A 72,089-nucleotide genomic window follows, 5' to 3' on the forward strand; every position below is an offset into this window, starting at 1 on the left:
ACTGTCACATGAGGATCTTTCCAATGGCCAAGCTCGTAACCCTTGAGGTCTCCAAGCTCTACAACTCCTTGAGAAGCAATTCCACCGCACCTCCCCGCGAGCGTTGTCACACCGGCACATTGCACTACGGATACTCGTCCCTCCTCTCACCTCACATCACTCACACACACTCACTAGCAAGAGCAAGACTCAATTGCACAATGGGGGAGTATATTGTATTATGAGAGAAATTCACTTATATACATGGCCATCAGTGTGTTCACACTCACTTAAACTGTGGTGCCAGCCGAGCACTTTAGGCTCATAAGAGGCCTAATGCTTTAACAATGCCATGAATTACATCACTTGGAACTTCATCCTAACTTGTTACCTCACTTAAACTGTGGTGCCAGCCGAGCACTTTAGGCTCATAAGAGGCCTATTTTAACAATGCCATGAATTACATCACTTGGAACTTCATCCTAACTTGTTACCACACGCTCTTAAAACAAGAATCGCCATAAATACTCTATCACACCGTTTTATGGGCGCCTGTCCAAGTTATAGATTTGGACACCATTGCTTCATATCTTGGATGTATGACCCTTTGGTGTATCTACCTTTACTCCTTGATGTAAAATAATGGTGGTAGCTCTTGTTAACCCTAGGAATGGATTAACATTATTCTCCAAGCAGCATTTAAATGTGGCTACCTTGAGGCCTATATAAACTAACTTACCAATTAAAATGAAAAGGTCAAATCTAACCTGGTGATCTAACCTAGTGATAATCATGTAAATCAAACTACCTACTATGCATCTGTACATAGTAGGTCCTCTAATATATCACTTATATATCTGGAGACAACCTCATGTTTTGCACACTAATGGCATTGACATTAGCTTACACCCTATCGTCTCATACTTAGGAAGCATGTCCAAAGCATATTGTCTCTGTGAAACCAAATCACCTCTATACCCTAGGAAGTATTGTAGTTCACCCAAATATTTTGTTTCAAATTTCTTCTTAAAAATCATATTGACCTCATAAATGCCATCATCAGTGTCACTTGTTGTGATAATCAAGTGATCAACATCGATGATGACCACTAGCATAGACAACCCCCTTGCACAATGCCCCTTTCAATCTTTCTCACACAATGTGATAAGTCAACATTGGATATTTGAAATCTAATAGTGATAAGATACTCCCTTATCTTATCTTCAATCCATAAAAGGCTTTGTTCAACCTACAAATAAAATTTGGGTGTGCATCATTCTCTTATCCTAGTGGCTGCACCATGTAAAACTTCTTATAAGGCACCGTGTAAAAAATAAATCTTTACATCCATTTACTATAAATAACAATCCCTTAGTTATAGCCATAACAATGACTACTCCCATAGTTTCCATCCAACCAGGCTAAATGTAAATGTCTCCTCATAGTCTATGCTATATATATGTGCATGCCCTTTGTATGCCATATGTATGTGCATATCATATCTCAAGTTATCCACTACATATCTGGATGTGCATACACTTGGATCACTGTCAAGTGTTCTCAACACTGCTTTGGCTCGTTGCACACCAAGTGTAACAATAGATGGGGTCCCAAACTCCTCATCAAGGTCTATTCTAAGCCATTATCTCCATCAATAAAGGATTGACCTGTTAAAACATCAAGCATTATAAAAGGCTAACCCACCTTTCCTTTTATGTTATGTGATAAAGTGCTAAATTTTCAGCAAGTTTGTACTACCACCACATGACACATCAAAATGCCTAACATTTTTTTACTAACTTGCCTTCCCAAGGTCTCATAATCCACTAAGTGCTTTTCATTACATTTAAGGCTGATTCTTTGCTTTATCCTCTTCAAAATCCTTTACTAGTGTGTATGACAGCTACTCATGTCATCAAACACAACATCCATGCTCACTTGCATCTCATGCATGCATAGTGGGGTTAAAGCATCTATAACCTTTTCGATCAAGGGAATAGCTAATGAATATACATTTCTCTACCTTGGGATCTAACTTACTTCTCACCTCATCTAGTACATGTACATAAGTAATGCACCCAAAGACTTTCAACAAGTGAGACACATCTGGCTTTATACTAATAACCTTTTGTTCAAGCGTCATTCCATGACTGCTTCAGTGGATCTTGTTCATAATATAAACTATAGTTACCATACTTCTTCAACCCAAAATAGTGAGGCATCCTTCCTCACTTATCAATACGCAGGTAACTTCTACAATATGCATGTTCTTCCTTTTTACAACCCCATTTTGCTATGGGCTCAACATGTGAAATGTCTCTTTATGCCATGCTCTCTTAGATAACTGAATTCATTGGATGAATATTCTTTTCTACCATACCTTAGGCATTTTATGAACATACCTTTTTCTTTCTCAAGCATAGCTTTGAAGCTCTGAAAGTGAGTAATACTTCACTTTTCTCTTTCATAAAATACACCCATACCTTCCACCTTCCTAGTGTGATCATCAATGAAGGTCACATAAATAGTGGCATCCTCTAACTGGTGCCAACTTGGTTGGTCCTCCCAAACATCTAAATGTGCCACATCCAAAGGTCTCCAACTTACATGCTTATCATTCGAAAATGCATGCGTAGTAGCATTTTTTTCCCCAATTGACATGATTCACTTACTTTGCACATTCACACTTTGGTAAACCTGTAAACAATATTTTGGGCTTCCATAGATTTCATCCATTCACATGTCCTATGTGTTTATGCCATATCTTGGAGCAATGTTTATAATCACACTTGTACTATGTGTAAACATGCTACAAGTGTTTACAATTACACTTGTACCATGTGCAAACATTGTTGCCTTATCGCCTTATTTTGTAATGAAGGGATATTATTGAGCACATACATATGGGGGATGGGCCTAGGTACATGGGGCTTAGGGACATTTACACATATGTTGTGTAGGGCATTTGGGGGCCTTGTTGGGACTATAAAAGGCACCAGCCCTAGGATATTGTAACTTTTGACATATTACCATTTGGTTATCTTTTTGCCTAGAGCAAGCTCCCATGGGCTGATTCATGGTAGTCCTTCCATGTATAGGTATGATGAGTGGGACATATGTGTACTCCATGCTAATCAATGCAGGCTATGTGTGTACTCCATGATAATCAGTGCAATCCTAAGTCCCCTTTATTTATTGCATATTTTTAGGCATGATTACATCCAGTGTAAAGATTCTGCCAACTCTATTTCCCTTTTTACAGCTAAGCAATAACTAGTATTGCAACTAATAAGAAACATTCCACATAACTTCCAAGAGGGTTAATCTCACTTGCACACCCTACTCAATCATTTGCCCAATAGAAACCACGTTCTTTGTAATGAAATATTTCAATAGTAGTCATTGAAATATTCCACATAACATCCATGAGGGTTAAACCTCACTTGTAGACCATGCTCAATCATTTTCCTCGATAGAAACGAGGTTCTTTGTTATGTTCGGCATATGAAGCACATTAGCAAGCTACTTCATTTTGTCCTCTTATTTAAATAAAGGGACTTTTGAAAGCTTTTGTGAGCATTAGGTTTCTTATGTATTTGGTGAGTTTATTTGAAATATCAAAGTTTTGGATCAACATCCTTGAAGCTTACATAAAAGTGTCTTATTTAATGGGTATGATGGGCAATAAAGCATAGAGAAAATAGTGCTTACCTTGCAAGCTGAGAAATTGCATGACAATGTGGTTTCTCACTTGGAATTAGCTCATGTGGCCTTGCATGGACAGAATGCCTTTTATATGTTGGAATATAATGAAGTAAAGTTTGTGCCTTTTTTCATGTGTTGGAATGCAATGAAGTAAAGGTTGTGCAGCAATGAGTTAGCAACGGAATCTATGGATAAGAGTATTCATTATATTTCATAATGATAAATGGGAATTCTCGTATAATGTGGTGATAATTAAAGAATTTAAAAATGAGGCTTCTTCATATCATATAGATCCTATGGCATCCCCTCAACAAGAAAAAAAAATGAAGCACAACCCTTACCACACCACCTAGGTCCTAGTGTCGGCCCCAAGGGCCCACAATGATGACAACAACGATTAAACAACAACAACAACAACAATGATAAAAAGAACAAGAAAAACAAGAAAAAGAACAAGAAAAACAAGAAAAAGAACAGGAAGAAACTTATTTAAAGTAGTATACAAAACACCACAAAGGTCTATGAGACCAACATAGCGCATGAAGAGTGCATCTCACACTCACATTAGCATGACAACATGTTTGTTTTTTAAAAAGTAATACATACTTCGTAAAGATGTTGAAGTAGTTAACTATAAAAACTAGATTCAAGGCTAAAATGATAAAAGACATGTGGCTTTGTGAGGGAAGGCATATAAAAGAGAAGTGTAGTAGTACTATCATTCCAACATGCTTCATTTTTTGCTAGGTGTTTGGATAAAGTCAGTGCAATCTATAGATTTCTTGATCCTAATAAAACTTTTCGAGTTGCTACAATTGAGTATAAGAAATGATTAGAGTAATGTGATTCCCTTCATGCTAAATAATAAAGAGTGGGATCTATAACACTCTTATCAAAGCCATGACCTAAGAAACTCAATGATTTTGTTGCACCATGTCCATTTTGAAACCCTACATGCTTAATAATAAAGAGTGGGATCTATAACACTCTTATCAAAGCCATGACCTATAAGAAACATAATGATTTTGTTGTACTATGTCCATTTTGAAAAATTAAGATAACATCCAAGTTGACTAATCAAAACCATCCATAATAATACAATATTACAATTGGTGGATGCTCATAATGTGGCCAACGAACAGGTAGCATTCCTGTGTGGATGCTCATACTGTGTGGGCGGGTGGCAGCTTGGAGTTGTTGGCCATGAGCAGGCCAAAAAGACGAGCAGTCAGGAGTTGCTTGGCTATGAAGGCATTGAGGAGGCGATCAAGGCATGCACAAAAGAAGCGTGTTTACCTTTAGTCAAAACAATTAAATTCATCAACCATTGGCATTGGTTAATATGTTGATATACATGGATTCTCTCATCAAAACAATTAAATTCATCAACCACTTATATTGGTTAATATGTTGATATGCATGGATTCTCTCAGAGGTGCCTTCTAACGATCGGAGAAAAAAAAATGAAAGCATCACTTGATGAACACTAAAGATCTTCTTAGCGGCATGAGCTACACTCTCTCTGATCTCTTTAATTTCTTGTTGGATTATGCATTGTTGCCATATATGTTGCTATGGACAATATGCATCTACATGTATACTACCATCTGCATATATATTGTGTGTGTATGTGTATATACACCATGTATGTTTACTTACAATGTTGCATCTCTGTATACCTGGTTTGATCTCTCTATTATGTACCATGTGTGTATACCTGGTTTGATCTCTCTATATATGTACCATGTGTGTATCTTACTTGGTTTCTCCATCTTACTTGGTTTCTCCATCTGATCTTTGTTCAATCTCTTTAGTTTCTTGTTACTATGCATCTACGCGTATATTGTCATCTACATTATCTTACTTGGTTGCTCCTTCTGATCTCAGTTTATACATATATTATGTGAATTTTGCCTAGTTTGATCCATGTTTCTATACTATTATGTATACATACTTGTGTGTAGCTTGCCTGGTTTGGTCTTTGCATGTACGTTATGTATCTACATGTTGACACATCATTGTCATTAGAATTATCCCGTTTCTTTAGACATTAACTCTATTTGAATGCATCGTGTCACCAGTTTGTATATCGATCTACTTTTCATGTTATTGATGATCCTACAACAACAAAGAACAAGTTACACTCTATACATGGTATTTTGGCCTGTTTAAAACCCATTAGGCTTTGAAAGATGTACACTATATGGTTTTAGTGAGGTAAGAGGACAATGATCCCACAACAACAAAGAACAAGTTCCACTCTATACATGGTATTTTGGCATGTTGAAAACCCAATCCGTAAAGTTAGGCTTTGAATTATTCTAACATGTTTCTATCAAATAGATCCTCTTCAATGGGTGAGTCCATGTATTAGATCTACGCAAAATATAAGAAGCATTTTCTCTTGCAAGAGGGAAATGGTATCCTTTTCTCTAGTGTGTTGTACACACTGCACCCACGCCCCTCCCCCCCTCCTCCTCTCTACCTCTCTCTCCTTTGTCTCTATGTGTACCTTACATTTTTGTTGGGATTTTCAACTTTGAGAGTTGGTACCATTGACTATTAAAAATAGGATTTATAGTTGTTATCTTGCGATTTTTGTGAAAGGATTCCACAAGACTAGGTGTTTCTTTCATGCCATTGTTTCATGATAACCCAATGTGCTTTTGCAATGGACTATTGCAACATTGTTGATATGTGCACTACACTTTTATTTTGATTAACTTAGCTTCAATTTCTGTCTTACACTAGACCGCTACCCAAGCACACTAGTTATGTGGTGTCAATTGTATGCTAATGATACAATCAATGATATTGCTTTGGCGCTGTGATATATCTCTTAGACATTCAAGAAAACTCATTTTAAGAGATGATGAGTTGTCCATGTTTTTGTCCACGACAATGCATGGGTTCCATACTTGTGTTACTCATAAAAACAAGTGTGCAAGTAAGAGTTCCTCTCAAAGTCTAGGAACGAGCCTTTCTCAGTAAGAGCTTCTCCCAAAGTCTAGGAATGTGTCTTTCTCTTCTTCTACAGATTATATAACATTCTACCAGATGTGGTGTGGTCATGTATCCAATATCATATATTACGTTCCTACTTTCCTTCTTCCCACGGCCATGATTCAGTAATTTGTACAATGGCTCCTAGAATTGCTTGTAAAAAAAATGAGTGGATACAAACTTAAAAATTATGTAATAAGTGATAAGGACTCAAGATACCCATGAACCACTTCAAATTAGAACAATGCACTTTAACTTTTAACCTCCACACACATGCATCATTGGCAATCATTTTGTCCTTGTTGCCATGGCACTAAGCTTTTTGAAAATTCTTGATCAACCTTTAAGCTATGCCCAAGTTCATTTGGGCAATCACTTCTCAAGGTGCACATTCATGCAAGTCCTCCAGACCAGATTGACTTGGGCAATCATTTCTCGACATCACTTATATCAATGACTTGTGCATTCATGTAATTCCTCCATGATCAAGGATATAATCAAAACTCACAATGAGTGCCAAAAAGCTAGCTTATTGTATTGAAGCCTTGCCTACATATTCAACGACTAGTAACTGTTAAGGCAAGCCAAAAGAAACAGCATACCCAAAATAACATCTTTGTGAAAGCCAACTTTCATAAAAACTAGAGAATAAAAAGAACAGGATCTACAGTGCAACTAGATCATCACACTACTTTAACCTTACCTAAAGAGACCCCTACAAAATATCAACATCAAAGAGAACCACTCTGTTCAAATTGTAGTGTATGATTTTAACTCTTTCGAAAGAGTGACAAGAGCAACCCACATACTTATATTCTTCAATGCCCAATATTTACAGCTAAAAAACTCAATTTGGACCAAAAACTCTCAATATGTCTACCATAGCTTGGCAGGCCAATTGTTTTCATTCCTCAAAAGGGTGCTGGCTTTGTACACATCAAAAATCACATTTGCTTGGTCTTATGTAGATTTCTGAAGTGCATGAAAAACTGATGCATGCTGGGAGAAGTGCTAGAGAAGCATAGGTATATAGGTGTACACATCTTTGGCCTTGATGTTAACCAAGTGACTTGCAAACCCAGTGATCCCCAGGTAGATCAAAGAGTTGGGTTTCAGCCTTGGCAAGTAGTAGTGCTACTCAAAATCTCACACCCCCACTTGTCTTGGCATTGAAGTGTCCCTAAAGAAGTCTTGTTCCTCCACAGAAGTACTATGTAAAGTAGCATAATATGTTGACCGGGATATTATTATGCAATCCCCATGTGATAGGGGAGTGCTCATAGAAACAGCAGGTGTGATAAATTATATACCAAGATGAATCCAAGAACATGCCCAAATTCACCTTTTAGGAAAGTGCATGTTATATACTCATGGTAGTCAACCCACAAGACTATATATATATATATACCTAGATGAATCCAAGAACATGCCCAAATTCACCTTTTAGGAACATGCATGTTATATACTCATGGTAGTCAACCCACAAGACTATATAACTATCAACTCCATTATGCATAGTATGGACTAGATACTACAACATCCCCACTAACGTCATCAGTGCCCAATAGTGGGTGTAGAACTCTGTATCAAGATATGCTCTCACACACACTCCACACACACACACACACACACACATAAGGGCATATATTCACACAAAGCCCTTCGTACTGAGTTTCTGTCAAACCTCCGGAGATGCAGGGCAGACTCAGCCATAATGAAGCCTAGCACTAAGGGAAGTAGCAAATAGAAAGAATTAGTACAGCAAATAAGTAGTTGATAGGGAAAATGCACCGCTAAAGATGGAAAGAATAAGCACAATATCAACTGGCCGCAACTCGGACGAAAACTTCACAATGTGAAATCTGCATGCTGAATTATATACCTAGATGAATCCAAGAACATGCCCAAATTCACCTTTTAGGAACGTGCATGTTATATACTCATGGTAGTCAACCCACAAGACTATATAACTATCAACTCCATTATGCATAGTATGGACTAGATACTACGACATCCCCACTAACGTCATCAGTGCCCAATAGTGGGTGTAAAACTCTGGGTCAACATATGCTCTCACACATGCACTCCACACACACACACACACACACATAAGAGCATATATTCACACAAAGCCCTTCGTACTGAGTTTCTGTCAAACCTCCAGAGATGCAGGGGCAGACTCAGCCATAATGAAGCCTAGCACTAAGGGAAGTAGCAAATAGAAAGAATTAGTACAGCAAATAAGTAGTTGATAGGGAAAATGCACCGCTAAAGATAGAAAGCATAAGCACACTATCAACTGGCCGCAACACTAACGTCATCAGTGCCCAATAGTGGGTGTAGAACTGTAGAACTCTGTATCAAGATATGCTCTCACACACGCACTCCACACACACACGCGCGCACTGATAAATTATCTGATTAAGTACCCACACATAACAAACAGATTTTCTTGGATTGATGATAGATGTGGATTAAAGAGCATTGCCACCAATTAGATCCCCTTACACCATCACATACTCTATTCTCATGTATAACTATGTGGTCCGTCCCCTCTCAGGACTCTGATGGCTCTGTATTGCAAGGGTTGATTTTGGGCAGCAGGTCCATTGGATTTCCCACTTTAAATTCAAAACAGGTTGCCCAAGTGTGCAAATATATGATTCTTCTTTAGCCCTACATGCCACACATGCCTATGTATGGAGAGGTAGATGATCCTATGGAGATGTGTTTGACAAAAGACTCAAGGGCAACTTCCAAATCGATATGATTGTGCACACTACCTTGAAAAATCATGTCACCTCAAAAGCCAATTTGGCTAAACAGCAGTTGTAACATCATGCCAATGGCATCAGAACTGAAAAAAAACAATGCTCTGAGTGTGAACACTACCAGGATCATACCTGTGAAAATGTACTGGTACATCTCTTAAAAAGATGATGTTTTTTGGCCTTGAGAAGGCCCAACACTGGCAAGGTGGGGCTACTATTTGACAGCACCCTATCCCACACTGGCAATGTGGGGCATCCTACAGCACACTGCTGATGTCACCATCCTTCAAGTATTACCCTTACTGCCACATCAACTTCTTGCAATGAATCATCGGAGCTGGTACTGTGATAATAAACCGGATCCTATATAGATTCTAGCCGTCATCCGAATAGTTAGCTTGACAAAGTGATCTTCATGTAACCCTATAAGCAGTAGATAAAAGCAGTATCCAACAAAAGGGCTATTGACTGCCTGCAAAATAGTACATTGGGTTTTAGCTTTTCAGTCAGAACCTTCACATGTCACTTCACCATTAACAAAAAGATGCATGTCCTTATGCCACCTAGATCTACTTAGACCACAAACGCTCGATATGGAAATTAGATTATTTTAACCTCTTACAAGGATCCATTACAATACCTCAGCAGTGTATCCATCATGCACAGTGGCATAAAACAAAATGGATATGGCAACTGAAAAGCTTGTGAATGGGAAATTGAAGACAGTGCTTTGTAGGATGGGAGATCCATGTTGCACATGCGTGAAGAGCTCTTTATTGTGATAAGTTGTGCTTGCTCATGGAACATGTGTGAAGGCACGATTTTTGCTTGTCTTGTTAGATAAGATATGATGAATGATGATCTTGGAAGTGTAAACAGACTTTTCTGGATTGAGTGGGAACTGTATCCCAGGCTGAAGAGAAGGCGTGACTATGCTCACCTGGGCTGGAATCTGTGTACGAGTGGGCTGCCCACTGGACTGGGAAGCTCTTGAAACATCTCCATGCTAAATCCTTGGTGGTTGGAGATTCTTCCTGGCTTTATCTGCTTCACTGAGCTGCTCCTGGACGCTTCTTCTCGCAAACTTGAAAGATCAGTAATAAGCTAGGGACTAGTTCCTTTTTATAGGGCATTTTTGGACCTGTTTAATGGGTCAGCCTGCTCAACCAGGTCAGAACCAGCCCAAGACAGGTAAAATAAGCTGTCCCTAACCTGATTTTCTGCCCAACTGAGGCCTGACCTGTACACTGCTGTACAGCCATGTACGATCTGTCAAACAGCACCCTTCCTGTCCAAACTGGTTCCCAGCCTGTCTAGGCTCTTGCAGGTCCTATGGCTTCTTCATCACACTAGTGCCCACCAGCTCTTGCCTTTTTTTTTTCTCCGAGAAAAGATCCTTTCATTAGTTATATAAAAACGCCCGTAGGGCTACAAAAGATCTCTCCTGCTCAAAGGGAAACAGAGCAGTGAATACAGCAAGGCAGCCCGGGAGACTCTCCCTAGGTGCTGCAAAATATAAGCATCAGTACAAAGGACTGAGGGGCTAGATCATACAATAGGGGGGGGGGAAAGCCAAACAGGAGGCCTGTAATGCCAACGGGGGGATCCCGTGTGTAAGGTGTAGAAGGGGCCTCTGCGCCAGGTGGTGTGAAAAGCCTGGCGCCGCAAGATCGCCTCATCCGAGTCACCCCGGATGCGGTCATACTGTCCTCGCAGGGTGTGGATCAACTCCTGCCAAATCCCCCGTATAGTCTATGCTGGTGGCTCCAGTCTCCCCTCGAAGGCCGTGAAACACCGGGCCCTCCAGGTGAACCAGATGGTGAGGCTGCTGAGGAGCTCCCATCGTAAATCTGTCATGGCCCTGTGAAAATGGAGCAGGACAAGTGTGGGCATGGTGGTTGCAGAGTCAGAATATTTTATGATTCACATGGGGGGTGCCCGGACAGTGTTTAAGATGTGTGGACATCCCTAGGTGTGAAGGGGGGAACTAAAAACATTAAGTTTTAATGTTTATTGGAGTTTGCCCCTAGGCCTTAGTGGCCCTAGGAACTTATTAAAGTTGGGGCCCTAGGGATTAATTTGGGGAGGAGTTTTCTCTCTCTTCTCTCTCTCTCTTCCCTTTTTGGGAGTCGTGGAGTAAAAGAGGAGTTTCTTCATGCGCATGTTCCCTAGCGTGGAAAAGAGGAGGAGAAGGGCTGTTGGAGAAGTCGTGTTGCTGCTGCTGATTTTCTGAGTGCAAACCAGCCGTACAGAACTGTACGGCCAGAACTGTGCAAGCACTCTTTCTCTTTCTCCTCTGTTGCTGGCTGCGCACAGGAACTGCTGCTGGAATTCTCTGCGCACAGGCCAGTACAGGCTGTACCAGCAAGTACACAGCCCGTACAGCCCTGTACGACAGCCGTACAGTGTACGGACAGGGCTGACGCACGTTTTTCTGAGTCCTGAAGCTGCAGGTGGCGCTTGTCAGGTGGCTGGACAGACCTGAATACTCTGATTCAGGTTGGTACAGGAGTGGACAGCAGGCTGTTTATGCAAGTACAACTCCTGGCACGTATCCCGAGGCGGTACAGACGTGTACTGTGCTGATTTTCAGATCTGTACTTTCAAGGACAGCATAGGAGTGAGCATCAGGAGGAGGATACAGGCAAGTGCAAGCACACGTGTGAAGCAGGGTTGTGGATTCAAGTGCCTGCAAGCACAGATTGGTGCTGTTGCTTCCTCCAGTGTTGTTTCACGAGCTGAACTTGGTAAGCTCTGTTTCTGTTCATCTATCTCTCTTTCTACTGCTTGATGTCTGTTGCAGATATGTGTTATCTGGCCCCTTGTGAGAGGAGGGGTATGGCAGATTGACAAGGGATTAAGACAGAGATTGGACAGCACATGTGTGATTGAGCTGAGAAGATGTATCATGCACTTGAGTTATGCCAGATGTATGCCCATGGCTGGCCTGCTTAGTGATCTTGGCTGATCAGAGGGAGGCACAGTGTGTTGTTTGAAGACACAGATCTGTGTGCATAGATCCTCTGTGCTGAGAAGGATTTGTGGGCCGTCAGATTGGACTTACAGGTGTAAACTCTTGGCTGGTCTTTGTGTTGTACTCAGCCATTCATATTATTTTAATTGAATAAAGAAATACCGCAAGGGGCGCCAAGCTTTGGGGCCAACAGGTGTCGCTGTGTTTTCAGATTTGGGCACTCTAGCTCCAATCTGTGTTTTATTTCTCATCTAGACTACAAGTGGACGGGTGATTGCTCCTACCGCACTCTGGTTTCTATCAGAGGCCGGTTTCAAGGTTCCGTCCCCGGGACCAATCATCAACTTTTTGAAGGGGGTGAGCTCGTGGTTGCTTTGAAGAAAGCCATCGCTGAAAATTCAGCAAACATGTCTGATACAGAGGAAGAGTACTTCTATCATGAAGAAGAAGAGCAAGAGACTTCTCCTGAGAGAGATGTATCTGAGGATATTTTTGCAGGAGAACAGGCTGCAGATGTTGAGCCTTATGAGGATGTAACACAGCCAGAAGATGTGCATGGTAAAGAGGATGATGATGCTCGGTTCAAAGATCGCTTGGCTAGTGTTATGGATACTTTTATGCAGCTCACACAAAGTGAGAGATTTGCTGAATTTTTGAGATCTCGCACAGAGCGCCGCACAGAGTCCCAGAAAAAGAAGAAGAAGGTTCGTTCGAAGAATCTTCCTCAGGGTCATAGTGGTGCCATTCCACAGGAACCATCTTTTGGCCAGTTTCCGAATATGCAGCATGCTTATGGTGCAAACTCTCAGAGTTCCTTCTATGGACAGCCACCTATTCCTCAGCAGAATATGCATCCAGGTTATTTTGGTGGTGGCTCGGTGTTTCAATCCATGACTGGGGGTTATCCTCAGGGAGGCATGGGTATGTATGGGCCTTTTGGAGCCAATTTTCAGCCTGGCATGCAAGGGAATATGTATGGTGGTATGCAGTCCGGTATGGCTGGAAATATGTTTGCAGGCATGCAACCTGGGATGCAAGGCAATATGTTTGGTGGCATGCAGCCAGGTATGCATAATGGAATGTATGGAAACATGGCTGGAATGTATGGTATGCCAGGCATGGGAATGGGAAATGTTGACCCAATGATGGGTATGAATGTTGGGGGCAGCAATCTCACGAAACCACTTCCATATGATAATCTAACGCCTATGGGAAAGGCGAAGGATTACAAGGAAGGGGGAGCTGCAGTGAAGTTTGACACTTTCAGTGGGGCCAAGGATAAATTGAAGGCACTTACCTTTTTACAGCAGTTTGATGCTGCTTTTTCTGGTGGGAATTACACAGAGTCCTCTAAGGTGAGGAAAGCTGCCACTTTTCTCAAGGGCAATGCTTTGCAGTGGTGGTCTACTCTTCTTTTGCAGGGCATAGCACCCACCACATGGGTCCAATTCAAACAGGTTTTCTCTTCCGTATGGCTCACATCTACATTTGAGGTGGATGTTATGACCGCATGGCACAAGCTGGATGCTTCAAAGTGTGATAGTTTGGAGGATTATAACAAGAAGTTTTGGGAAGCTCTACTCCCAGTGACTTCTTATCGTGCCGTGCCATTATCTGAGCAGGTAGAGAAGTATTGTTGTGGGCTGCCCAAGGAGGTACGAGATTACTGTATAAAGACAAGAGTAACGAACATGTCACAGATGATTGAAAATGCTATGACAGCTAATGCGTTACTCACAGGTGGTTCATCTGGATTTAAAGGCAGTAAGAAATTGAGCAAGAAAGCTGAAAAATTTGGGCATGCTTCTCGTGATGCTAAAGGGTCTACAGAGACAAAGTATAAGAAGTTGCCAATGCCCAAAAAGACTTCTGAGAAAAGACAGGCTTTGAGAGATGCTCAAAAGTGTTTTTACTGTACTGAAGAGGGGCATATGTCATTCAATTGTCCCAAAAGAACGTCCAAGAAGGACCCTGACAATAAAGGAGAGCCCAAGCCAAAGAAACCAAAGCCTTCTGCAGGCTTAGTTCCTGATCTTGTGGGGGAGCAGCTAAGTGGTGAAGCTACAGAGTTGTGCAGGGCATGGGGCAAAGTGAGAGATCAGAATGCTTTGATCTTCTTTGACACAGGTGCTAGAGCCAACTTCATTTCACCAGATTTGGCTGGCCGATTGGGGATTCGCGCAGAGGAGATGGGGCCGTTACATGAGGCAAATATGGCTTGTCCAGGGTATGCAGAACCTGTTACTCCTATCATTGGGAAGCTTCGGCTTCATTTGCAGGGTTATGTGGACAGCGAAGAGTTCTTCATCATGCCTTTGGATGGCTGTGATGTTTTCTTACAATAGGAAAATTACTCTGACTCATAGAGGGAAAGAGCATGTATTGGATGTAAAACTCAAAGGGGAATCTGTTCCTATTGTATCCGCTTCGGCGATTTCATCAGTAATGAAAAAGCATCTTTCCGCGTACTTGATTTATGTAAAGGATGCACAGGATGATGAGTCTAAGTCTAATTTGTCAATGTTAGATAAGGACAGGGCTGATTTCTTAAGTGGGTTTCAAGACTGTTTTTCCGAGTCATTGCCAGGAGAATTACCTCCTGAGAGGCCAGAAGATCATGCCATAGATCTGATTCCTGGAAGTACTCCACCGAATAGACCGCCGTATCGTGTTAGTGCAGCCCAACAGGAAGAGATTATGAGTCAGGTGCAGGAGCTATTGAATAAGGGGTTGATACAGCCTAGCTCATCACCCTTTTGCTCACCTGTGCTCTTAGTGCAGAAGAAGGATGGTTCTTGGCGCATGTGTATTGATTACAGGGCGCTGAATAAGAATACCATCAAGAATCGATTCCCCATACCGAGGATCGATGACATCTTGGACCGCTTACAGGGCTCCACAGTTTTTAGTCGTATTGACTTGAAAAGCGGGTATCATCAGATACGCATTAGACCCGAGGATGTGCATAAGACAGCATTCCGAACCACATTTGGGTTGTATGAGTTCTTGGTTATGCCCTTTGGTTTGACGAATGCGCCTGCCACATTTAACAGAATGATGGACAGGATTTTCAGGCCTCATAGAGAGTTTGTGGGCACATTCTTTGATGATATGATTGTGCATTCACGAACTGAGGAAGAGCATAGAAGGCATTTGGCCATTGTGTTTGCAGAACTCAGAAACCATAGATTGGTGGTTAATGGCAAGAAGAGTGAGTTTTTCTTGCAGGAGATACATTTCCTGGGGCATATTGTGTCTGGTCATGGAGTCCGTATGGATCCAGCCAAGGTGGAAGCAATACTTAATTGGCCAGCTTTGAGGACCGTGCATGATGTACGCAGTTTTCTAGGATTGTGTTCCTATTACAGGCGTTACATACGGCACTTTGCTGAAATTGCTTCGCCTCTTCATGCTTTGACGAAGAAAGCAACTCCGTTTAGATGGGCTGATCGGGAAATTACAGCATTCAAAAAGCTCAAAGAAAAGCTTACTTCGGACCCAGTATTGGTGTTACCGGACCTCCGAAAGGTTTTTGTTGTCCAGTGTGATGCATGTGGAAGTAGCATTGGTGCAGTTCTCATGCAAGAGGGACATGTCATAGCCTATGAGAGTAGAGTTTTGCAAGATGCCGAGAAGCATTTACAGGTGTATGAGAAAGAGATGTTGGCTGTAATTCACGCTCTTTCTACTTGGAAACACTACTTGCTTGGGGCTGATTTCACTGTGCAGACAGATCATCAGACCTTGCGATATTTCCTCACGCAGACTAAGCTTTCAGAGAAGCATATGCGTTGGGCAAACTTTTTGTCAATGTTTCACTTCCAAATTGTGCATGTGGAAGGCAAAAAGAATGTAGTGGCAGATGCTTTGTCACGCAAGCCACAGGTCTCTGCAGTTTCACTTGCTTATCATCATGAGCTTGATGAAATGAAAGAGCAGTATGCCCATGATGAGGACTTTGAAAGGTTGTATGATCAGATGTCTGAGGGTCAGCGGCATGAGCATTACACTCTCAGAGATGGGTTTTTATTGATGCATGGCAGACTGTGTGTTACCAGGCCATTGCGACTCAAGGTTATGATTGAAAGTCATGCTCCACCGTATGCAGGTCATAGAGGCATTGACGCCACGGTCAAAGCAGTGGAGACTTTTTTTTATTGGCCAACCTTGAGAAGAGATGTTGATGCCTTTGTGAGGCAATGCATCGTATGTCAGAAGGTAAAGTTTGACCGTCAGAAGACACCATGGTTATTACAGCCTTTACCTATTCCGGATAGACCTTGGGAGAGCATTGCCATGGATTTTGTATTTGATCTTCCACGGACACAAACGGAAAATGATGGCATCTGGACTATCATATGCAGGTTCAGTAAGCAGGCTCATTTCATTCCCGTGAGGAAGACAATTAAAGTGGATCATATGGTGAAGTTGTTCATGGCGAACATCTTCAAGTATCATGGCTTGCCTACGTCTATCATTAGTGACCGTGATCCACGGATGACGAGTTTGTTTTGGAGAGGGTTGTTTGACAACATGGGTACAACTCTCAAGTTTTCATCGTCATTCCCATTGTATCTTCCTTTGGTGGAGTTTGCATATAACAACACTGTACATAGCTCGACAGGCAAAGCGCCTTTTGAGATTGTAGGAGGAGGGAAGAAAGTACCACCCCTTTTGCATACAAAGGATAAGATCTTTGAGGCTGATCAGTATGTGGAGAGCTTGGATGAAGCTTATTGGAGAGTTAAGTTGGCCCTCCAGAAAACTCAGCAAAAGCAAAAGAAAGCCGCAGACCGTTCACAGACGTGCTTTACAGTTTGCATTGGGTGATTGGGTTCTTTTGCGTTTTGAAAAGGCTAGACTCAAGAAGATGAAGGGTAAAGAGCGCTTATTCCCTAAGTTGAGTATGCGATACTATGGGCCTTTTCAGGTTTTGGAAAAGATTGGTGAGGTAACCTATCGTTTGAAGTTACCAGATCACTGGAGGATTCACAATGCTTTTCACGTGAGTCTTCTTAGACCTTTCCGTGGGGATGTGCCTGAGGATGTATCAGATGAGGCTCAGCCGGAAGTTGAGGAACTTGATGAGGTTCTGATTCCAGAGCAGATACTGGCACATAAAGAAAGGAAGGTACGAGGTAAAGTTTCCCGTCGCTATCTTATGAAGTTCAAGAACTATTCACCGATGGATGCGAAGTGGATGGAGGAAGGTGACTTAACAGATTCACCTCAGGTTTTGCAGCTTTATCTCGATGCCTTTGAGTTAGAGCCGACTCTTATTGTGGCTCATTCAGGTTCAGCAGAGCATGGGTCTGGAGCATTACCTGATGCTCAAGAGGGGGGTAGCACCTCCGCTCCCTTGATACAGACAGGCTCAGATGACATCTAGAGGTCGCTTGGTGCAGATTTTATCTCATCCGAAGGTACTGAGGCTGACAGTACATCTATTTATGGGACTTCTATGATATATGTGTACTAGTCACATGGAGATTTTTGTGGATATGTATGGTTCACAGTGGTATACAACTTGGACTATTACTATGCCATTGGTTTGCAGTGAATGTTGATACATGTGTATGGCTCAGAGAGATTGGGACGCTGATCTTGCCATATTGTATATTTCACTTTGGATATTTTGATGCATCACCAGAATGCAATCGAGGACGCTTGCCATCTTTCAAGAGGGGGGTATGTCATGGCCCTGTGAAAATGGAGCAGGACAAGTGTGGGCATGGTGGTTGCAGAGTCAGAATATTTTATGATTCACATGGGGGGTGCCCGGACAGTGTTTAAGATGTGTGGACATCCCTAGGTGTGAAGGGGGGAACTAAAAACATTAAGTTTTAATGTTTATTGGAGTTTGCCCCTAGGCCTTAGTGGCCCTAGGAACTTATTAAAGTTGGGGCCCTAGGGATTAATTTGGGGAGGAGTTTTCTCTCTCTTCTCTCTCTCTCTTCCCTTTTTGGGAGTCGTGGAGTAAAAGAGGAGTTTCTTCATGCGCATGTTCCCTAGCGTGGAAAAGAGGAGGAGAAGGGCTGTTGGAGAAGTCGTGTTGCTGCTGCTGATTTTCTGAGTGCAAACCAGCCGTACAGCACTGTACGGCCAGAACTGTGCAAGCACTCTTTCTCTTTCTCCTCTGTTGCTGGCTGCGCACAGGAACTGCTGCTGGAATTCTCTGTGCACAGGCCAGTACAGGCTGTACCAGCAAGTACACAGCCCGTACAGCCCTGTACGACAGCCGTACAGTGTACGGACAGGGCTGACGCACGTTTTTCTGAGTCCTGAAGCTGCAGGTGGCGCTTGTCAGGTGGCTGGACAGACCTGAATACTCTGATTCAGGTTGGTACAGGAGTGGACAGCAGGCTGTTTATGCAAGTACAACTCCTGGCACGTATCCCGAGGCGGTACAGACGGGTACTGTGCTGATTTTCAGATCTGTACTTTCAAGGACAGCATAGGAGTGAGCATCAGGAGGAGGATACAGGCAAGTGCAAGCACACGTGTGAAGCAGGGTTGTGGATTCAAGTGCCTGCAAGCACAGATTGGTGTTGTTGCTTCCTCCAGTGTTGTTTCACGAGCTGAACTTGGTAAGCTCTGTTTCTGTTCATCTATCTCTCTTTCTACTGCTTGATGTCTGTTGCAGATATGTGTTATCTGGCCCCTTGAGAGAGGAGGGGTATGGCAGATTGACAAGGGATTACGACAGAGATTGGACAGCACATGTGTGATTGAGCTGAGAAGATGTATCATGCACTTGAGTTATGCCAGATGTATGCCCATGGCTGGCCTGCTTAGTGATCTTGGCTGATCAGAGGGAGGCACAGTGTGTTGTTTGAAGACACAGATCTATGTGCATAGATCCTCTGTGCTGAGAAGGATTTGTGGGCCGTCAGATTGGACTTACAGGTGTAAACTCTTGGCTGGTCTTTGTGTTGTACTCAGCCATTCATATTATTTTAATTGAATAAAGAAATACCGCAAGGGGCGCCAAGCTTTGGGGCCAACAGGTGTCGCTGTGTTTTCAGATTTGGGCACTCTAGCTCCAATCTGTGTTTTATTTCTCATCTAGACTACAAGTGGACGGGTGATTGCTCCTACCGCACTCTGGTTTCTATCAGAGGCCGGTTTCAAAATCCCTCTCCTGTGTCCAACTGGCGGACGAGAAATCCGGTGCCGGAACCAAGCGAGGCTGGCCCCTAATGAATCTGATGGCCTGACTGTCTTGCTCCATCTCATAGCCCATAGCAGGCCCTGACGAAGTCGACCAAGTAGCGGCACCCCACGTAAACATACCCTCTGGAGAGAGGGGGGCCAGAATACGCAGCATCCGCGGCCAAATCTGCTGTGCGCCTGAGGGCAATCCCAAAGGCAATGTCTCTGTGTCTCCATAGGGTGGCCGCATCGGACGCAGGCCGCCGGAAGACCGCTGTAAACAAGCTAGGTGCCAACTGCTGAGCCCCTGTGGGCGACCAGCCACTCGAAAGTCGAGATCCTGCGGGCCTGTCGACTAGCCCAGAGCCGAGCCCAAAAATCCTCCAGGATCTCCTGTGAGAGTCCCTGTAGCCGCCAATGCCCTGTTGCAGCTGGAGAGACCATCCTCCTCGCCGTCAAAATATGCCGCCCCAGCCGAACAGTATACTGGAAAAAGGTGATCTCTGTGGCCTCAAGGGATGCATAAGGATCATGCCACTCGTACTCCCCAGGGTCCCACTGTAGCCGGGCCAAGGGGCGCGCTGCATATGCCCATATGCGCCAATCCGGTAGCACATCAGCAGGGTCGGGGTCAATATGCCACTTCCGAGAAGCGGCGGCCACAACCCGTATCCTCTGAAAGGTGCACTCTGCAACCAAAGGTGACTCCACCTCCACTCTCTGAAGTCTGCCCTCATCCTGAATCTCATAGTAGAGGCATCTGCCATCCTCAATGCAAGCTCTGACAGCAATCAGGATCTCCAACTGTGTAAAGGCTCCCATCCACCGTGGGGCCACTGGCTCGAAAGGCGTGAACCACTCCTCTGTGAGTGCCTCCTGAATATCATCCCTCATAATCAACCCCCCTCTGAAGTGACTCAGCCTCTCCACCTGGATCTCCTTTGGGAGACTGCAGAAGGCCTGCCAGTCTCCAAAACTGTGTGCTGGGCCTGCCGCTAAAGGTCCCCAGGCTAGACAAGGCCGAGAACCTAGCATATGACCCTGCTCTGTGCGAACCGCTGGGCTCCAGATGAGCGGCTGTCTGGCCCGCTCCTCATCACAAGAAGGAGGTCGCTGAGAGAGCCCCGGTCTCAGCAGCTCCCATGCTCTCAGGATGCTCAAAGCAAATCTGTCCTCCCATCCTCTACTGAGGCATGTCCTCCTCATCTCTATGAAGATCCAGCGAATCTCTGGTGCCCAAGTGCCCCCTGCTGGGGGAGCCCGAGCCTGCAGCTGCTGCAAGAGAAGCTCTTTCCAAGGCTCAGCGCCTGGAAGCAGCCCCCGAACAATAAGCTTCCCCAATAAGGCTCTGCTCTGATTGACTGGATCTATAAGGCCCAAGCCTCCCTAAGCCAGCGGAAGTGTAATAACTGCCCATGCAACCTTTGCCCGGGCTGGCTGACCGTCCCGCCCAGACCAAAGAAAGTTCCTGATCAGCCTCTGTACCTGGCTAATGCAAGAGCTCGAGAAGATCCACCAAGACGTAATGTACCACATGGTCGCTAACAGCACCTGATTTGCCACCACCACCCTCCCAACCAAGGATAGTCGAGCTGTACTCCAATACAAAAGCTTCTTCCGAATGCTCAGAAGAAGCGGGGCAATCTGCTGCTCAGGTGACAAATCTAGTCCAATCTGGCATCCCAAATACCGCACTGCTGTGCCAGGAGGAATCCATCTAAAACCGGGGTCCGGGCTCCATACCGGAGTGGGAGCACTACTGATCCAAAAGGCCACTGTCTTGCGCCAATTGATCAATGCTCCCGAAGCTGCACTAAAAACCTGGAGCGACTGCTTTGCCCGAAGAAGATTGGCCTCTTGGCCATGCAAAAATAAGCCCGTGTCGTCTGCAAACTCAGCATCGAGCAGGTCCTCCCCCCGGACTGGGAGCTGGAGTCCTCTCAAACCAACCTCCTCTGCCGTCAAATACATGCTCATAGCCTCCGCAAAGAAGAACCAGCTCTTGCCTTGATACGATGGCTGGACACTTGTACAACACACATTCTGAGTGGGTTACATCTGTATGCGGGACCATGCACTAACATTGTGTCCTTAGACCTAAACTTGATCGCAACTAGCAACTGGCCCTGGACTGGAGCTCACTAATACCCAAAATGTTACTGGTATTGTGCACCTGACTGCACATTTATGTCCACATGGCACCCAAGTGCAGGGTGCACATGACAGTCTTCCTATGGATAATCCACAAGTAGAAACTCTTCCTCAAGATTTTCAGTTGTGGACACACCATTGATCGGGTACCTTCTAATATTCGTAGAGCTTGTGGGCAATAAACCACTTCATTCGAGAGCGGCCATCGGGAGCAAGACTCCTTCTCCTTATGTTTTTTGGTTTCTAGACCTCACATGAGTACTTGTTTTGCCACTTTAGAGAGTTGTAATCTGCATTAAGCAAACATTTTCTTTTGACAAATGAAGGCTCTTTTCTTGTGGAAAACTGAAAGAACGCTGAACGCGGAACAGAGCACGCAAAGGCCAACAACCCCCCCCCCCTGTTAGCAGTCATCTCCTGTCTGTATATTTACACCAGGGCCTCTGTTGTTGGTGTGCCCGCCGGATTTAGGTGTTTTCTCATTTTTCCCCACTCTCCATATTTTTCCCTATTTTTACCAGGTGTGGGAGGCTGTTATGTGGCTCCTGGCTGATCCAGACACTGGCCGACTGCTGGTCTGGGTGTCCTAGATGCTGGCCCGACTGCCCCTGCTGATCCACGTCTCCATCTGTGTGCTGGCCGACTGAGTCTTTGCTGGCCGACTCGAGACATGAGTGGCCAACTGGCTCATAGGGACCATATAAAATGGCCCCTTGCCCCCACACATGTAGTATTCGGTATTCAGTATCTCGGCCCATGGATTAGCGGTTTGGGGCCTATGGGACACAGACCAGGCCACTGACAGAGATACACATAGCAGTATGGAACTGTAATGGTTCACTATGGGTGCAGCCTGGACGACTGGAGCATGTTATGGTGGGGAGAGACATCATACTTCTGACAGAGACACATCAGAGCCCAGAGAGAGGGCTACCTCGAGTAGAGGGATTCCAGTGGGAGTCAGCATACAGGAGGACCACACGCCAGGGTACCTCGAGAGGGTCGGGGGGAGTAGCAGTCCTATTCAGACGGGAGCTACAGGGGAGACTGAGAGTGGTAGCACAGGATCCAGAGGCCAGATACATGTGGATCAGCTTACAGCTCTCACAGGACAGGGTTATATACATAGCTCTATGTTACTTTTCTCCATCAGGATCCTCCTATGTCATTACAGAGGACATGCCGCAGGAGGAGGAGATAGGAGCCTCGCCATACACTTGTCTGTCAGAGGAGATTATGCATTATTCTACACTAGGGGAAGTATTTCTTACGGGCGACTTCAATGCCCACACACAGAGCAGACAGTGTGAGGTGTATGACTATGATGACATGGAGATCCTCCACCCTGTGGATCCAGAGGAGATAGGGGCTAGTCGGGCATCAGAGGACACTGGACCAGACAGAGGACATTATGGGGACCACTTACTAGAGTTGGGAGCCAGGCATCGTCTCGTTATTTATAACGGGATGCTACAGTGGCCGGGATCAGGAGGGCTGACATGCTTCCCACATGGGGGTCATACACGGACCGGAGGCACGGTGGTAGACTACATTATGGGGTCTTTGGAGGCATCACAGCTTGTCACCTCATTCTCCATTCCACCTCGTCCTATTGGGGCAGATCATACATACTTGGCATTTTCACTAGCCGGATCACCAGTATCACCAGCCCCCCACATACCGACGCCATACACTACCATCTACTTCACACATGACATGGCAGACATATACACTGGCAGAGTAGAGGATGGGCTCCTACTCATGGATCCCCTGGCATCTATGGATACCATTACAACCCAGCTCGCATCACTCCTACACACGGCTGCATTACAGAGCTTCCCACATCGTGTACATTCAGGAGAGCCTGCGAGACCTGGGACTATGCCCCAGAACAGATGGTATGATGACGAGTGCAGAGCCCTATACTCACGACTCCGCATACAGAGAGCCTTGGGAGCCATCACAGAGCAGGAGGCGAGGAGAGAGATGAGGAGACTTACTCGCCGCAAAAGGCGGGCCTTCGCAGAGATACAGGAGCTAGAGATCTTTCATTTCTTCATGAGTAGAGATAGCCCTGTCTCATGGCGGCACTTCAGAGAGCCCCGGACCCCGACACCTATTGCAGACCCACAGACATGGCACACATATGCAGAGGATCTATACCATGCCCCACAGCAGCCACCTATACCTCAGCCACAGGAGCCTCGACCTACCACAGCTAGCTTCTTTACCCACTCGATGGTACAGGAAGCTATCCGCCGCCTACAGCATGGACGGGCCGCCGACCATATGGGCCTGCAAGGTGAGCATCTTATATATGCAGTAGATTCTTTAGCTCCTTTTCTTGCACACCTGTTTAACAGGGCACTAGCAGAGGGTTTGCCTGCGGAGTGGACGATGCATACCATTGTGCCGATTCACAAAACAGGGGATATGCTCGATCCGAGCAACTACAGGACGGTTATGGTTGGCCACGTGCTGGCCAAACTCTATGGTGCAGTGCTGGAGCAGGAGCTTAGCTTATATGCAGAGCGAGCAGGTTTACGCTCATCAGGGCAGGCAGGCTTCAGGAGAGCTTTCTCTACCACTGACCATGTTGAGATGTATGATTGATCAGGCCAGAGTGAGGAAGAGAAAGCTCTATTGCTGCTTTGTGGATTTCCGCAAGGCATTTGACACAGTACCACGAGAGAGGCTCTTTCAGCGCCTGCAGTCTCTTGGCATACCAGCAGATATGACATGGGGCATCTATGCATTATATGAGCAGGTTTTTGGGCGAGTCAGATGTCCAGGAGGTATGTCCGAGACTATTGCTAGCACCATTGGTGTGAAGCAAGGATGCCCACTTTCCCCCACGCTATTTGGGTTATACATTGATGAGGTGGCTGACTTCATTACACGGGGAGGCGGAGATGGAGTTGATTTAGCAGGTACCTCCGTACATATTATGCTCTATGCTGATGATATTGTATTAGTGTCTGAGTCCCCTGGTGGTCTACAGCAGCATCTACATGCCCTCCATGATTTCTGCACACAGAGGGGTCTTACTGTGAACCTTGGGAAAACCAAGGTTATGGTCTTTCATACATCGAGACAGGGCAGGAGTCAGCTGACATTCACTCTCGCAGGATGCCAGGTGGAGGTGGTGACATCATACGTGTACCTAGGGGTTACCTTCTCTGCAGCAGCCACACGCTTTACCATGGGTTCAGCAGCCAGAGCTAGATTGACACGGGGATATGCAGCATTGGCTAGGCTAGAGAGACAGTGCCACCAGGCGCATTTTCAGGAGCCCCGGACGAAGGGGTGGCTATTTGACACATTAGTCACACCGGCATTGATGTATGGAGCAGCAGTATGGGCGCCAGGCCTTGCTACCCATTGGTGGACACAGATAGAGAGACCACAGGCCCTCATGATGGCACGCATGATACGCAGCAAACCGTCAGTACCTCATGACATTATCCGAGCAGAGTTTGCTGCGCCTCCTATGATGGTAGAGGCCATATTTCAGACTATATGCCTGCTAGACAGATTCAGAGAGATGCCACAGGACAGATTATCATACAGAGCTTTTCAGGCATCTAGACAGTTGGCTGAGGCAGGAGACAGAGGATCATGGTATGCACAGGTCACACATTGGTTCTCACAGCATGGCCTAGACATGGATCATCTACCACCATTCCAGTATGATAGGGATGCACCACATATCCGTCTCTCTCATAGTGAGAGGAACAGAGTATTGAGACAGGATCTATGGCAGCTCTATACACGAGAGACATGGATATCGCCTACACAGCCTCTTCCACCGAAGATGCTATACTACAGAGATCACTTCATGAGTATCACTGATGATGGATTTATAGAGAGGCCGAGATACATGGAGGGCTTTTTACCACACGGCTCCCGAGTGGCTATTGGTCAGCTCAGAGTTTCATCACACCGATTGGAGATTGAGACTGGCAGAGCAGCACGGATCCCCCGACAGGAGAGGGTATGCAGATTGTGCAGAGAGGAGGTGGAGAGTGAGGAGCATTATGTATGCAGATGCAGAGCATATACAGGCATCAGAGAGAGATATCCCATTTTATTCAGAGAGCCACATTCCCTACGCCAGATCTTTGAGACAGCAGACCAGCGCATACTGGGGAGATACATTCTAGACATACAGCGCCACAGAGAGACATTATTACAGGCTCAGACAGCTCCAGAGGGGGGGCGACAGACACAGATTACTACATTTTTTCAGAGATCCATACCCCTCCCAGCCCCTACACGGCAGGGAATTACTCTCCAGAGAGCAGAGACACTTAGAGCCCGCAGGAGACAGAGGACACCTGGCTTTCGGACACCACGCCTATACCAGAGAGAGATGACAGAGATCAGAGCTCAGTTTCACAGAGAGGGTGCGGAGCGACTAGCTCGCTTCAGAGCACACCCAGGCATATTCTTCAGGGAGCTGTGGACACCCCCTTCACTTATGTATACCATTTTATACCCCGAGTATGGTACAGGATGGAGCTAGCTAGGTTGCATATCATGATTGTATACTCCATGCATATAGCTTTGCATTCTCCTAGTAATAGAGCTCCATCCCCTGTACACCTAGATTCAGCTTTTTTATTCAGTACTTTTTCATTTTGTTGGGATGACAGAGGATACCCCATACAGGTACTCCGATTTGTCTCATAGGCCGAGTTCGGTCTTTTGGAAGACGTTAATAAAATCTTTCTTTCTTTCTTTTTCTCTCTCTCTCTCTCTCTCTCTCTCTCTCTCTCTCTCTCTCTCTCTCTCTCTGTTGCTGTTTTTTCTACAGTGCACTTGCTCTTGTGTTTTCAGATCTTGTCTTCATCTCCACTACATATTCTGACATGGTATCAGAGCTCTAGGCTCTTGATAGATCTTGGGAACTGTGTGAGCAAGAGGGGGGCTGTTGTGTTGCTGATTGGTGGACTGTTTTGGACCGTCCGGGAAGAGGAGAAGCAAGAGGAAGGCGGGCTGATTTGCTGGACAGCCACTTGTAGGTTTAAGTTCTTCTTTTTTCCCACCCACCCACCCTTTTCAGTTACACCCCTGCAATGGCAGATTTACTTGAGATGGCTGAGAAGCATGTGAAGATCCCGACACTCCCCACGTTCCCAATGGACCGTCAGTTGGGCAGGAACAACTATGGCATATGGAAGGTAATGATGGAATCTGTTTTGGAATCTTACGACCTTGCTGATTTCATTGTTGTTGGGGTTCCCCGGCCGGAGTTAGAGGAAGGGGAGTTGCCCTCGATTCGGAAGGAACGCGAGACACAAGCACAGTTGTGGGATCATGTCAACACCAGGGTCCGTTCTTTCATTTTCCTCAACTACACACCGCAGGTAATCAATCATATCAAGCATATGACGCTGGCCAGAGGTATATGGCAGCATTTGGCTTCTCTCTATAACAGGGTATCGCCCATGAAGCGGATCTCCTTGGAAGTACAGATGCGGGTGATGAATCCTGCAAAATCGTCGACGATGCGGGAGCACATCAACAAGCTGCAGGCTCTTCAGCAGGAAGTTCTCTAGGCTAGGAAAGAGATATCATCGGAGGATATGGCCATCACGTTGATGTCGCATTTTCCCTCTCAGTACTCAGCATTTTACTCTTCTTTGATTACCAGTGGCAGAGGGGGGAAGCATTCCTCCCAGGTGTTGTATGTTCCATCACTTGGTTTCATCTATTGTCAGTGTATCATGTTTGCAAGACTGGCGTACGGGTGGAGTTTGATGAGCATTTTGTTGCTCTCCGGGACAAGGCAACAGGCCAGGTAGTTTGGGAAGGCGGAGTGGAGAATGGAGTTTACAAACTTTCAGCACTCTCTCTCCTAGGTTCTCAGTTTTGTGATGAGTGGCTTTCTGGTAACTTAAGTGTGGATACGCTGCAGGTGCAGGCTTTCCTGGACCAGATGGTGGATGGCTTGCCAGTTGATGGCAGCAGTTGGTAGGAACTTTCCAGTACAAATGTTGGTAGTTCTTGTGTTCGTCAGTCAGAGGAAACTTTACAAGTAACCTATGCTCTGATGTCTCGTAGCATTCGGGACAAAGAAACTCCTGTAGATGAGGAAATTCTTTCCACGGGGACCTATTGGAAGGCCAGGCAGGTGACAGTTGATTACTTGCAGAAGGAGGTGGATGTTGCACATTCTCCAAGCTTTGTGGTTCCGGATTCAGAGGGGGTGGTTTACACATTTTCGAAGGCCTTGAGTGGTCTTCAGCAGGTTTCCAGGACTTAGCATCCCACCGTAACAATTGTTGATCCTTGTGAGCAGTATGATGCCTCCTTCACTCGGAAGAAGAATGGTGTTACTGAATACCAGATTGGACGGGAGCTTCCTGATGAGGCTGTTAAGCTCTTGTTTGCAGAAGACTCTTTGGGAGGCAGGATTGCATATCTTGTGGTTTCTGCAGCATGCGAAGGAACTTGGACTCTTTTACACAGGAGGGGGATTGATGGATGGAGTCAGACTCCACAGTTGGAGTTACTCAGATTGGGGAGGAGAGCTAGACACGAGAACCTTGACATCAGGCTACAGCTTTTCCCTTGGCTCGGGAGCGGTTTCATGGAGCAGTAAGAGGCAGCCATCTATTGCCTTGTCGTCGATAGAGGCAGAGTACCGGGCTGCTTGTGGTGCTGCTTACGAGGTGGTAAGGTTGCAGAGGTTACTTGGCAGGATTGGGCTTCCACTGGTGGAACCCACGGTCATCCAAAGGCATTTTGTTCGTGAAAAGATCGTTGCTGATGACATCTTGCTAGAGTTATGTTCGACAGAGAACAGTGCGGTGGACCTCTTCACGAAGTCTCTACCTCAGGCTATGCTCCGGCGGCACTTTAGCTCCCTGGGGTTGGTTCCACATCCACGAGCTGAGAGGGGGTGTTAGCAGCCATCTCCTATCTGTATATTTACACCAGGGCCTCTGTTGTGGGTGTGCCTGCCCGATTTAGGTGTTTTCTCATTTTTCCCCACTCTCCATATTTTTCCCTATTTTTACCAATGTGGGAGGTTGTTTTGTGGCTCCTGGCTGATCCAGACACTGGCCGACTGCTGCTGGTCTAGGTGTCCTGGATACTGGCCGACTGCCCCTGCTGGTCCACGTCTCCATCTGTGCGCTGACCGACTGAGTCTTTGCTGGCCGACTGGAGACATGAGCAGGTCGTGAGCTTTTTGCTCCTGTCGGCTGCTTTTTGGGCTGGCCGACTGGCTCATAGGGTCCATATAAAATGGCCCCTTGCCCCCACACATGTAGTATTCGGTATTGGGGATTTTCTTGTGTATATAGTAGAGTTATACACCTCTCTCTCTCTCCAAGAGAAACTCAAGGCCCTCGAGACGGCAATGAAGGCACTAATCAAGGAGAACAAGAAGACATCCGATTCCAACCTCAATAAGGTGGAGAACAAACTACACCGGCACATCATGGCCCTCGAAGCACGGGTCATGGGCCTTGAACAAGAGAACACAGCACTCAAGGAGGAGGTGAGTGCATTGAAAGTGGAACTGGTAGCCGTCAAGAACACCGAGAAGGAAGAAGGGGAGATCTTTGAGAACACTCTCACGGCCATCAAAGAAGAGATCTCCAAGGAAAGGACTTGGAGGGAAAACTCGAAGCCAAGCAGTCAGGATGGGTTGAAGTGGTGAAGAAGAACATCCGCAAAGAAGTGAGGGAGGAGACTCAAAGGGAAGAACATCAAATCATTCACACCACCATTGAGGAAGAGAAGATGAGGCATGCCCGCCGCCTCAACATTCGAGTCACAAGTATAGCCGAGACACCCAACTCCACCCGAGAAAGATGGACAGCTTCTATGCATGAAGCTAGGCTACAGGGAAGAGGACCCTCTCCCCTTCACCAAAGCATGGAGAGCCGGGAAAGACTCAACACGCAAGCGAGGCCTCATCCTACAGTTTGCAGGAGAGACGGAGAGGGTCACCTTCATGAGGAAGAGAGTCATACTACGAGGCTTAGAGGGAGCTCCTATTTTCTTGGATGATGATCTCACGAGGATGCAGCTAGAGCATAGGAGAGCTTGCATGCCACGAGTCTTTACACGCGAGGAGAGAAGGCAAGAAGGCCTTCTATCGAGATGGTCGGGTCATCATTGATGGCCGGCCCATGGATTAGCAGTTTGGGGCCTATGGGACACAGACCAGGCCACTGACAGAGATACACATGGCAGTATGGAACTATAATGGTTCACTATGGGTGCAACCTGGACGACTGGAGCATGTTATGGTAGGGAGAGACATCATACTTCTAACAAAGACACATCAGAGCCCAGAGAGAGGGCTACCTCGAGTAGAGAGATTCCAGTGGGAGTCAGCATACAGGAGGACCACACGCCAGGGTACCTCGAGAGGGTCGGGGGGAGTAGCAGTTCTATTCAGACGGGAGCTACAGGGGAGACGGAGAGTGGTAGCACAGGATCCAGAGGCCAGATACATGTGGATCAGCCTACAGCTCTCACAGGACAGGGTTCTATACATAGCTCTATGTTACTTTTCTCCATCAGGATCCTCCTATGTCATTACAGAGGACATGCCACAGGAGGAGACAGGAACCTCGCCATACACTTGTCTGTCAGAGGAGATTATGCATTATTCTACACTAGGGGAAGTATTTCTTACGGGCGACTTCAATGCCCACACACAGAGCAGACAGTGTGAGGTGTATGACTATGATGACATGGAGATCCTCCACCCTGTGGATCCAGAGGAGATAGGGGCTAGTCGGGCATCAGAGGACACTGTCCTATTGGGGCAGATCATACATACTTGGCATTTTCACTAGCCGGATCACCAGTATCACCAACCCCCCACATACCGACGCCACACACTACCATCTACTTCACACATGACATGGCAGACATATACACTGGCAGAGTAGAGGATGGGGTCCTACTCATGGATCCCCTCGCACCTATGGATACCATTACAGCCCAGCTGGCGTCACTCCTACACACAACTGCATTACAGAGCTTCCCACATCGTGTCCACTCAGGAGAGCCTGCGAGATCTGGGACTATGCCCCAGAACACATGGTATGATGACGAGTGCAGAGCCCTATACTCACGGCTCCGCATACAGAGAGCCTTGGGTCTTCCATTTCTTCATGAGTAGAGATAGCCCTATCTCATGGCGGCACTTCAGAGAGCCCCGGACACCGACACCCATTGCAGACCCACAGACATGGCACACATATGCAGAGGGCCTATACCACGCCCCACAGCAGCCACCTATACCTTAGCCACAGGAGCCTCGACCTACCACAGCTAGCTTCTTTACCCACTCGATATGGTAATAAAGGAAGCTATCCGCCGCCTACAGCATGGACGGGCCACCGACCATATGGGCCTACAGGGTGAGCATCTCATATATGCAGTAGATTCCTTGGCTCCTTATCTTGCACACCTGTTTAACAGGGCACTAGCAGAGGCTTTGCCTGGGGAGTGGACGATGCACACCATTGTGCCGATCCACAAAACAGGGGATATGCTCGATCCGAGCAACTACAGGACGGTTATGGTTGGCCACGTGTTGGCCAAACTCTATGGTGCAGTGTTGGAGCAAGAGCTTAGCTTATATGCTGAGCGAGCAGGTTTACGCTCATCAGGGCAGGCAGGCTTCAGGAGAGCTTACTCTACCACTGACCATGCATTCACTTTGAGATGTATGATTGATCAGGCCAAAGTGAGGAAGAGAAAGCTCTATTGCTGCTTTGTGGATTTCCGCAAGGCATTTGGCACAGTACCACGAGAGAGGCTCTTTTAGCGCCTGCAGTCTCTTGGCATACCAGCAGATATGACATGGGGCATCTATGCATTATATGAGCAGGTTTTTGGGCGAGTCAGATAACCAGGAGGTATGTCCGAGACTATTGCTAGCACCATTGGTGTGAAGCAAGGATGCCCACTTTCCCCCACGCTATTTGGGTTATACATTGATGAGGTGGCTGACTTCATTACACGGGGAGGCGGAGATGGAGTTGATCTAGCAGGTACCTCAGTACATATTATGTTGTATGCTGATGATATTGTATTAGTGTCTAAGTCTCCAAGAGGTCTACAGCAGCATCTACATGCACTCGATGATTTCTGCACATAGAGGGGTCTTACTGTGAACCTTGGGAAAACCAAGGTTATGGTCTTTCATACATCGAGACAGGGCAGGAGTCAGCTGACATTCACTCTCGCATGACGCCATGTGGAGGTGGTGACATCATATGTGTACCTAGGGGTTACCTTCTCTGCAGCAGCCACGCGCTTCACCATGGGTTCAGCAGCCAGAGCTAGATTGACACGGGGATATGCAGCATTGGCTATGCTAGAGAGACAGTGCCACCAGGTGCATTTTCAGGAGCCCCGGACGAAGGGGTGGCTATTTGACACATTAGTCACACCGGCACTTATGTATGGAGCAGCAGTATGGGCGCCAGGCCTTGCTACCCATTGGTGGACACAGATAGAGAGACCACAGGCCCTCATGATGGCACGCATGATACGCAGCAAACCGTCAGTACCTCATGACATTATCCGAGCAGAGTTTGTTGCGCCTCCTATGATGGTAGAGGCCATATTCCAGAATATATGCCTGCTAGACAGATTCAGAGAGATGCCACAGGACAGATTGTCATACAGAGCTTTTGAGGCATCTAGACAGCTAGCTGAGGCAGGAGACAGAGGATCATGGTATGCACAGGTCACACATTGGTTCTCACAGCATGACCTAGAAATGGATCATCTACCACCATTCCAGTATGACAGGGATGCACCACATATCCGTCTCTCATAGTGAGAGGAACAGAGTATTGAGACACGACCTATGGCAGCTCTATACACGAGAGAGTGGACATCGCCTACACAGCCTCTTCCACCGAAGATGCTATACTACAGAGATCACTTCATGAGTATCACTGATGATGGATTTATAGAGAGGCCTAGATACATGGAGGGCTTTTTACCACACGGCTCCCGAGTGGCTATTGGGCAGCTTAGAGTTTCATCACATCGATTGGAGATCGAGACTGGAAGAGCAGCACAGATCCCCCGAAGGAGAGGGTATGCAGATTGTGCAGAGAGGAGGTGGAGAGTGAGGAGCATTATGTATGCAGATGCAGAGCATATACAGCCATCAGAGAGAGAGATCCCATTTTATTCAGAGAGCCACATTCCCTACGCCAGATCTTTGAGGCAGCAGACCAGCGCATACTGGGGAGATTCATTCTAGACATACAGGCTCAGACAGCTCCAGAAAGGGGACGACAGACACAGATTACTACATTTTTTCAGAGATCCATCTCACTCCCAGCCCCCTACACAACAGGGAATTACTCTCCAGAGAGCAGAGACACTCAAACCCGCAAGAGACAGAGGACACCTGGCTTTCGGACACCACGCCTATACCAGAGAGAGAGATGACAGAGATCAGAGCTCAGTTTCACAGAGAGGGTGCGGAGCGACTGGCTCGCTTCAGAGCAGACCCAGGCATGTTCTTCAGGGAGCTGTGGACACCGCCTTCATTGATGTATACCATTTTATACCCCCAGTATGGTACAAGATGGAGCTAGCTAGGTTGCATATCATGATTGTATACTCCATGCATATAGCTTTGCATTCTCCTAATAGTAGAGCTCCATCCCCTCCCCCCCACTCATTGTACTTATTGCACACCCAGATTCTGCTTTTTTTTTAGTTCAGTACTTTTTCATTTTGTTGGGATGACAGAGGATACCCCACACAGGTACACTGATTTGTCTCATAGGCCGAGTTCGGTCTTTTGGAAGACATTAATAAAATCTTTCTTTCTTTCTTTCTTTCTTTCTGTTGCTGTGTTTTTCTGCAGTGCACTTGCTCATGTGTTTTCAGATCTTGTCTTCATCTCCGCTACATATTCTGACACACACCCCCCCCCAACCCAAACATCCGGTAAGACCACCATAAAGGTGGGGGATGAGGGGCTATTTAGCCCTATATACAAGGGTCATTTAGACCCATTCCCACTATGTGGGATAGACCAAGTACACGTGGTAACCTGAGAACGCGGAAGGGCAAGATTTCATTCCACCACTCCCCCGGAAGCGAATCCCAATGCTGAGCAGGAGCCGATGAGGCTCTGATACCATGAAAGAACACTGAACATGGAACGCGGAACAACAAAGCATGTGCAAGCAGAGGCGCAGCACGCGGAGGCCATCAACCTCGCCGCCCCCACCCCTCCATCCGAACATCCCGTGAGACCACCATAAAGGTGGGGGATGATGGGAGGCCAAGGGCTATTTAGCCCTATATACAAGGGTCATTTAGACCCGTTCCCACTATATGGGATAAAGCAGGTACACGTGACAACCTGAGAACGCAGGAGGGCAAGATTTCATTCCAACAAAAACAAAAACATGAACCAAGTTTTCCACATCTCTCCTCAAGAGCCTGAACTGCGAAACAAATCCCCTCCCCCCTAAAACCACCACAAAACCCCAAGCAGCAAGTCCCTCTTGCTACTCTTTGCTAAGGATTACTTCTTGCAGCTTTGTTGTCCTTTTTTCCATGAGTAGATCGGAGATCCTTATGTAGTCGCAATCGGTACCCTCGGAAGAGGCTTGGTCTTCCTGCCCAAAGGCGTTACGACTTGCTGTCACAAGACGGCAACAGTACCAACTAGTACCTGCAAGGAATTGAACTCAGGACTTCCCTGCCCCAAGTCACAAGCCCTTTATCATCCTTTTTTGCACTTGGACAAAGGCCAAAACAGCCCTAAACAGCCAAACCTGGTATAGTTGTGCACAGGTCTAGGGCACCAAGATCAGCCTGTAGAAGCTTCCCAAGGCGCCAATTCAGAGGGAGGCACAGTGTGTTGTTTGAAGACACAGATCTGTGTGCATAGATCCTCTGTGCTGAGAAGGATTTGTGGGCAGTCAGATTGGACTTACAGGTGTAAACTCTTGGCTGGTTTTTGTGTTGTACTCAGCCATACATATTATTTTAATTGAATAAAGAAATACCGCAAGGGGCGCCAAGCTTTGGGGCCAACAGGTGTCGCTGTGTTTTCAGATTTGGGCACTCTAGCTCCAATCTGTGTTGTGTTTCTCATCTAGACTACAAGTGGACGGGTGATTGCTCCTACCGCACTCTGGTTTTCTATCGGAGGCCGGTTTCAAGGTTCCGTCCCCGGGACCAATCATCAACTTTCTGAAGGGGGTGAGCTCGTGGTTGTTTTGGAGAAAGCCATCGCTGAAAATTCAGCAATCATGTCTGATACAGAGGAAGAGTACTTCTATCAAGAAGAAGAAGAGCAAGAGTCTTCTCCTGAAAGAGATGTATCTGAGGATATTTTTGCAGGAGAACAAGCTGCAGATGTTGAGCCTTATGAGGATGTAACACAGCCAGAAGATGTGCATGGTAAAGAGGATGATGATGCTCGGTTCAAAGATCGCTTGGCTAGTGTTATGGATACTTTTATGCAGCTCACTCAGAGTGAGAGATTTGCTGAATTTTTGCGATCTCGCTCAGAGCCCCGCACAGAGCCCCAGAAAAAGAAGAAGAAGGTTCGTTCAAAGAATCTTTCTCAAGGTCATAGTGGTACCACTCCACAGGATCCATCTCCTGCACAGTTTCCGAACATGCAGCATGCTTTTGGTGCAAACCCACAGAGTTCCTTCTATGGATAGCCTAATATTCCTCAGCAGAACATGCATCCAGGGTACTTTGGTGGTGGCTCGGTGTTTCAATCCATGACTGGGGGTTATCCTCAGGGAGGCATGGGTATGTATGGGCCTTTTGGAGCCAATTTTCAGCCTGGCATGCAAGGGAATATGTATGGTGGTATGCAGTCCGGTATGGCTGGAAATATGTTTGCAGGCATGCAACCTGGAATGCAAGGCAATATGTTTGATGGCATGCCGCCAGGTATGCAGCATGGAATGTATGGAAACATGGCTGGGATGTATGGTATGCCTGGTGTTGGAATGGGAAATGTTGACCCAATGATGGGTATGAATGTTGGGGGCAGCAATCTTACGAAACCACTTCCATATGATCATCTAACGCCTATGGGCAAGGCGAAGGATTACAAGGAAGGGGGAGCTGCAGTGAAGTTTGACACTTTCAGTGGGGCCAAGGATAAATTGAAGGCACTTACCTTTTTACAGCAGTTTGATGCTGCTTTTTCTGGTGGGAATTACACAGAGTCCTCGAAGGTGAGGAAAGCTGCCACTTTTCTCAAGGGCAATGCTTTGCAGTGGTGGTCTACTCTTCTTTTGCAGGGCATAGCACCCACCACATGGGTCCAATTCAAACAGGTTTTCTCTTCCGTATGGCTCACATCTACATTTGAGGTGGATGTTATGACCGCATGGCACAAGCTGGATGCTTCAAAGTGTGATAGTTTGGAGGATTATAACAAGAAGTTTTGGGAAGCTCTACTCCCAGTGACTTCTTATCGTGCCGTGCCATTATCTGAGCAGGTTGAGAAGTATTGTTGTGGGCTGCCCAAGGAGGTACGAGATTATTGTATAAAGACAAGAGTAACGAACATGTCACAGATGATTGAGAATGCTATGACAGCTAATGCGTTACTCACAGGTGGTTCATCTGGATTTAAGGGCAGTAAGAAATTGAGCAAGAAAGCTGAAAAATTTGGGCATGCTTCTCGTGATGCTAAAGGGTCTACAGAGACAAAGTATAAGAAGTTGCCAATGCCCAAAAGGACTTCTGAGGAAAGACAAGCTTTGAGAGATGCTCAAAAGTGTTTTTACTGTACTGAAGAGGGGCATATGTCATTCAATTGTCCCAAAAGAACGTCCAAAAAGGATCCTGACAATAAAGGAGAGCCCAAGCCAAAGAAACCAAAGCCTTCTGCAGGCTTAGTTCCTGATCTTGTGGGGGAGCAGCTAAGTGGTGAAGCTTCAGAGTTGTGCAGGGCATGGGGCAAAGTGAGAGATCAGAATGCTTTGATCTTCTTTGACACAGGTGCTAGAGCCAACTTCATTTCACCAGATTTGGCTGGCCGATTGGGGATTCGCGCAGAGGAGATGGGGCCGCTACATGAGGCAAATATGGCTTGTCCAGGGTATGCAGAACCCGTTACTCCTATCATTGGGAAGCTTCGGCTTCATTTGCAGGGTTATGTGGACAGCGAGGAGTTCTTCATCATGCCTTTGGATGGCTGTGATGTTTTGTTGGGGATGCCATGGTGCCACAGGGTACATGCGGTGGTGGATACTTACAACAGGAAAATTACTCTGACTCATAGAGGGAAAGAGCATGTATTGGATGTAAAACTCAAAGGGGAATCTGTTCCTATTGTATCCGCTTCGGCGATTTCATCAGTAATGAAAAAGCATCTTTCCGCGTACTTGATTTATGTAAAGGATGCACAGGATGATGAGTCTAAGTCTAATTTGTCAATGTTAGATAAGGACAGGGCTGATTTCTTAAGTGAGTTTCAAGACTGTTTTTCCGAGTCATTGCCAGGAGAATTACCTCCTGAGAGGCCAGAAGATCATGCCATAGATCTGATTCCTGGTAGTACTCCACCGAATAGACCGCCGTATCGTGTTAGTGCAGCCCAACAGGAAGAGATTATGAGTCAGGTGCAGGAGCTTCTAAATAAGGGGTTGATTCAGCCTAGCTCATCACCCTTTTGCTCACCTGTGCTCTTAGTGCACAAGAAGGATGGTTCTTGGCGCATGTGTATTGATTACAGGGCGCTGAACAAGAATACCATCAAGAATCGATTCCCCATACCGAGGATCGATGACATCTTGGACCGCTTACAGGGCTCCACAGTTTTTAGTCGTATTGATTTGAAAAGCGGATATCATCAGATACGCATTAGACCCGAGGATGTGCATAAGACAGCATTCCGAACCACGTTTGGGTTGTATGAGTTCTTGGTTATGCCCTTTGGTTTAACAAATGCGCCTGCCACATTTAACAGAATGATGGACAGGATTTTCAGGCCTCATAGAGAGTTTGTGGGCACATTCTTTGATGATATGATTGTGCATTCACGAACTGAGGAAGAGCATAGAAGGCATTTGGCCATTGTGTTTGCAGAACTCAGAAACCATAGATTGGTGGTTAATGGCAAGAAGAGTGAGTTCTTTTTGCAGGAGATACATTTCTTGGGGCATATTGTGTCTGGTCATGAAGTCCGAATGGATCCAGCCAAGGTGGAAGCAATACTTAATTGGCCAGCTTTGAGGACCGTGCATGATGTACGCAGCTTTTTAGGATTGTGTTCCTATTACAGGCGTTACATACGGCACTTTGCTGAAATTGCTTCACCTCTTCATGCTTTGACGAAGAAAGCAACTCCGTTTAGATGGGCTGATCGGGAAATTACAGCATTCAAAAAGCTCAAAGAAAAGCTTACTTCGGACCCAGTATTGGTGTTACCGGACCTCCGAAAGGCTTTTGTTGTCCAGTGTGATGCATGTGGAAGTAGCATTGGTGCAGTTCTCATGCAAGAGGGACATGTGATAGCCTATGAGAGTAGAGTTTTGCAAGATGCCGAGAAGCATTTACAGGTGTATGAGAAAGAGATGTTGGCTGTAATTCACGCTCTTTCTACATGGAAACACTACTTGCTTGGGGCTGATTTCACTGTGCAGACAGATCATCAGACCTTGCGATATTTCCTCACGCAGACTAAGCTTTCAGAGAAGCATATGCGTTGGGCAAACTTTTTGTCAATGTTTCACTTCCAGATTGTGCATGTGGAAGACAAAAAGAATGTAGTGGCAGATGCTTTTTCACGCAAGCCACAGGTCTCTGCAGTTTCACTTGCTTATCATCATGAGCTTGATGAAATGAAAGAGCAGTATGCCCATGATGAGGATTTTGAAAGATTGTATGATCAGATGTCTGAGGGTCAGCGGCATGAGCATTACACTCTCAGAGATGGGTTTTTATTGATGCATGGCAGACTGTGTGTTACCAGGCCATTGCGACTCAAGGTTATGATTGAAAGTCATGCTCCACCGTATGCAGGTCATAAAGGGATTGACGCCACGGTCAAAGCAGTAGAGACTTTCTTTTATTGGCCAACCTTGAGAAGAGATGTTGATGCCTTTGTGAGGCAATGCATCGTATGTCAGAAGGTAAAGTTTGACCGTCAGAAGACACCAGGGTTATTACAGCCTTTACCTATTCCGGATAGACCTTGGGAGAGCATTGCCATGGATTTTGTATTTGATCTTCCACGGACACAAACGGGAAATGATGGCATCTGGACTATCATATGCAGGTTCAGTAAGCAGGCTCATTTCATTCCCGTGAGGAAGACAATTAAAGTGGATCATATGGTGAAGTTGTTCATGGCGAACATCTTCAAGTATCATGGCTTGCCTACGTCTATCATTAGTGACCGTGATCCACGGATGACGAGTTTGTTTTGGAGAGGGTTGTTTGACAACATGGGTACAACTCTCAAGTTTTCATCGTCATTTCATCCACAGACAGATGGTCAGTCAGAAGAGGCTAACTCTACAGTGTTAGATCTTCTCAAGTGTTATGTGTCAGAGCACAAGCAACAATGGGAAAAGTATCTTCCTTTAGTGGAGTTTGCATATAACAACACTGTACATAGCTCGACAGGCAAGGCGCCTTTTGAGATTATAGAAGGAGGGAAGAAGGTTCCACCCATTTTGCATACAAAGGATAAGATCTTTGAGGCTGATCAGTATGTGGAGAGCTTGGATGAAGCTTATCGGAGAGTTAAGTTGGCCCTCCAGAAAACTCAGCAGAAGCAAAAGAAAGCCGCAGACCGTCACAGACGCGATTCACAGTTTGCATTGGGTGATTGGGTTCTTTTGCGCTTTGAAAAGGCTAGACTCAAGAAGATGAAGGGTAAAGAGCGCTTATTCCCTAAGTTGAGTATGCGATATTATGGGCCTTTTCAGGTTTTGGAAAAGATTGGTGAGGTAACCTATCGTTTGAAGTTACCAGATCACTGGAGGATTCACAATGCTTTTCACGTGAGTCTTCTTAGACCTTTCCGTGGGGATGTGCCTGAGGATGTATCAGATGAGGCTCAGCCGGAAGTTGAGGAACTTGATGAGGTTCTGATTCCAGAGCAGATACTGGCACATAAAGAAAGGAAGGTACGAGGTAAAGTTTCCCGTCGCTATCTTGTGAAGTTCAAGAACTATTCACCGATGGATGCGAAGTGGATGGAGGAAGGTGACTTAACAGATTCACCTCAGGTTTTGCAGCTTTCTCGATGCCTTTGAGTTAGAGCCGACTCTTATTGTGGCTCATTCAGGTTCAGCAGAGCATGGGTCTGGAGCATTACCTGATGCTCAAGAGGGGGGTAGCACCTCCACTCCCTTGATACAAACAGGCTCAGATGACATCTAGAGGTCGCTTGGTGCAGATTTTATCTCATCCGAAGGTACTGAGGCTGACAGTACATCTGTTTATGGGACTTCTATGATATATGTGTACTAGTCACATGGAGATTTTTGTGGATATGTATGGTTCACAGTGGTATACAACTTGGACTATTACTATGCCATTGGTTTGCAGTGAATGTTGATACATGTGTATGGCTCAGAGAGATTGGGACGCTGATCTTGCCATATTGTATATTTCACTTTGGATATTTTGATGCATCGCCAGAATGCAATCGAGGACGCTTGCCATCTTTCAAGAGGGGGGCATGTCATGGCCCTGTGAAAATGGAGCAGGACAAGTGTGGGCATGGTGGTTGCAGAGTCAGAATATTTTATGATTCACATGGGGGGTGCCCGGACAGTGTTTAAGATGTGTGGACATCCCTAGGTGTGAAGGGGGGAACTAGAAACATTAAGTTTTAATGTTTATTGGAGTTTGCCCCTAGGCCTTAGTGGCCCTAGGAACTTATTAAAGTTGGGGCCCTAGGGATTAAATTGGGGAGAAGTTTTCTCTCTCTTCTCTCTCTCTCTTCCCTTTTTGGGGAATCGTGTAGCAAAAGAGGAGTTTGCTTCATGCGCTTGAAAGCTAGCGTAGAAAAGCAAGAGGAGCTGCAGGCGGCTGCTGTATCTGCTGTAGCTGCTGTTTTCTGCAAGCTGTGTGCTGTAAACGGGCCGTACAGCAGCCGTACAGTGCTGTACGACTGCTGGTTTTGCTGTGGACAGAGGAGCGCAGGGTTGTGAGGCTTCTTCTCTACTGGTTGGGCTGCGCAGAAGACCTGTACAGGCTGTACAGTCTGTTTTTCAGCCCATACCCTACTGTACGACTGCCGTACAGTGTACGGGCAGTCAGATACAGCAAGTTCTGGTGCAGGCGGCGCTTTTCAGGGTGCTGGACAGAACTGTGTATGCTGATTCAGGCAGGTACAGAAGTGGACAGCAGGCTGTTTATGCAAGTACAACGCCTGGCACGTATCCCGAGGGGGTACAGACGGGTACAGTGCTGATTTTCAGATCTGTATTTTCAAGGACAGCATAGGAGTGAGCATCAAGAGGAGGATACAGGCAAGTGCAAGCACACGTGTGAAGCAGGGTTGTGGATTCAAGTGCCTGCAGGCACAGATTGGTGCTGTTGCTTCCTCCAGTGTTGTTTCACGAGCTGAACTTGGTAAGCTCTGTTTCTGTTCATCCATCTCTCTTTCTACTGCTTGATGTCTGCTGCAGGTATGTGTTATCTGGCTCCTTGTGAGAGGAGGGGTTTGGCAGATTGACAAGGGATTAAGACAGAGATTGGACAGCACATGTATGTTTGAGCTGAGAAGATGTATCATGCTCTTGAGTTATGCCAGATGTATGCCCATGGCTGGCCTGCTTAGTGATCTTGGCTGATCAGAGGGAGGCACAGTGTGTTGTTTGAAGACACAGATCTGTGTGCATAGATCCTCTGTGCTGAGAAGGATTTGTGGGCAGTCAGATTGGACTTACAGGTGTAAACTCTTGGCTGGTTTTTGTGTTGTACTCAGCCATACATATTATTTTAATTGAATAAAGAAATACCGCAAGGGGCGCCAAGCTTTGGGGCCAACAGGTGTCGCTGTGTTTTCAGATTTGGGCACTCTAGCTCCAATCTGTGTTGTGTTTCTCATCTAGACTACAAGTGGACGGGTGATTGCTCCTACCGCACTCTGGTTTTCTATCGGAGGCCGGTTTCAGAGAGAGAGAGAGAGAGAGACATCAAACAATGAACATCATGTACAATGGCAATATCAGCCAGAAAATGTTGTAGAACATGTGCCTCTCAATAGGTTAGATGGATGAACAAGTGCATAGAGGATGCCCCTTTATATAGTGATCCAAGGGAGCTGGCCGACTGCTTATAGGAGCTGGCCCCATGACCAACTAAAAAGCAAGAAAAATAGGATAAACCCATAAATAGGCATTCCCCAAAACACACTAAGATGCACAATTTCTAACACCCCCTCTACAGCTCATAGTGTGCATAAAAAGTCTAAAGAAGATAAGCTGATGAAGGTGCAACCATGGACACTCCAGTATTGCACAGTACCGGATACACCTCAGAAAGAGCACCCGCCAACCTGTTTCACCGAAACAAAATGCCAACACAAACACCAAGGAACTTTGCTTGGCTCCAAATTCCCACACAAGTGTGTAGTGAACTCAAAGAATAAGATGATGAACTGCTAGACATACCTCAAGAGTGGACTATGAACACATCACGTCCCAAAAGCCTCGAACAATGAACTTAGAACACATCCAATCCATAATATTTGCTACACCAAGCAATAGACGTCAAACACATCCAGTCTATAGCTCCAAAAAAATGAACTTGTCTCGCCCGATATTTTTAATGCTTACTCTAACTCACAGATCCCATGCACCAGAAATGGACCTACTGATAGCCCCCTCTCCCGCCCACAAGTATAGAAGCACGTGGGGGAGAACTAGTTGTATAACTATAGAAGCTGACCATCCAAGTCCTCCCTGGCTTTTGCAACCTTGGGGACACTAGAGGTACCAGCTCACGATCAACAATAAATGCACACGGCCAGGTGAAAACCAGTCGGCCAACACAGAGGGCCAGGTCGGGTAGCATAGAAATAGTCGGCCAGCGTCTGATATAGCCGACAGTCAGAAACAGTCCTCCCACACCCAACAAAAATGGAAAAATACTATGGAGAATGAGGAAAAATGGGGGAACACCTGAGTCATCATGATGTATATGATCATTGCCCGTCTTTGAAAACTTGGTCCTGGCCTAGGCTGTGGCTTTGGTCTTGCAATCCTTGGCCAACTGAACTTGCTTTCTAGAAGAGTAGCAATGACACTGTCCTATCTGTTGCACTGTAGCAAGTGCTTGATCCTGTCCACTAGGAGGGAACCTTACCTACTCCTGAGAAACAAGGATAGATGCCTCCTCCAAGAGGGAACCCATATCCACGGCAATAGCACCCCTCTGCAAGCAAGCCTTTGTGCCACTGATGATCTGAAAACTCCACAACCAATCTCCAGCACTTCTCCAACAGAACAAGGTACAAGGAACAAGCAGCCCCCTCTCAAAACTGAGAGAGAAAGGGCTGGACAATAGCAAACAGTCCACCAAAACTTGCCGGAAAACACCCACAAAGGAGGTAGATCTATCGAAGAAGAGGCAAACTGAAAATGCCACAAGTCTGTGGCGCTCCACACGCGAAGAAGAGGACCACCAACTGCTGTCTAGGGCTCTGATCCAAATAACAACACCGCGGAAGCACAGGACCGACAGCCCCTCTCTCAAGCGAAGGCAAGGCTGAAACACCACAAGCAAGAGAACTTCCACTGCTGCCCACGTACCACTAGCAATAGCAACTGCTGGAGAAGATAGCCATGGGAGACAATAACTCAGCCCCAAGTAGGGAAACGCCGCCACCAAAGCTGTAGCACAGCACCCCCGGAAGAAGAACGCAGCCACCAATGTGAAAACGCAGTCTTCAAGATGAAAACTCAGCAGCCAAATGGAAAACGCAGCAGCAAGATGCACAAAACACAGCACCAAACTGAAAACACAGCACCTTCTTGCTCCAAAAAACACAGATCTTCATACAGATGAGGAAACTCATCTGCCGCCTTGAAGTGCCGGTAACCTAAGCGACTGATACCATGATAAAGTTGCACAATGCGGAAACAAAACATAGGAGAGAGACATCACAATGGCAATATCAGCCAGTAAATGTTGTAGAACATGTGCCTGTCAATAGGTTAGATGGATGAACAAGTGAATAGAGGAGGCCCTTTATATACTGATGCAAGGGGGCTGGTCGCATGCTTATAGGAGCTGGCCGACTACCCACGACCAACTAAAAAGGAAGAAAAATAGGATAAAACCCATGAATAGGCATTCCCCAAAATACATTGAGATGCACAATTTCTAACAGGAAGCCTCAAAGGTTGTGTCATGTGCACAGTGGGTATCTACCGTGTGCTATACGCATGCAAGACTAGTTTCGAGGCTTGGGGAAGCTTGGAACTAGGCAGGCTGATTGACGAGCTGAGTTAGGGATATACTAACGGGCGGGCACCCAAGTATGGACGGGCGGGCGGCCAAGTGTGGACGCCCGATGACCGGCCAAGAGCCTATAAAAGGGTGGCCAAGGTTAGTTATTGTATTATAGAGAGTCTCGCGAGTTTGTGAGAGCTCTATGGTCTTGGAGCCTGGATCTAGTGCAGACGTGCACCTGCTTTATGCAGCCGAGGCCGACAGCAGTCTCGAGGCCCGCGAGGGCAGCTTCGTGGCGGTATGGGACGTCGCGAGGAGGAGATTGGTCGGTACGTCAACCTAGTTAGCTCAGCTCGTGGCTCGGTGGGGACAGCCAAGACTGTGGGCTTGCCCACGGCTGTCATGGTTGGGAGGTGAGTCAGGCCTGCACCCCCATGCTTGTTTGTTGTTCGTTTGTTTGCAGGATTCGAGTTTCGAACCAAGATCGATCACGAGGGAAGATCCGTGTGGATTTGACAGTGGTATCAGAGCATACCTCGTGAACGAGCAAGTCGGTAGGTAGAGAAGATGAGGTCGAAGTATGGTATGTGTTAAAAAAGCTTGCTGTTTTTTCTGTGCATACTGCAGTTTTCAGATTTTGTATGTGTTTTTCTTCATCAAAGAAACCCATGTTGATGATGGGAGATGGTAGTTTTGATAGGGTTGATTGCTTTTGCAAAGAAGAGGTCTTTTGTGCAGTCGCATGAGAGAAAACAGAAAAAAAAAAAAGCACGTTTATTGCTTTTCGTTGATTTTCGTTGAACGAGCGAGTGGGAGAGAGCGAAGTATGGGAGGCGTAGGCGCTGTATAAGTTGTTGTGGTTGACGTGTTGCAGGCGGCTAGCTTGCAGCCGGCCAAGCATGCGAAGGCGCCTAAGGCCATGTAGGCCTGCGTAGTCGGGCAGGCCAGCGCTCACGTCAGGCGGGCTGATGCCCAGGCCCGGCCAGCGCTCAGGCCACGCACGGCAGATCCCCACGCAGGCTGGCGAGTTGGCACGGTTGCACGCAGGACACGCAGGCGAAGCTGGCGACGGAAACTACACCCGGCGGCTAATCCTGGCGCCGACAGCAGTGACGTTAGCAGCGTTAGCCAGCACACCACGTCAGCAGTCTACGATGGCAACCGGCAGCTAATCCAGGCGCCGGCAGCTCACCGACGGGTGAATTCAGGAGGAAAAAAAAAACAGAAGTAAAGCTTACGTTTTTTTACAAGCTTTCGTTTTTTTTAAAAAGAAAAAGTTTAAATTTTTTATAAAAATTTAAGAGTCATCTCTCCTCCAAGATCTTTAAGGTTTCAATGGTGTTTATTTTTTTTAAAGACAAAAGAATATATATATCCATATATATATATATATATATTAATATATATATATATATATATATATATATATATATATTTTTTTTATTCAAGAAAAAAAAACACAAAAGCTAAAGTAAAAGCTAAGCATAGCTTTTCAAGATTTTTTTTGGCTTTTGGGAAACCTTTATAAATCCCCTCAAGTGGGCTTCTTGCCACACATCTCTCGAGTTCTCAAGTTCTCAAGTTTTCGAGCTCTCAAGCTCTCAAGTTCGCTCGCACTTTTGTTGTGCAAAGACCAAATTTTCTCTCCGCGTACCCTCTTCACGATGTCGACCCAAGAATCAGAGTTGGAGCCCCTCATGGAACGCGAAGGCTTGCCGGCTACGGAAGGAACCGATGCCGATCTTTTTGACGAGTTTGTGTCAAAATCAGATTTCCAAGAGTTCAAAGTAGCTCTCGAAGCTTCTTCAACGGAACGTCAGGCACAAATCGCAGCCCAGATGCAGGCTTTGCAGAACTCCATCGCTCTCTTGACCACTACCCTCTCTACTTTCTCGGGAATGGATACCTTGGCTTCAGCTTTAGGCCCCAATATTACTCCGGAACCGTTCGGGGGCGAGCAAAAGCAGAGAACCAAGGAGATCGTGGACACTTGGCTACATAAGTGGCAAGTTCACTTTCAGTTTCATCCATATGATGATGGAAAGAAGATACAGTTAGCAGCAGGTTTCCTGTCCGGCAAAGCTTTGCTTTGGTGGAAGGAACTGAACCCTAAGCCAACGACTTGGGCACAATTTGAAGATTTTTTCAAGAAGGAATTCCTCAAGAAAGAGGATGACTATGATGTTGTTGCCCGGTTTTCAGCTTTGACCATGACCTCGCAGCACCTCACTTATGAGGTCTACCTCCAGAAGTTTCGTGACTTGCAGATGAAGGCTACAAAGATGGATCCCACTACTCTTTTGGGGTTTTTCGTAGCTGGTTTACCCGACTCGTACCGATTACAGGTTAAAAATAACAAATGTAAAACTTTGGACGAGGCCATTCATTCAGCTCGTATCTATGATGATACGATGGTCTCTTCCAAGTCAAAACCTGTTACCGAGCAGGGGAACAAGCATAAAAGAAAGTTCTCCGCACCTATGGCTAACACGAATGAAGGCAAGTCTTCGGACCAACCTTCGAAGAATTCCAGTTCGACACCAACGAAGAAGAAACGACTCCTTAGGGCTTTGAAGCTCAAGAAGGAAGGACGTTGTTTTATCTGCGAAGAAAAAGGACACATGCGTAATGAGTGCCCGAAGCAAAAGGGTACCAAGTCAAACGCAGGACCCAAGCCAAAGGCAGCTAACCAGTTGTCTTTGACAGGTACGTCAATTACTGTACTTTCTCGCCCTAGTACTTGTTCTGATTGTCTGTTCAATTCTAAGGTATTTGGCATGCATGATCTTCTCCGAGTTTATGGAGAAGTGAATGGCCATAAAATTCACATTCTTTTAGACCCTGGCAGTTCGCATAACTTTGTTAACTACAAGCTTGTGCAGAAATTGAGTCTTGACACGACACTCAGCGACCATACCTATGAGGTACGTCTACCTGCGGGAAGACAAGTTTGGGATCGCAAGGTCGAGATGCTTCCAATCCAGATTCAGGACTACAAAGATACTCTGGAATGCTATGTCATGCATCTGGAAAATGTAGACTTGTTATTAGGGATTGAGTGGTTTAAGACTCTTGATGTCCAGATAGATTGGTCTAGTCATATTTTTTCTTTTCAGCATAGGGACACCAAGTATAGTATTTTAGGTGATTGTATCCATCCCTCTCAGGGACCTCTTGTAAATACAATTGATTTTGGAAATATAATGGATTCTTCTTTGTATACCGCTTTCCATTGTGTATTGATTCCACTTTCTTCTTTTCTCATCCCTTCCATGGATGTGAATGAATTAAGTGTGTTTGAAAGCAAAGAATTACAGAAGATACTTGATTCATTTCAAGATGTATTTCCTAAGGAATTGCCATCGGGTTTACCACCTGAACGAGCAGTAGATCATCGTATTGACTTGATCCCTGGTGCTCATCCTGTGAGTATTCCACCTTATAGGATGAGCCAAGCTGAGGAAGATGAGTTGGCTAAACAACTCGAAGATTATTTGAGGATGGGCCAGATCCGTCCAAGTAAATCACCTTGGGGTGCACCTGTGTTGCTTAGGAGAAAGAAGGACAATACTTGGAGAATCTGTATAGATTACAAAAGATTGAACAAGTTGACAATTAAGAACCGTTATCCTCTCCCTAGATCAGATGACCTAATTGACCGGTTAGCAGGAGCAAAATATTTCACGAAGATAGATTTGCGTACTGGCTACCACCAGATACGTATTCATGAAAGGCATGTCGAAAGAACCGCCTTTCGGACTAGGTATGGCCATTACGAGTTTCTCGTATTACCTTTTGGGTTAACCAATGCTCCAGCCACTTTCCAGCAAATGATGAACGATCTTTTTCGTGAACATTTGGGAAAATTTGTGGTGGTGTTCCTGGATGATATTTTGATTTATAGTCGTACTCTTGAGGATCATGTCAGACACCTCACGATTGTCTTATCTATTTTAAGACAGAATCGACTATATGCTAAATTCAGTAAATGTGAGTTCTTTATGACCGACATCATTTACTTGGGACACAAGATCACTAGAGATGGATTGAGCATTGACTATGACCGAGTTCAGAAGGTTTTGGACTGGCTTATACCACGAACAGTGAAACAACGTCGTTCTTTTCTCGGTTTTGTAGTTTTTCTAAGGAAATCTGTACGGGAGTACTCTCAGCTCACACTACCGATGACCGACTTATTGAAAGGTCGTGGATGTAAGTCCAATCAGCCTATCACTTGGAATAACGATTTGGATATGGCCTTCAGACTTTTGAAAGATAAAGTCAAGGAAGCACCTATCTTAGCATTGCCTGATCCTAGTCGGCCTTATGTTCTTGAAACTGATGCCAGTGACTATGCTATCGGGGCTGCTTTATTTCAAGATGGTAGACCGGTTGCTTTTGAAAGTAAAAAGCTAGACGACACTCAATCTCGTTGGCCAACCCTTGAGAAGGAGCTTTATGCTGTGATTCATGCTCTCAAGGTTTGGAGACATTATTTATATGGCTCCAAGTTTGTGGTATTGACTGATCATCAGTCAATCAAGTATGTGTGTGATGCGGATGATTTGAGAGGTAGGAAAGCTCGTTGGGCAGAGTTAATGCAAGATTTTGATTTTGAGATCCGTTATCGGAAAGGGTCCATGAATAATATTGCAGATGCACTTAGTCGGATTAGAGAGGTGAATACTTTGTCGTTCACCGAGATTTCTACTGACTTATTTCAGTGGACTGATAGTTATTTTGGTCCATTTTGGCAGAAGATCCAGGACGGGAGCTCATTGATTGACCAAGACTCGGTGACTGCGCAGTCTACTATTCAGGCTGCAGGAGGTCAGTGGATGATTCGGAATGGTTTACTATTCCGTAATGACAAAATTTGTGTACCACAGATCCCGGACATTAGGTCCAAGATTCTGAGGGAGTGTCACGACGCCCCTTCTGCTGGACACCCTGGGGTACACAAGACACTATCATTAGTGAAACACACTTTTTATTGGCCGAAGATGAAAGGGTGTGTAGAAGATTATGTTCTCAAGTGTCAGATTTGTCAGGCAAATAAAGCTGAACGCTTTAGACAGGCTGGGTTGTTGCATCCTTTGCAAATCCCAGGTAATAAATGGGAAAGTATTTCCATGGATTTTATTACCGGATTGCCAAGAACACATCAAGGCCACGATTCTATTTGGGTTGTGGTAGATCACTTGACAAAAATGGCTAGATTTTTACCGACCCGGAAGACTATTACAGCTACGCAATTAGCTCGGCAGTTTATCGAGCAATTGTTTAGACTGTACGGGTTACCGCAGGACATAGTCAGTGACAGGGACTCTAAGTTTACGAGTGATTTTTGGAAACTTGTTTTCGAGAAGTTGGAAACAACTTTGAATTTGAGTTCCTCTGATCATCCTCAATCTGATGGCCAGACTGAAAGAGTGAATCAGATTTTGGAGGATATGCTTCGAGCATATGTATCCAAAAGACAAAGTTCATGGGAGGATTATCTTCCTATGTTAGAATTTGCATATAACAGTACTAAGCATACGAGTACAGGGTTTAGTCCTTTCATGCTTATGTACGGTTTTCAACCAAGATCACCTGTTACAGTAGGATTCTCAGGACTTCAACATGATGCAGAACGTAATTTTTTGCAAGATATGCAGGAAATGTTACAAGTTGCAAAGGAATCTATTAGAAGTGCTCAAGACCGAGACAGGTTTTATTCTAATAGACATCGTTCACCTAGAGAGTTCTCTGAAGGAACGATGGTGTATTTGCGAGTTCCGAAAGATTCTGAGACTTTACGGACAGGTAGATCTCCGAAATTATCCCCCAGATACTGTGGACCATTTCGTGTTACACAACGGATTGGTTCAGTTGCATATGAATTGGATTTGCCTTCTCATGTGAAAGTTCATCCTGTATTTCATGTCAGTAGACTTAAAGAAGTACTGGGTGGAGCAGATCAGTTAGTTACTCCTCAAGAAATTATAGATGTCCAGGACATGACATTTGTTCCGCACAAACCTGAAAAGATTCTTGGCTTTCGTGAACCAAGATTGCGTCATACGCTTATCACGGAATACAAGATCAAGTGGAAGGATCGTGTTGAGGAGGACGCTACATGGGAGACATTGACTTCTCTTCAGAGAGATTACCCTGGCTTTTTAGTGAGCTCAGGAGTGAGCTCTTAGAGGAAGGGGAGTATGTCATGTGCACAGTGGGTATCTACCGTGTGCTATACGCATGCAAGACTAGTTTCGAGGCTTGGGGAAGCTTGGAACTAGGCAGGCTGATTGACGAGCTGAGTTAGGGATATACTAACGGGCGGGCTCCCAAGTATGGAAGGGCGGGCGGCCAAGTGTGGACGCCCGATGACCGGCCAAGAGCCTATAAAAGGGTGGCCAAGGTTAGTTATTGTATTATAGAGAGTCTCGCGAGTTTGTGAGAGCTCTATGGTCTTGGAGCCTGGATCTAGTGCAGACGTGCACCTGCTTTATGCAGCCGAGGCCGACAGCAGTCTCGAGGCCCGCGAGGGCAGCTTCGTGGCGGTATGGGACGTCGCGAGGAGGAGATTGGTCGGTACGTCAACCTAGTTAGCTCAGCTCGTGGCTCGGTGGGGACAGCCAAGACTGTGGGCTTGCCCACGGCTGTCATGGTTGGGAGGTGAGTCAAGCCTGCACCCCCATGCTTGTTTGTTGTTCGTTTGTTTGCAGGATTCGAGTTTCGAACCAAGATCGATCACGAGGGAAGATCCGTGTGGATTTGACAGGTTGACCAACAATTGCCAGATATGGGTTTCATGTGTGACATGCAGAAGCTCTACGTAGTCTTCTTTCAGCCCTAAGCATTGCATAGGAACTCTTGATGCAAGAACAATCAACACAGACAAAGAATAGAGAGAGATGGTTGTGTATTCAATATATTCATGTAGTACAAAAAGGTACATCATCTGTGGCCTTTGGCCTTCCCAAAAAGATAACACCTGCCCCACCTTGGGGGAAGATAACTGAAAACAAATGGCAGAGTATTTCTATGGAGATTACAACGGACTTTGAGGGGGAATAATGCCATTTGGGTGATCGTCAATTACGAGAGAGAATCTCAGCTGTGCAGCTTGTTCAATTGTTTATTGAGAAGTTGTTTAGCCTTTACGGCTTGCCAATTGACATTGTCAATGATCAAGATCCAAAGTTCACTAGGCACTTCTAGCGTGAGGTATTCAAGAAATTTACTAAGCTGAGTATGAGTTCATCTGACCATCTTGAGTCTGATGGGAAGACGGAACGTGTGAATCAAACCATGGAGGACATGCTGCATGCATAGGCCATCTGATTGGGAAGATTACCTTCCATTAGGTAGAGTTTGCTTACAATTATATTTGAATATCTACATGTAAATGTTTTTTTTTAGGGCTTATGATAAAAAAAGCCCAATTGTATATGGAATATTCATATATGTGACTGGATAATCTGGCCTTTCTCCAAGTGTGAGAGAATAGCAGGCCCCCAAAGCTTGTACAAGATTAAAATACTCCTTAGTAATAAAGAAGGGGGGTGGGGTGTGGGTGTGGACATATTCTGGCCCCTACGCATATCTACATCTACATTATTTTAATCTAGGTTATACGCACAGGCTGTGAGGGCAAAAGGACGAAAGGACCATATGTACGAGAGATTAGAGAAAAACAACACAACATGAAATGGGTGGGTGAGTGAGTGTATAGATGATGGTGAGTGAAAATATGTACAAGAGGCCCTCTGATGTGAGGTGACTCTGAGTAGAAGACTAGTGCAGAAGCAAAGACAATGTCGGAGCTGAAGCACAGTCGATGACGAAGGCTCGCGTCGATGTGAGGCAAAGGCACTCTGTGAGGTGGTCGGTGTTGAAGGCTCGTGTCGGTGGATGCAGAGGCACTCCGAGGTGGTAGTGGGCAGCGGAATGTGAAGTGATGATGATGTCGATGATGATGCAGACTCTGGTGACAAGGGTGCTGTGGTTCCTGAATGGTGATGAAGAGGAGAGAGGGTTGCCGTCCCGAGTGGTGCAAGCTCTGGTGACAAGGGTGTTGCAATACCTGAGGAGTGGTGAGGAGCAGATGAAAGAGTGCACAGAGCGGAAGCAAATAAGCACTAGTGTGCGCTAAGTAGAGAGTGCAAGAGAGAGAGAGATATGGAGTAACTATGCTGAATATACTGAAGTGAGACACTCCCAAGCAAGAGACAGAAATAGTCTCATAAGTGAGGAAGCAAAAGATAGACTAGGAAAGATACAAAACGAAGAGGCCAGCCCACCTATTTATAGGTGGTGAGAGCTGGCCGACTAGAAATGCTGAAGCTAGCCGACTAGGCATTTGAAGCTGGCCGATTGGAAAAAAGGCATCCAGGATGGGAAAAATCCCATAAAAATATATAAAATAAGGGTGGCCAACCCACAATCAAGGGCCATGCAAAAGGGACCAAAAGGACACCAGACATGGGCAGAAACTGGGGATGAATGTGCTAACACCCCTTCTCAGCACCAGATGCTAAACAAACTCCGAGAAGCCGAAGATGAGGAGCCAAGGAAGCCTGAGAAACCGGCTTCGTGAACAAATCTGCAACATTCTCCGCTAAAGGACAATACTCCAAACGCAAATCTCCAGCAAGAACCCGTTCATGAACATAGTGATACTGTATCTCAATGTGTTTCGTATGAGCATGAAACACAGGGTTCTTGGCGATGGCGATGCAACTTTGATTGTCACACCAAAGAAGAGTAGATCAGATAGGAGGATAGCCAAGCTCCTCCAATAATCTCCACAGCCAAATCGCCTCACATGCAGCATAACAAACCGCACGATACTCCACCTCTGTAGAGGAAAGCGCACGATACTCCACCTCTGACAGCCAGACATGGGCAGAAACTGGGGATGAATGTGCTAATAGGAGGACAGCCAAGCTCCTCCAATAATCTCCGCAGCCAAATCGCATCACATGCAGCATAACAAACCGCACGATACTCCACCTCTGTAGAGGAAAGCGCACGATACTCCACCTCTGACAGCCAGACATGGGCAGAAACTGGGGATGAATGTGCTAACACCCCTTCTCAACACCAGATGCTGAAGAAACTCCGAGAAGCCGAAGATGAGGAGCCAAGGAAGCCTGAGAAACCGGCTTGGTGAACAAATCGGCAACATTCTCCGCTAAAGGACAATACTCCAAACGCAAATCTCCGGCAAGAACCCGTTCATGAACATAGTGATACTGTATCTCAATGTGTTTCGTATGAGCATGAAACACAGGGTTCTTGGTGATGGCGATGCAACTTTGATTGTCACACCAAAGAAGAGTAGATCCGACAGTAGGACAGCCAAGCTCCTCCAATAATCTCCGCAGCCAAATCGCCTCACATGCAGCATAACAAACCGCACGATACTCCACCTCTGTAGAGGAAAGCGCCACAGTAGGCTGCTGTTTACTGCTCCATGAAATGGCTCCAAACCCGAGTGAAAAAACACAACCAATGGTCGAACGCCGAGTATCTGGATCTCCAGCCCAATCTGAATCAGGCCATCCAACAAGAGTGCATCCTTGGCCATAGAAGATGCCAAAGTCTAGAGTGCCACGCAAGTACCGAAGAACTCTGAGAGCACACCGCCAATGCTGCTGACGGGGTTTGGATGAGAAAGAACTCAATAAACTGACTACGAATAATATGTCCAATCAGGAGTAGGTCAACCAAACCAAACAACCGACGAGAACCCATTACTGTCCCTGATCAATCCCTGGAGAAGCATCAAGTAGAGAAAGCTTCTCACTAGTATCCATAGGAAAAGATACTGGTTTGCATCCAGTCATCTGAAATCTGTCAAGAATCTCCCGTGTGTACTTCTGTTGAGAGAAGAAAATGCCCTTTGAGGTCTACCAAATCTCAAAGCCAAGAAAATATGCAGAAGGCCAAGATCCGTCATCTCAAACTCTGTCTCCAAAGCATCCATGACTGAACGGATCCTCACAGAATAAGGACCTGTAAAGATGAGGTCATCAACATAGACCACAATGATAACAATCAACCCCCTCTCAAGGAGGATATAAAGGTTCGAATCTTCATGAGAACGGCGCAGGTCGAGCTTCTGAAAGAACTCATAATCCGCTGGTACCAAGCCCGCAGAGCCTGCTTCAGACCATATAAAGCCTTCTTCAGTCGGTACACCTGATCCTGTTTGCCTGGAACAACAAATCCCGGCGGCTAATCAACATAACCTCCTCTGTAAGCGCTCCATTCAGGAAAGCCAACTTGACTTCCATCTCGAAAACGGGCCATCTATGATGTCCTGCAAGAGTAAGAACGGTGCAAATGGTAGTCATCCGGGCCGTCGGAGCGGTGGTCTCATCAAAGTCGACTCCAGGACACTGAGCATAACCCTTGGCAACCAACCTCGCCTTGTGCTTGTCCAAGCTGCCATCAGCTTGGAACTTCGATTTGAAGATCCAGCGCACACCAATCACCTTACACTACAGTGGCCTAGGCACCAAAATCCAAGTGCCATTCCGTTCAATAGCTCCAGCCCTACCTGCATAGCACGACGCCAAGGCTCATGTGAAAGAGCCTCGTCCCCCACAGAAGTGGGATCAGAAGGACCATGAATGATAGAGGACATAAGAGCATAGTTAACAAACATGTTGCCCTCATGAATTTGTTTCCCTGTAACTCTGGAAGATCGCTGGAGAGAACCAAGTTGAGGAACAGAAGGAAGCTCACGTAACCCAGAATCACGAACTGTCTGATAGTACCATCCAGGCACAGATCTACTCGAACTTGCTAGAGGAGGAGCAGAGTCATCATCATCTGACTGAGAATCCAAAGCTCGAGGTGTAACAGAAGCAGAGGGAGGAGGAGGAGGCGGCAGCAGAGGCGGAAGTGGAGGTGGAGGTGGAGGAAAAAGAAGCTCACCACCCCCCTCTGAAGATGTAGGAGTCTCGTCGAACACCACATCACGGCTCACAACAACTTTGCCAGCCTGAGGATCATAAAGACGATATGCCTTGGAAACAGTGCTGTATCCGAGAAAAGTCATGCGCTGAGACTTCGAGTCCAACTTGGAGCGATGCTCCTTAGGCACATGAACATACGCTGAACAACCAAATATCCGGAAATGAACAACAGAGGGCTTCACACCATGGAAAGCCTCATATAAAGTTTTATATGGAAGCGCAACAGTAGGAGACCTGTTCTAAATGTAGACAATAGTGGAAGCCGCCTCAGCCCAAAAACGTCGAGGTAATGAAGAATGCTCAAGCATAGCACGGGCCATCTCCATAATGGTCCTATTCTTCCTCTCTGCAACTCCATTATGTGATGGAGTATATGCTGTAGTAAGATGTCTCCGAATGCCATGGGTCTTGCAATATTGCTGAAACTCCTGGGATGTAAACTCACCCCCTCCGTCGGTCCTGAGAGCCTTGGTCGAGCAACCGGTCTCTTTTTCCACCTCAACTCTCCAATCACAAAAGTGTTGAAAAGCCTCATCCTTGGTCTTTAGAAAGAAAACCCAAGTATATATGGAGAAGTCATCCACCATCACGAGCATGTACAACGCCTTACTCAAAGACACGGTACTCATAGAACCACATAAGTCTGCATGAACAAGAGCAAGTGATGTCGAAGATCTATGTCACCTCCTTCGGAAAGGCGGCTCGGTGTTGCTTCCCTTGTAAACAAGAGGAACAAGCAGAAGATGGAGCCTTAATGGTCGGTAAACCCTCAACCAACCCATACTTCGAAGCTCGTTGTAGAAGCTGATAGCTCAAATGGCCAAACCAAGCATACCAAAGAGCAGAAGAACCAGAAGAAAGCAGAGCCATCAACTTGTACAGACCACTATCTTGGACTCCCTGAGCCAAGATGCTACCAATCTCCTTATCACGAATGGTAATCTCATAACGAGAGAAGATCACCTCCGCACTCTGAGCTGTAAGAGCACTCACTGACAAAAGGTTAAAAGCCAAATCTGGAATGTACAAAACGTCAGAGAAGTACCTCTTGTCCTCGGAAGAGTGGAAGATGGGGATGGTGTCATGTCCATGCACTGGCACGGAAGAAGAATCACCCAAAGTGATCTCACCTGACCTGGCAGTGAAGTCCTCGAACCAATCTCGATGGGGTGTCATGTGAGCAGCCCGCTATCCACAATCCACGACCGCGACTAAGAAGTCACAAGAGCAAGTATACGACGAGTACCTGCTAATAGAAGAATGCCATCATCCTTCTTGGTCTAAGACACCGCTGTAGAGGAAGAGTTCTTTGCTTCTTCATCCCGCTTCTTCTTGTGACATTGGAGCCATTTATGACACTTCTTGCCACAATAATGACATTCAATGTCCTTGTTTTTAGAAGATTTGCTTTTGTCTTTATCCTTGGAGTTCTTGTCAGAACCCCCTTTCCCTTTCTTTTGTTGATTCTTCTCTTTATCTCGCGCAGCCAAAGCTCCATCAGAACCACCAGAGGTGCCAGTCCGCTCCTCAAAGCGAGACTCAATCTGCATAATGGAGGGGAGAACTTCCTCCCAAGTAACTGGAACAGGACGAGGAGAAGAAACAAGAGACTGAAAATAAGCATCAAACCTCTCTGGAAGCTTGGAGAGAAGCCGAATAGCCATATCCTCTGTAGAGATATCCTTGCCACAAACAGCAAGCTCGTCCCGGAGATCTTTCATCTTCGAGATGAAAGCAGATAAAGATGGAAAGGCGGAAACTGATAAGTTCATAAGCTGCTTTTCCAACACCAAAATCCGACCCGAAGACTTAATCTCGTAGAGATCTGCAAAAGCCTTCCAAACTTCATGTGCAGCATCTGCTATACGAACATGAGAGAGAACAAAATCCGGACAGTTCAACATCAGAAAGGAGAAAACACGACGATCATTTGCCTGCCAAATATTAATCTATGCCTGAGTCACACCACCGGAAGCAAGGGTGGGAGGGGTGGCATTGGCAGGTGTAACAAGCCAATCCCAGAGATCCGATAGTTTCCTATCAACACGTCATATTTGGAAGATTTGAAGGCCGGATTGTGACCTGCCCTTAATCCTCCAAGCTTATACATGATTGGAAAAAGCTTCTTTGTCATCTTTCTTGGTCGGGCAAACCTCCAGATAGAGGCAACTCTTTACGAAAAGAAAGTATTCATTGGAGTAAAGCTTTTCAGCATTCATTGGCTGCAAATACAGCCACCCAGAAAAGCATACTTCCTCTCCAACTTTGGTGTACGCTTGGTTGATGATGTTGTTGATGATCAAGGCAATGTAGCTCCTTTCCACGGACTTCAAAAGATATAATCGGGGTATGCATCACAAGCATATATGGCATGAAGCAATTTCTATATTGCATGATTTTCAGCCAATGCCTCCACTTGAGGACAAGGAAAGAATAAGAGGTTGGAAATTTGATGGGCAACTTCCGGGTTACTCTCCTCAGCAGCTAGAGCTTATAAAGTTTTTCTCCCTCCACCTTGGATACAAGTACATGCAGAGTGGCATATAAACAAACCTCTTCGCTGGTGGAAAGCCTCTTTGACTACAGTTTGGAAGATTAAATTGCCTCTCAAACAACGTCTTTTCTTGTGGAGATGCATTGTGGGTGCATTCTTGGCTAAGAGAAACATTGCACTTGCCTCTTGCAAGAGGGGTTCTCATCGCCAAGAGACAGTTTTTCATTTGTTTTGGGGATGCCCTCTTCTCACGCTCTCTTGGACACACTATCAGGGCACTCTTCGGGAAATTATTCTGGATGCTCGGCCGCCTTTCTTCGCCTTTGCTAGATTACACGGTTTTCCTTTCCTGGACTAGATATTGGGCTTTGTGGACGATCTACCATGCACGAAATCAGCTGATTTTCTACCATGATGAGATCGTATGCTTTCCTTTTTTTTGGAGGTCTCTTTACCTTTCACTCCGAGATTCTTTTGACCTCGGAGATCTTTCCTCTCGACAGTTCAAAGTGTTTTTCCACTGTTTCTGATATCTGAGTAATAGCTGTCCCACTTCGGGACAGGTATGAATGTACTATTCAATGCTTAATGAAGCAGTGGTTTCACCCAAAAAAAGTGTGTGTGTGTGTGTGTGTGTGTCTGAGAGAGAGAGAGAGAGAGAGAGAGAGAGAGAGAGAGAGAGGAAAAGAAAGAAAGAGAGTGATATTAACGTCTTCAAAAGACCTAGAGGGTCTACGAGACCAAAAGTAATACACCAATTCCATTAAATATATTGATCCCTTGGAAAATAACTGAAAGTAGAAATAAAACTAGCTACCTATGCTATGAACGTGTAGAGAGTAGTACAAGTAGCCAGCTATGTGTGTGCGTGTGCGCGCGCGTGTGTGTGTGTGTGTGTGTGTGAGAGAGAGAGAGAGAGAGAGAGAGAGAGAGAGAGTACCTCTGTGTAGCTTGTTTCATTTTGCCCTCAGAAATATAAACCCCACCCTTCCAGGAGACAAAATGCATCTTTCCTTAGAACTCATCATCCCCACCCTTCTTGCACTTGCTGCGGATTTCTCTTTCTCTCCAGAAGCATGTGACGAAGCATGACCATCTCCCTGATAAAATTTACGTAAGTATAGGGTCTAATTGCAGCTTTAAGTAGGGGTTCACGTGGTGGTGCATATTCAATGGAAACTTTCTGGTCACCTGCAGCCCAATCCTCCTCTTTGCCTGCAAACTCATCATCCTCTGAGTCCATGGCATTGCCTTCATGATCAGCATCATCAAATCCATCCAAATCCACACTCTCTTCTTTATCTAGTTCAGAAAACCTTTTGTTCATCCCAGACTCCAATTCAGCATCATCTGCATCATCCCACTCCTCAGCCTCTGTTTCATTGTCCTCCTCTTCATCACTCTCGGAAAACCCATCATCATAGTTCTCCGCAGTAAGTTCTTCCTGTGAATCAGCCGTGTCTGCACCTGGTTCTGCTGGTGTGGAAGCGTCATTCTTGCTTGCCATACCGTTTTCCCCAAGAAATTGTCCTCTCACCCAGGCTTTTCGATTAGGATAAGGGAAGGGATATAGAAGCTGAACAGGATGCTTGCACAGCAAATGCTCCAAGCATGCAAGTTTTATCTCTTCAGGAGACTCTTCATATTTTGAAGTTACATCTTCGTGACTCGCATCTACATTTAATCCCAAGATCCTACAAAACTCTCCATAGTAGCTGTCCTGCTCGTGTGCCTCTCCAGCAGACTCCAGTAGCAGTTTCCTCAACTCCCTCAGGAACTCCATTTCCGGCTCAAATCTCACCTGATACCCTGGCTTTCTCACATACACTAAATCTGGCCGGAACCAGCCGGTGTGCTGTGTGATTCTATTCTTAATATGCTGGTTGAGCCTAGATGCTAGCTTAAACTTGTCCAAATTGTCTCCTGACTCTATAGTGATCTCAGAAACCAGAGTCCACTGCTTCCAGGCAGGTTCAAAGCCAAACTTAAAGGGGAGTCTGACAAAAACATAGAAGAACTGGAGGCCTACCGTTTCATCAAACCTTCTGACGCGATTGTCGTAGCTTACACAGGCATTGTGGATGTTAAGTTGCTCTTGCTCTTTGAGATCCTTGACAGTGGACCACATGAAAACATGGTCTCTGGTGAGCGTTGTGACCGGCTTTAGGGTTCCCACAACGGGGGCCTTGTATGCATAAGGGCCATAGGGACCAAACTTGTAGTAGTCATCAGGGTGTCTGGTGTAGGGCTCAGGTGTTTTTTTCTTGCGTTCTGCGTTGCGCGGGCGCATTAAGCCGCGGCCGAAGCGCTGACGTTTGCCACGGGAGGAGGGCGTCGCACTCTTGGATTTGCTTCTTCCTGCCTGTGTGATGACCCTGCTGCTGCGGCTCCCCTCGTTGGCCTTCAGATTTGGACAGGTGAGGCCTCTGTAAGGGTTTTGAAAGAGCAGGCCTGTGCTGCCGCCGCTGCTGATGATGATGATGTTGGAAAAACCACGCCATGCTCTTGCGTAATGCGGATGCTTGATGATGGGCTTGCTGCCCTGTTGTTGTTGTTGTAACAGAGAAGAGGATTTCCATGCCAACTGACAATGATCTGCGGCGGCACGCGAAGGAACAGAATGAATAACTGATGAGAACGCCATACCTTGCAGCTCTGGGTTCGGGGTTTTAGCAATTAGTTCAATTTAAGATTATTTAATATCAATATATGTATAAATCTTCAACCATTATGAGTTTTAAATATTACGGTTAGTAAAAACTTCAAATAAATACGAAATATAAATATAATAGAAATAAAAGTATAAAATCGCTTGACTAAATGCTTAGGCATTATCTATAAATGTAATAGAATAAAAGTATACATCGCACTAATGTACATTGGGTCCAAATTTCTTTCCAAGAACCTGTCATTATAAAATACTAGTGGGTTGTGCTTTACACATATAATTCCCAATTTGAAATTTTTCAAATTCCTAGAGTAATAGGAGCCTAAATTGCTTCCCAAACCTCTAAATTGTTTCCCAAACCTCCAAATTCTTGCCACATGGCAGTAGCTTCTTGAAACTCTTATATAGTGATATAGAGATGTACCACATTAATGCTTGACTAAGTATAAGCATTATGTATAAACACAAGATATAAATATCATAGAAATAAAAGTATAAATCGCATGACTAATGTACATTAGGTCCAAAATTCTTTCCAAGAATCTCGTCTTAGTAATGTGTCATTATAAAATGCATACTACAATAGTTATCAGTCTCTTCGCATCTCCAAATCTACATGATAGATAGCTCTCTTTTGCAGTTGTCTTAGCAACCCTCACATGTTTTATACCATAGCTCATGGGAAAAGAAAGGTTACTTAGTGGAGGAGTGGCATTGGATTCTCGAACATCCTAGAGAGTACTTCCTGCTTAAACTCTTCTTTGACATCTTCTTTAGAATTCTCACTTACTCCCTCCAATATTTCTAGTGTTAATCATCCACTAAGCTCAATGGATATAGTATTTGGATAAATTGTATATGTGCTCTTATTGGTTTTAAGCCTCCTTTTGTATTTATCCTGACAATCTCTAACCAATTTTACAACCTCTTCTTGATTGGGCTAGGATATTATCCTAGGCTCTTAGGAAAGGGTGGTTTTTATTGAAATTACCTATCTTCTTTGATGATAGGCTACTCCTCTAAGCTTTGATCCAAAGTTTGGTCTTGAGGAATTGTAGTCATTGTGTCCTTTTCAAACTCACTTGGTTTAGTTAATTTCATATGAAGCGTGCTTTTTTAAAATTTGACATCCTTGTGGTGGCTGAGGTATCATTCGTTTGCATTTTTTTGACCTTTTGTCTTTTTTGAGGCCAAAGCTTTTACAACTTCAAGTTTGCCCATTTTTTAGCTTTACTGTTGAGATATAGAGCTCCACTAGTCTAAATATGGATGACACCGCTACACTTACACCACTGGTGACATATATGACAGCCACTTTGGTTTACTAGAGTTATGGCATAGTTATAGCACTAGTTCGAATAGTCAAGTTTGTACTATGGACCTTGTATGTTTTAGTAGTATAGTACTTTTCCTTATAGTATGTACTCTTATCTTTATGTTATAGCTATAGAGAAGTGAAGAAGAAAGAAGAAAATTCAACCATCCATCTCACTCATGTGGGCTTGTCTACTCTTGTATATGTATGTGAAGATTTTTGCTTGCAAACAACAAGGAGCTCAAGCTCACCCTCTCCCATGCATTCTTCTCATGGAATCAAAGTGCTGGTTTGCATAAGGAGACCAAGAGGAAAGAAAAGGAAGCGGTACAAAAGTGGCTACTTAACATGTTAACAGTACTACTAGTAATTATGTATGTATTTATCAAATAAATTATTAGAGATTACAGGACTATTGTGTGTAGAAGTTATTGCAAGTTCTACTCAAACTACATGATACCATATTTGGTGTAGGTGAAAATTACTATGGGTAATAACAATGTCTAAGATTGTGTGAGCGAGAAGCTCGACTAAGAACAACTTACAAGCATGGAAGTTAAGAATGATAAACACGGGAAAAGAATAGTAGGAGTTTATATCAGATGATGAGAAAGAGCCCAAGCTTCTGAAGGAAGGAAATCCCATGCACAATAGGTACATGCATGTAAGGCATGGCTTTGAGAGGACCATTAAGGTTATGTATTGGCTCTCCATTAGTATTTTTTTTAATGATTGGTCATATACAGGATGCAACGACACCTAAATATATGCAGGATGCCTTGGTTAAGTTGTACATCACAATCACCAAAAGGCTAGGAAGATGCAACTAAAGCAAGAGCAGCATAATATGTAAAGGAATAAGCTTTGTATCAATGATTACTCATTAAAGGGCTTACAATTCTTTAAAGCACCAATTCATGATGATGACGTGGTGTTGGTTACATTAAATGGGCTTGGAAAAGATTATGATGAGTTTTCGAACATCTATAAGAACTCAAAAAAAAAATCTCCTAATTTTCAGGACCCTTATAGCTCTTTTAATTAGTGAGAAGATGTCAGGAGTAAATAATTCTCTCATAATATAGCAGGCCTTCTATTCTAGCACATGTAGAGGTAGAGGTAGATCTCCATCTAGAGGCCAAGGTGCAGGCCGATATGAAAACATGAATCATGGATAATAACAGCAACAAGATTCTAACTTAGAAATAGGTAGAAGAAAAACTGCATATGCCCCTTGCACCACTCATAGTAATTTTCACCGCTTGGCCTGCCGATCTGGCCCACCTAGTGCTGCTACATCCTTCGCCCGCCGTGTGAGAAAAAGTCCTACACCGCCTGCATGGGTATACTAGTATTGCTACACTAGTTAGTGTTATTGTTGCATCCTAGAGCAAGCAAAAAGTCTGAGCAAAATTCATGTGTTACTCGATTCAATTTGGATCTCTGTCACTAGGGTCCTGGGGATCACCTGTACTTGATGTCAAGGTTTATGCCAGAAGACCCCACCTTAGGCATGTGGGCTCTAGGCCATGTGGTCACGTGGTCATGTGGCCATGCAAGCTTGTGCGACTTTTTCTTTAATCTTTTTAATTTCCTTTTCTTTGTTTTATAATTATTTATTTTTTTGAAAAATAAATTGAAAGGGGGGGGAGAATTTTAGAGGTAAGGAGGGGTTTATTCAGGGGAAAAAAAGGGAGGGGAGATGGGGTTTATATAAAACAAAAAATAAATAAACAAAGGCGGTGGGGGTCAAGTTTGGTGTTCTTAACAGTATACATGAGTACCATGTCTCCTACCTTCATGCATTTGTCCTTATACATGAGTACCATGTCCCCTACCTTCATGCTTTTGTCCTCATACATGAGTACCATGTCTCCTATCTTCATGCATTTATCCTTATACATAAGTTTGGTGTTTTTGACACTATATATAAGTACCATGTCCTCGTCCTTAAGTTGGTCATCAAACCATTGCTTGCGGTGTAGTTTTTTAAACAATCTATTGTAACATGGCTATCAAGGGGTTTCATTGAAGATTATGTCTTGCTGCAATTCAGAGGCTTGGAACTAGGTGCTCCAATCCTCCAAGTGTTTCATTAGCATAACTATGTCAAGCCTAAATGCAAGCTGGAAAGATGAGTTGTTTATTGTGTTAATCCAATTCTAGCATTAACAAGAGCTACCGCCATTATCTTACATCAAGGAGTCACGATAGATACACCAAAGGGTCATACACTCAAGATACCAAGCAATAGTGTCCAAAGCTACAACTTGGACGGGTGCCCGTAATGGTGTGACGTAGTATTTATGACGATATCCACTTCAAGAGCGTGTGGTAGCAAGTTAGGATGAAGTCCTAAGTGATGTACTTCATGAATATATTATGAGAGTAGTCGTTGTAATAGCATTAGGCCTCTTATGAACCTAAAGTGCCCGGCCAGCTATAGTTTAAGTGAGTGTGAACACTTATGGCCATGTATATAAGTGAATTTCTCTCATAATACAAGATACTCTCCCATTGTGCAATTGAGTCTTGCTCTTGCTAATATCTCTCCCTAATGCATGCTAGTGAGTGTGTGAGTGAAGTGAGGTGAGAGGAGGGACGAGGACCCGTAGTGCAACGCGACGGTGTGACAATGCTCACAGGAGACACGGTGGAATTGCTTCTCAAGGAGTTGTAGAGCTTGGAGACGCGGTGGAATTGCTTCTCTTGTAGAGCTTGGAGACCTCAAGGGTTACCAGCTCAGCCATTAGAAAGATCCTCATGATAGTTACGGTTCACCAGGTAATCTCTTTTTGGATGTGTTTCAAGGAGGGTTATAGTGAGCCTTAACTTTTTAGGCGCCGCATCTGGGGAGCCATACCTTAGCTTTTTCCATCGTTTTGTCTCTAATCTACGCATAACCCATTGCCCATTATCTTGATTAGTGGTTTTCCATAAAAAAAGATGTGGATTTGATGGTGATTTGTGTGAGAATTGGTGTAGAATAGCTCTCTTTTTTGTTTTTGAAAAGAATGCTTTTTGCTTTATTTTTAGATTAATTTATTGTTTTGATGGTTTTTCATGTTCTTAGGGCTTTCAAATAGTTTGTACTAGGCTTAGTTTGCTTCCATTGCATCAAACAATGCAAGAGAATGCATTTCTTAGTGAATGTTAGCTCTCTTTAGTTTAAACATAGATCTAAGATCCTTAATTTTAGTTTAATTGTGTGTTTTTTGTTGAAATTGTTTGGATTAGAGTGTTAGCAAGCATTAGAAGTAGCTTAATCTTTCAAAAAATTTATTAAAACCATAAAAAAACCCTTGAATTTGACTAATTTCTTTTAATGGAGTAGTTTTTGTCATTAAGAGTGATTAATCTTATTCAAAGAGGCTAAAAAATAGAAAATATGTTAATTGGGGTCTAAATTGATCATATAAGTAATCGAAATTGAGATTTTTGAGTATTTTGAGAGCATCTAGATGCATCAAAACACCTAATCACATCAATTTTTTGATCAATTGGAGAAATTTGACTCTCTTTGCTTAATTTTGCTTTAAAGAGAAGGTTATAATTAAGAGTCTAATTAATCTCCTAATTTAGATTAATTTACACAATGGTTGATACACAAAGATTAGTTTTTCCTTGCTCTATCCAATGATGTGTTCAATCGAGTGAATTAATTAAGGATTAGTGGTTAATTAGAGTCCTTGATTTAGCGTAAAAGAGGAAAAGATTAGTGAAAAGATTAATCTCGATTAATCTTTAATCACCTTTTTACATAACTCATTAAGGCTAACGAGCATTCAATGAGAACATGATCATGAGTTGTCAATTTGTCCATTTTGGAGGTCATTTATGAAAGGTAAGGTGTATCATTAAAGGGTTGACTTTTTTGATTCCATTTACCTTTTTTGGGAAAATGCCCATATCCCTTTCATTCTAAATTCAAAAAATATCCCCCCCCAAAAAGGAAAATTCGTATTTTCCACTAGACTACAAAAAAAAAATCCACGTGAAGTCCGGTTCACGCGTGAAGAGTGTTTCACGGCGTGAAACAGAAGTTCATGAGGTAATTTTTATAATAAAAAAATAAAATTTTATTTCCACGTGAAGTCTGGTTCACACATGAAAAGTTTTTCCACGGCGTGAAACAGAAGTTCACGTGACAAAAAAAAATTAAATTAAAAAAATCAAAATTTAATTTCCACGTGAAGTCTGGTTCATGGCATAAAGAGTGTTTCACGGCATGAAGCAGAAGTTCACGCGATAAAAAATAAAAAATAAAAAAATAAAATTGAAATTTAATTTCCACGTGAAGTCCGGTTCACGCGTGAAGAGTGTTTCACAGCGTGAAACAGAAGTTCACGCGAGTAAAAAATAAATAAAAATAAAAAAAATAAAATTTAATTTCCACGTGAAGTCCGGCTCACGCGTGGAGTGTTTCACTGCGTGAAACAGAAGTTCACGCAACAAAAAAATAAAAAAAATATAAAAATAATTTTCACATGAAGTCCGGTTCATGCGTGAAGAGTGTTTCACGACGTGAAACACAAGCTCACATGTCCAAAATAAAATAATAATAATTTAATTTCCACATGAAGTCCGGTTCACGCGTGAAGAGTGTTTCACGGCGTGAAATAGAAGTTCATGCGGTTAAATTAAAATTAAAATTAAAATTAAATTTCCACTTGAAGTCCGGTTCACGTGCGTGAAGAGTTTTTCACAGCATGAAACATAAGTTCACGTGACAAAAAAAATCAAAATTTAATTTCTATGTAAAGTTTGGTCCACGTATAAAAAGCTTTTCACGATGTGAAACAGAAGTTCACGCGGCACAAAAGAAAAAGTGAAATTTAATTTCCACGTGAAGTCCGGTTAACGCATGAAGAGTGTTTCACGACATGAAACAAAAGTTCACGCAGCAAAAAAAAATCAAAAAATCAAAATTTAATTTCCACGTGAAGTCCGGTTCACACATGAAGAGTGTTTCACGACCTGAAACAGAAGTTTACGCAGCACAAAAAAATTAAATCAAAATTTAATTTCCACGTGAAGTCCGGTTCACATGTGAAGAGTGTTTCACGTAGTGAAACAAAAGTTCACGTGGTAAAAAAATATAAATATAAATATAAATAAACAAAATCAAAATTTAATTTCCACGTGAAGTCCGGTTCACGGGTGAAGAGTGTTTCACGGCGTGAAACAAAAGTTCACGTGGCAATTTAAAAAAATCAAAATTTAGTTTCTACGTGAAACAGAGGTTCACGCGGTAAATAAAAAATAAAAAAATTAATTTCCACGTGAAGTCCGGTTCACGTGTTAAGAGTGTTTCACGGCATGAAATAGAAGTTCACGCGTCAAAAAATAAATCAAAATCAAAATTTAATTTCCACGTGAAGTCCGGTTCACGCGTGGAGTGTTTCACGGTGTGAAATAGAAGTTCACACGAAATAAATAAATAAATAAATAAAAATTGAAACTTAATTTCCACGTGAAGTCCGGTTCACTGCGCGTGAAGAGTGTTTCACAGCGTAAAATAGAAGTTCACGCGATAAAAGTAAAATTAAAAATTAAAAAAATTAAAAAATTTCACGTATGAAGAGTGTTTCACGACGTGAAACAAAAGTTCACGCAGTAATAAATAAATAAATAAATAAATTTAATTTCCACGTGAAGTCCGGTTCACACATGAAGATTGTTTCATGGCGTGAAACAAAAGTTTACATGGCAAAAAATAAAAATAAAAAATTAAAATTTTATTTCCACGTGAAGTCTGGTTCACACTTGAAGAGTGTTTCATGGCATGAAATATAAATTCAGGCGGCCAAAAAAAAAACTCTAGAAACCACCCTTGTTTGGAGGCTCGTATCTCCTAAACCGTAAATCCGATGAAGGCGCTCTAGGGCTCATCAAAAAGCTGACATCGAGCTCTTCGACTTTGGACTCGGTCGTCCGAAGTCAAAATCAAGCATTTTGGCCTCCGACCAGCAGCCTCAAAATTCAACCCGAAAATCGAGGCTAAAAAAAGCCCAGAACCACGAAAAATCGCAAAAAACCGCGAAACGACGACGAGGAGCCATATTCGGGCTACTTATTGAGAGTCTAAACGACAAAATCACAGACGAGTCAGGGAAACAAAGTTGTAGTACTCCAAAAATACTACAACTCCCTTATATAGAGTTTTTCAAAATTTCTTTTGGATCGTCGTAAAAAACATGGAAAAAATTCTCAAAAAAATTATTTCTTGAGACAGTGATGGAAAATAGGTTTTAGGACGTCCTCTTCCATCTGGGAAGTTCCTAGCATACACTTTTTTTAAAAAAAATATTTGTTCATGTGCGTATAGCGCCTACGCTAATTAGGACAAACGGACTCCCGTTTGATCCAACGAAGAGTACGCCAAGCCTCTTGAGACTGTAATAACGAGCTGTGGGAAAGTATGAAAAGCAAAAAAATAATTGTGATTGCTCATTAAGGAGCATTTAAGCACTTTGACATGGACACAACAGAGGGATTGGCTACAATTATACAAGGACTGAACCCAATGGCTAACATCTTCGAGCCATTGAGATCCATGCCACCAATTCACCTCCCCATGCCATTGACCATGCCTATAACAAGCATGTCATCGGGTTTTACACTCCCTGTCACTTCGATTCCACCAGGCTTTGGCCCCTTACCTAACATTCCTATAAATTCTATAAGTACCAACCCTTTCCTCGATGCCCACACCTTGGACATACTGACTAGTTTAGGAAGGGGGTGGCCCAAGGACTCAGTGAGTCTCTTCCAACAAGAGCACTCACATACGGCCTCAATGACTCTTACAAAAATACGGCCGTACAAATTCTCAAAATTATGAGCAAATATGACGGAACAACCGACCCTATTCAATTCATTCAAATGTTTGAATAGAGATGTGAAGCCTTTGGAAATCCCAACTACCCCACTAAGGTACATGCGTTGAACTTATGCTTAGAGGAAAAAGCTAGTCGATAGTTCATCGCATTGATGCCGGCGATCAAGACCAACTTCAAAACTTTGAAATCAGCCTTTATACATGGCTTTTCCAGACAAGGTGATCGGTGGAGTGCAACAATAGAACTCTGTTCAATTGAACGCCAACCCAATGAATCCATTAGAGATTTTATCCTTTGGATAAAACTCTAACAGCTTACATAACTTGATCATTGTATCCAATCCGAAAACATTCGATCAATGTTGCAAAAAAGCAGTTGCAAAGAAGCAATACATTTAGATAACAACATGCTAGAAGACGATCATGCTACGAGATGTTCCTCATCTAAACCAAGTGAAGCAATGGCAAAAGAAAGATTGATCTCAGAATTGACATTTCCAGAATTTTATGCAGCCTTGCTTAAAACCTTACAACTAACATCTGTAAGAGAGGATGTAAACCTTCAAAACTGAACATCCTTAATACCTATAAAAGTGACGAGCAAAATGCCTTGTGTTGAATGCAATCACTACGACCATCCAAGTGACGAGCAAAATGCCTTGTGTTGATTGCAATCACTACGACCATCCTCATTGCACATACAAAGTATCTGTTTTTCTATACTGCATATATTGTAAAACCTTTGACCATGATATTAAAAAGTGTCTTACTTCATCCACGATGGACTCAAAACCTCCCGTGCACAAAACAGAAACAGTCCAAACGGTAGAAACTGCTCAGGAGGCAGTTAATCAGACACTTTCGTGTTTCTATTATCGTGGACCTTACAAGGTGGCAGACTGCACAGTTTGGAATACTTCCATGCCCATAGTCACTAACACCTTACAACTAATGTGTAAACAGTGCGGCATTGATCACATGTTCCAAGATTGCACAAGACGATTTTCTTCAATGCAACTCTTAATATCTTAAGTGTACAAAATGAGCAATTGGCCACGGTGCCCTTGAATGTGCTTACACGCTTATAAGCCAAGGCAGACAAACAGTCAAAAGGAATGTAAAAGACAACACCTCAACATTGGTAGAAGAACATGCTTTAAAACAGAACCCAAAAGAGAAAACAAAACCTTCTAAACCCAAGAAAAACAAAGGACAACAAACTATCGAAGGTCGAAGTAAAAGATAGGGAAAAGGAGTCTATAGAGGACATAAACACAAAAGAGCCAAAAGCTATACATGATGCAGATGCATCCACCTCAAAGACCACCACCACAAGCCTCAACACTCATATGTGCAACACAGGATACAAAAACCCAAAAGAAAATTTGATCTCATCGCATGGGTAAACATAGTGAAAAACTGACAAACCAAAGAAAGTCAGAGAACAAAATAAGTTCTAGTACATCACTAAGTGAGGATGAGACAAGTTCTTAATCTTCGCTCAGTGCACCACATAGACCAATCAAGAAACTAGAACCCACCCAACCACCCCAAATGGATAATAATGATCACATGACATATGCAGAATGTAAAAAACGAGCTCAAGAGTGCATGCTTAGCATGGTAAAAGTCTTAGATGGTCACCGATTGTGATTGAGCCTCATAATGCCAAACCTACACCAACCAAGATACAAAGCTTGGAGGAGTACCACTTTCCCTTTCAAGAGGAAGACATACTCTCTACAGAAGAGTCATTTGAGATAGATTGTACGAACTATAGGCTTGAGAAATCACGTACGAAATTCGATAATTCCCTTACAAGATTAAAACAATCTCTCAAAACCTCATTCAGAGAAATGCTTTTCTCTCATGATGATAAAGCCAACATCATATCAACACTTGCACCAACATCATGATAAAGCCAACATCATATCAACACTTGCACCTTTAATGGCTCAACTTGAGTTATATAAGGACATAACAAACTACATAAAACAGGACTATCATGATTCACAAGTTTCCAAACAGTCTTCATTAAGAATTGTCAGAGGACCAAGTGTGCCATTGTACACATTGGGGGCCATTTCTTCCAGTAAATTGGTCAACTCAATATATCCCCAACCATTTCATGACCCTTTGTGTCATCCTTCATTCATTGAAGACATGATCAACTCTTTGGCTATTGTTATTTGTATCTTTCTTGGACCAACACTTCCATCTTTATGAATAGCTTGTTACACTAGCATTTTAGTCTTATTAAATGATGATTTTAATGTTCTTGCTTGTACTACATGTTGATGTTCATTGCCCCACGGTGTATCATTAACCTAGTATAGGACTCATTTGAGGGCATAATATAATATATTAACCTAATATAGGACTCATTTGAGGGCATAATATAATATGTTAACCTAGTATAGGACTCATTTGAGGGCATAATATAATACACACAACAATTGCATGTTCCTGCTTGTATTGCATGCTGATGTTTGCTGCACAGTGTATCATTAACCTAGTATAGGACTCACGTGAGGGCATAACATTATACACACAACAATTGCATGTTTGAATGCATGTAGCTGGTATCTTGTAAAGGTGATAAGCCACTTGGCTTTGCCTATCATCTACAACCAATTTCTTGGCTAATGAATCCTTAAAATATCATATTATGGCAACCAATGTTGAGAGATAGTTTGGACACGTAAGCCTTCGGTATTGTAGCATGCCCATAGGTTAACTAACCCTAGCAAGCCATCATAAGACTATTGACTTGTGTTTTCTCTTGTCCAAAGGTATCAATCATATTTATGCATCAAGTGGATCCATGCTCAAACATATTCCAAATGGCGTTGGGAATTCAAAACAGATATCTCCATCATATTCCCTTGGAATTTTAGTGACGATATCCTTATGGGGTTAATCATATTAATGAGCCTGTACAATAAGTTTGATGGTTTCAATTGCTTGATGCTACTAAGATACTTTGAAATATATCACCCTTTGCTTCTACATCCCCTATGATTATCTCATCCAAAACAACCAAACTTTGAGAGTTCTCTACATGTTTATTCTTTAAGGCATCCATTTGTTTTTTCCGTAAGGTTAGATTTGAGATATCTACAACTTCATCATCCATTGAGTATGTCTCACTATCATCATCCATTGAAGAGGATCCCAAGTACACAAATGAAGGTCCTGTTAACATCTATAACATAATGTAATGATGGGTGGAATCATGGAATCAAGTGGTCATTTCCCTATATGTCATCATAACTATCAAGCATGATAAAAATTGGTGATGTTGTATTCACAATAGCATTCAGGTTTTGCAAGATTTGTGTAGCACTAATTTTGTTTTTTAAGAATTATTTGGCTAATAATAAGCTTACCATCTCTCATCTCATGGGCAGCGAAAATAGGCTTGCCATCTCTCATCTCTTATGGGGGCAATGAAAATAGGCTTGCCATCTCTCATCTCTTATGTGCATTGAAAATAGGCTAGCCATCTCTCATCTACACTAAAAATAGGCTTGTCATCTCTTATCTGCACTTATAATAAGATTGTCATCTTTTATGTGCACTTATAATAAGATTGTCATCTTTTATGTGCACTGAAAATAGGCTTGCCATCTCTCATCTCTTTTGTG

The 72,089-nt window shown here is 44.4% G+C and overlaps 1 protein-coding gene across 1 annotated transcript; it reads right to left on the reverse strand.

Annotated features, from left to right (window-relative positions):
* Positions 1-9,134: 9,134 nt before the first annotated feature.
* Positions 9,135-60,285, reverse strand: LOC147611252 (uncharacterized). The gene is made up of 2 exons (XM_086784308.1): positions 58,559-60,285; positions 9,135-9,930 (listed from the first exon to the last, which is right to left on the reverse strand). The coding sequence occupies exon 1, from the start codon at positions 60,260-60,262 to the stop codon at positions 58,643-58,645; it is 1,620 nt and encodes a 539-aa protein (XP_086640434.1). The 5' UTR covers positions 60,263-60,285; the 3' UTR covers positions 9,135-9,930; positions 58,559-58,642.
* Positions 60,286-72,089: the final 11,804 nt, after the last annotated feature.

The sequence above is a fragment of the Cibotium barometz genome, chromosome 47, assembly GCF_041138505.1.
Source record: "Cibotium barometz isolate CiBa-2024 chromosome 47, ASM4113850v1, whole genome shotgun sequence".
NCBI classification, from domain to species: domain Eukaryota; kingdom Viridiplantae; phylum Streptophyta; class Polypodiopsida; order Cyatheales; family Cibotiaceae; genus Cibotium; species Cibotium barometz.

Excerpts from the sequence above, each read along its gene's own strand:
- LOC147611252 (XM_086784308.1), bottom strand. The coding sequence starts at position 60,262 with ATGGCGTTCTCATCAGTTATTCATTCTGTTCCTTCGCGTGCCGCCGCA.